Source organism: Sciurus vulgaris (genome assembly GCF_902686455.1).
Source record: "Sciurus vulgaris genome assembly, chromosome: 9".
NCBI classification, from domain to species: domain Eukaryota; kingdom Metazoa; phylum Chordata; class Mammalia; order Rodentia; family Sciuridae; genus Sciurus; species Sciurus vulgaris.
The window spans coordinates 120,290,900-120,362,988 of record NC_136469.1 but is presented as its reverse complement, the minus strand read 5'-3'; the positions used below and the strand labels follow the sequence as shown (position 1 = coordinate 120,362,988).

Below are 72,089 nucleotides of genomic sequence, written 5' to 3'. Positions count from 1 at the left end.
CATATATTCATATTATTAATAGCAGTAATATGTTAGAAATGTAACATTTTCATGTTTATCTACCTTTTATCATGATAGTTTAAGATTATTACGCAGTAAATGAAACCTAGGTGATAGGAAATAATTGATGGGAGCGCATCTATCATTATTGTTGAATTTTTATATATGTCAAGGTGATGAATCTCATGGTAATCTCTGTCTGGAAAATAATTAGAAATCTACCCAGTGTTTTGAAAGGCAGAGAGAAAACAATTCAATTCTTTTATGATATTTTGCAACCAAGAGTGAGCCTTCTGTCACATAGGCATAGAGATCCAATTTATACCACTTTGCAAATGCATGGAGTACAAAGCAAGAAATTAAAGTGAAACTAGATTGATAGCTCTAATCTACACTTGATAGAAATAAGTTAAAATTTTCTCTAACATAAAGCACTACCCACTTACATCCTTGGAGGTTCACAGACGTAATTCTATGAAAACGAATTTGTTAAATGTTAATAATAAAAAAGACACTTCATGAAAAGTCAATAGAAAATAGAAAATTAAAAGAATACTAATAAAATCAGTTCTGACTTTTGCTAGAAACTGTAAAAAGAATATATATATATAAACATTTTTAAATTAAAAAATAAAGTTACTAATGACTAAAATATCATTACAAATGAAAAACACACTTTGACAAATACTAATAACTGCTTTTATGTATAAAAAAAATCAACATTATTACTGATGTTAAGAACCTAACAGTCAGGGCACGGTGGCTCACACGTATATGTCCAGTGACTCTGAAGGCTGAGGAAGGATGGCAAGTTTGGCACCAACCTCAACAACTTAGCAAGAGGCTAAGGACTTAGTGAGACCCTATCTCAAAACAAAAAATAAAAAGTGCTGGAGATGTGTCTCAGTGTTTTAAGTAACCCTGGGTTCAATCCCTGAGATATATGAAACCAAGATATATATATGAAACCAAGATATATATATATATATATATATATATATATATATATATATGAAAGCAACATTGTTATCCAAAATTTGTTTTATAAAGATGAGGAGATGGAAAATAAGAAACAGTGGTTGAGAGATATGGTGATGAATAAGCATGAGAAACACAATATTCGATTTCTTTCCAGAAGCACACAAGACAGAGATATTGAGCTAGTGAAGCTACATGAGATGATATATTATATGAAAATGTTGTCATATATTAAAATAACATTTAGATCCCTCCAGTAATATAAATAATCATTATTAAATATTATTGGTGCCACTTCTACACCAATTTGTGTTCAGGTGTATTTCTGTTTCTGTTTCAGTCTATTTTTATCATCTCTCTGTATATATCCATAAAAACAATTGATATGAATTGTTCAATGTTATATTTAATCAAGCAAACTCAAAGGGAAGAAAAGACAGTGCTTGGTACTCTGGAAAATGCCCTCATGGAAGAAATTTTGCAATTCATACTCTTTGACACATTCACTAAACCCTTTTTTTCCCTAATTAATTCCGTCAATCATTCAAGTCCTTGCCCTCAAAAGTAATGTCTGTGTTCTATATACCTGTGGAACTTGATATTCACAGCAGGTACTTATTTTTTTTTTCCTCAAGGACTTAAGGAATATAGAGAAATAAAATATCCTCCCAGGGGCTAGTCACAAGAGTGGATTTTAGTTTTGTCTCTTAATTTGCCAGCACTGATGGCTAGATCATGAGAAAAATGAACATTCATTCTTAAAAAGCATATTGCTTTCAGAATTATGATAAAGAAATACTTTCTAAGTGTAGTCACCAGAGTAACTATTTCCCTAACTGTTCTAAGAATGGTGAAAATATAATTTGAAAGAATAACAATGAAGGAATTAAAATGATCAGGTATATTTCTAGTAAGAAGGCAATGTGTGCTTCATCTGTGTTGGTGATATTCTTAGATTGGGTAGTTTATTCACAAGTGTTTATTTTATCATTACCTTTCATGACTTTCAAAGACATTTACATAAGTACCTCATTCCCCACTCCCACAGCCATGTCATGGTCTCTTTGTAATTGCTTTACAAAATCATATAAGATATGATATTGACATAGCTTGCATTTGACAATATAATGAATAGCAAATATTAAATTTTCACAATGAACTTCTAATATAATCATAAATATTGCTTTAGTACAAAATGCCTTCAGTCCCTGAAACCCTTCATATTCATCATGGAACAAACTGTCACTCAGATCTTTGATATTGGTATCTATTAGTGGAACGTTCTAATCACAAGAAACCAGCTGTTTCTCATCCAGACAGTATAAGTTAGAAAGGTCCATGTCATATTCATGTGAACCTCCTTGTCTTTCAAATTATTTATTTAATTTGCTAAAAAATATTTTCATTTTTCCTTTCTGAAGTCATATGAACAGATAAATTTTTCAAAACACATGAATGATTTTAAATATTTTATCATTGATATAAATAATATGTTAATTAGATTTCTGACTATTCTAATATTTTATAATTGATATTTATTTCTAAAATTTGGTACCCTAGACTTAAATTAATGTACTAAAGATAAAGAAAATCATCTAAGAAAAATAACATTTGTTTTCTAATGTTCGAGTTAGCATCCTTTGATACCAATATGTATCCTTTAGTCTCAGCAAGGAAGCTAGCTAGCTAGATAAATGGAGCAAACCAAAGGAGCCAATTATCAACTATACTACACTAGAAATAGAATTTTAAGCAGGTTAAAATTTATTTTGAGAGTTGGGTTCACATTTTTTAAATTATTAAAGTGGTCTTAAAAATTAACATTAATTTCTAATATTATTTTCCTTCTTGCCTAATTCATCTACGTATTGGGCACATTCACTTTGTTCATATCCATGTCATTAAACAATCACATTGTGCATTGTGCTCACTAGACTCCCTGGGGAATACTGATGTGTTAAGGGGTGATACTTGGAAATGGCAGAACTGCAAGACAGGTTTTTCATCCAGTGCACAATTCTTATTTTATCAAGCACTCATGAGAAAATCAGTCAGAGAGACAAATTTTGACATATTCATATTTTGGACAAAAAAATTGATAATTTTTATGTATGAATATATAGACTTTTTCATATATTTTAGTTTACATCTTTTTTACTGCAGCTTTTCTGAGGCATTTAAATTCATTTTATGCTGCCCTTGGCTAATTTAGAGGCTAAATTTTTATTATTAGTCTATGAGGTGTTTATTGTTTTTTATTTCCCTTGTAAACACTTTTTACAATTATAGTCATATTTGACTGCAAAAAGATGATTAATATGGAATTGAATATGTCATATTCAATTGTATAGATAATGTATACCACAAATTACATGTTATCATAGAAATTAGTGTCCTCTTAGGACAGGAAATAAAACAAATATTTAAGTATTTGGATGGATTTTTCCAGAATAATATAAAAGGTGTCTTTTAATTTAATAATAGTATTAATTAAATATCAATATAAATAATATTAATTTCTTTTAATAATACCAAAGGTTTCTTTTTTCTCCCCACCTCCCTTCTCCTTTCCCCACCCCTTCTTCCTCTTTCTCTCTTTCTCTCTCTCTGTAGAGAGAGAGATCTTCTTATGACCATATAAAAGAAGACAATTTCTTCACTTTAATATAAAGGTATGTCTAACATATTTACATGTGATTGGACATAAATTTAGGGTGATGAAATGTCTTAGGTTTTCATAAGTAAATTTGCATTTATTTTTTATTTTGCATTCTTATTCTTTTTAGATATACATGAAAAAAGTGTATTTTGGATGCTAATACACAATGAGGGGAAGGGAAGAGTAGAAGTTCATTGGATTAGACAAAGGAGAATGAAGGGAAGGGAGAGGGAATGGGAATATGAAAGAAAGTAGGAAGAATCTGATATAACTTTCTTATGCTCATACGTGAATACATGACCATTGAAACTCCACATCATGTACAACCATAATAATAGGATCCTAATTAGAATAAGTTAAACTCCATTTATGTATAATATGAAATAATATAAAATAATTAATAGTTTTTAATAAGTAAATAATAATATTCACTATGATGTAGTGTACTAACATTAAAAAAAAATTGGTCTTTGGATTCTGATTCATCAGTAGCCAGGAAATTGGTATCTCCAAGCACTCATACTTTACTTTCTCAGTATACTGATATTACAGGAATGTTTCTAACATTAACCCTGGTGCTGAATGTCTTTGATTTTTTAAAATTATTTATTCATTTATTTATTTAGGTACCAGGGATTGAACCTAGGAGTACTTTATCACTGATCCACATCCCCACCCTTTTCATTTTTTATTTAGAGACAGGGTCTTGCTAAGTTGCTTAGGGACTGGCTAAGTTACTGAGACTGGCTTTGAACATGTGATGCTCCTGCCTCACACTCCTGAGCCACTAGGATTATAGGCATGTGCCATCATGGCCTCGCTTGCCTTTGATTTTATTTACATTCCTCAGGTGTATAATTAAGAAGAAAAATTAATTTGTTTTTACTGATTTTTCAAGTATACTTTAATTTTGGCTGTAAATAAAACTGTCAACATTTGAGTTTACTAGTGACAACAAAATCCACACTTTCCTCATATATAACACTAAATGTAGTATGTGAAATTAACAAATTACAAATTTACAAATATTTGCAAAGTTATCATGTGTTAAACTGTGATTTTGGATTTATAGGCAGATTATTCCCAGAAAGTATTCATTTATAAAATTCATAGTAGTTAAAAATTCGGTGAATCTGTTGGAAAAATTTGGAAATCTTTTATGTAATTTCTAGGCTATCATATGATTGATATGAAATAGGTTCATGGATAAGTCACATTTGTTTATGTATTCAAAATATTTGAAAATATATTTTGAGAGCTTGTACTCTGAATGCTTCTTCTTATGTGGCTTAATTAAAAGTCTACAAAATAAAATTGTTGTAACTTTCTCATGTTTCTCATGTTCACCAAAAGTTGTGTTAGTTTCACATGAGAACACCTTGCCTCACATATTATCTTTCATCTTGGTCACTGAATTCAGTAGATTTGATAAAGTGTATTTTCAGGGAAATAAAAGAAAGTTCCATGATCACCTTACAGCAGCACTGTTATTTTACAGCCTAGTAACCTCAGACTCTGCTTTTTGTGAATCAGTCTGGGTGTGAGGAGAACTTAACTTGATCACAACTTAGGCTTAAGATTTTTATGTTTTTCTAGGGCCAAGATTTTCTTAGCAAGGCTGTTAGCTGTCATGGAGTAACACATTCCTATTATGCTGTCCTTTGAAGCATGTCATCATGACTAAAGATGAAACACACATACTGGATTGCAGACACCTGAGATGAATTTTGATACATATTCTGAAGCAATGAAATCTCTGGGGACAGAAAACCACTCCTCATAATTTAGTGGAGAACCAATTATTGCTTCAAAGAGAAAGGACAATAATTTCCTGAAGAAAAATGCCACAAATATGTTGTAAATTGCTTAGGTCTGGTGGATTTGGTCTTTAAAAAAAAGGCATAATCACAACATTAGGTAAATTCAGTACAGTGTTAGAATAAATTTTATCAACTCCCAAAATTCATCTAAATCAGAAAATTCATCTTATATGTAAAAAATATATCAATAAGGATAAATATTTGTATTGTGTCACAGAGTTGAGAAGGGCATTTTTTGGCTTGCAAATAGCGGTGAGTTTTACAAAATTGTACAGGTGAGAATTCTGAAGCTTGTGAAAGTCATACAGCAAAGGAGTAGTGAATTCACAACACGGATTTCTAGGTAAATTTTGATCTGTTTACATCCTGGTTTCTAAGTTATATTTTTCATTTCTGTTCAACAGTTAGATTGCCTAAAGTATACAAATAGCTTTAATGCTTGACTATTAAGTATTCTTCTGACTTTTTTTTAAAAATGTACCTTAAGTCATTTAAGAATCTAAATTTTTATTTAGTGTTTCAAGATATATTAAAATAAATGATTGTTGAATTATAGGTTATGTATTTAAAGCACAACAAAAGATAATCAGGAGAATTCTATTTCTGATACATTAGACTAATAGAATAAGTTTAAGGTTGTTAAAATATCCTGAAAGTCTAGGAATAAACCTGCCATGCTAAACATGCTGTGAAGTCTTTCAATAAGGTAAATGATTTGAATACTTTATCATAGATCTTCTATTAGAATGTTGGAGAATAGAAAATCAGTGAACACAAGTTTAAGATCATTTACTCAGTGATCACAGAAAAATAATTTTGTTTGTTTACTTTGATTGTCTACTATTTATAAGACACTATGCTATATTTACTTGGAAAAAGACACCTAGCGCAAAAGAAATAAATTGAACCCTAACTTGCAATTTACTAGTGAAGGCACTCTTTAAAAAAATAACTGCACAAATGATTTCAACTTCCACAAATATTGCAGAGTACTAGCTGACATTGTTTCCTATAATGGAGATGTTCTCTAATAGTGTGCACTTTTGAAAGCAGTTGCCACATTTTGTAATTACTTACTTAATTCAAGTTGATTATCTCTTATGTGTGCCCCTATTTTACACATGGATTAACTAAGATCTTGGTTATTTATGTAAAATAATCAAAGTAAATAAATAATATGCAGCAAAGAAGAAACACGAACTCCAATTAAGCTGACTGCAGTTTCTGTTCTTTCCAATATTATACCTAGTCTTGTATACAAAAAAAGACAAAGAATTGACAAGGCATTGGAATAGAATGAGGTTAAATTAGCAGATAATGGGGAGATATATGACTTTGGCAGACAGATGCCTTCCTGAGTCATGTTGACACCTGAGACAAAAGGAAAAATACTGATCTTGTCTGAACTTATAAGTTGATATTTTACTTTTAGCAAAATTTTGCATTAATTTTCACTTTTAAATGTTGCATTAAATATTATTTATCTTGATTATGAGGGTTTTTCTTTTATGTCTCCTTAAATATTTCGCCCAAGACAACGTCTTAGTCATGTGACCATTGTCCCACACTTGTAGGAGGGTGAAGAAGACATGGATTTGAGGGTATATACAAAACAATAGTAAGAGAATAAACCAGACAACCAAAGTGACTAAAGCAAAAAATAAGCACACATAATGAGTAATAAAAAAGTAGTTATTACTTCAATTAATTTACATAAATACCTACAGTCTTAATTGATTCATGTAGAAAATGGGAAAATAAATAAGGGATAATCAATCTGAATTAAAGTGGTGAAATCTAGAGATCTTAATGAGATTAAGTATTTTTTTTTTTTTGAGTAGAGGTAGTATAAAGGAAAGTAAAAAATTAGATTTTTTTTTTTAGAGTTTTTACACCTTATAATTTTTTAAGTATGTGACATTATTATAATTTTAATGGAAAAGCCTAAATTTTTTTCATGGTACTAATTAAAATAACAAATAGCTCTTCTTATAAATAATACTGAAATTATTTGAAGGCTAACTTAAACTCAATAAGTTTTATTAATGTTTGTGTAAACAAAAAGTTAATTTGTGTGATGTTAAAATTAGTTGAATTTGCCTAAGACTTGTATGATACAGGATCATATGGTTTAAGTAGCCTAAGCATTTTTAAAATTAATTTGTTGCCTAGTTTTAATAAAGTATGTGAAATAAGAGTCCCACACTCAGATTCCATATTAATTTTGAAAAAGAGCTTGTTGTCATGTAATGAATTCCTACCAACCATGATTGTTAGAAACTTAAAATATAATTACAAGGGATAATGTATAATTATTGTGACTGTCTTTTTTCAGAGTTTCTAACAGCTTCTATGATAAATGATTGTTATGTGCAATATGGTCTGTTAACAACTAAATTAGAACATTCCAACCATATGTCTATCACTGCAGGCAAAGTCCAGGAGGAAGACGAGATGATAAAGACATAAGATAAGTTCTCATCATAATTGCATGGAAGTAGAAGCTGCTGTGATTACAAATCATAAATGAGATATAAAATTATTGCTTCATATGTTTGGAGATTAAAAATGGGGACATTCTTAGAAACATATGCAAGGCCAGAAATTAAAGCAAATAATTTCCACCCAGAGAAATATATGAACTTCACCAAAATGCTTCTGAACATAAGATCAGATGGAAAATTCATTAATTCCAGCATAAGAGCTTCAAATCATAAATCTGGGTGAGGTTACACCTTTTTAAACTGCAAATTGAAGTTAACAGATCAAAATCAATTAGCTCTGCTAATCTGTTCACAAAGGTGTAAATTCTTAATCAGAATTTATTACAAGGTTGACAATGTAATTTAACAGCAGAACTTAAATCTTGATTAGACAATTCAACTTTCAAACTCAGATCCATTTTTTTCTTGTTTCTTTCCATGCAGAATATGAAAAATCATATTTTAGTGTTAGCTCAAGAATACAATTATAACTTTAAGTTCATATAATACATATAAGGGTTGACACATTAAAAACAAAATTCAATTTATATGCTAGAAATTGTATTACTTAGTGCCAATTAGGACTTAGGAATGTTTAGTGAGAGTTGACATTACATGTTAATATTATTGGCATAGTCTTTTTTTAATCTCCAAACGAACCAGGTGGCAATTTCCCTTGAAATTCTTTCTTTAGAAACCATTTCAATGATATTCTTGATTTTCTATGGTAAAGGGTACTTGAAAGCAATGAAGTATCTTTTGAAATGCAGTCAGCTGCTCATTTGCCACAGCGACTGAAGGAACGAGTTCCCCTCAGCTTTAAATTGTTCAAGAGATAGCAGTACCTTTAGATGTTTTGCAAATTATGTAAAACCAATTTCTTTAAAAAATGACAACATATTTCTGGTGTTTGACTTTGGAGGTCAACATTTTAGTGTTACTTTAACTCAACGGATGTTTATTGGGAGCCCACTAGAAGTGAAAGCAAGTTATTCTGAGTAGATAATGTGAATACTATAAAGGTTTCAATTTCTCATTTGGTTTAGCAATAAAATTTTGTCCTTAACTTACATGAAAGTACACATGCCTGCATAAGAGAATAAGTTTGTGGACAGCTAATTGTATTAAAATTTTTTAAATTTTAATCTTTAAAGGTATCTTAGAATTTGGGTGTATGTTCTTTATGTATTATTTGACGTACTGTACTATACCTCTTGATCTTGAAAATTTCCATTCAAATTTTCATCAAATTCTTTAAATTGTATAATTTGTATATTAACATATATTAGATGAGTACTACACAGTGGGAAACCTTCCAGGAGTTTGTTGATAGAGTAAATGAGATATACTTTCTTCCTGAGAAAAGCTGAACTTCATGGTAACAGATATCTCAGAGATATATTTTACAGTGTTTTAGACATAATACAATCCTAATAGGTGATTGCTAGATGCAGTCTAGTTAGGTTGAATGACTCTTCAAAGTTAACAACTAAATGCTATCAGATTCAGGTTTTCTAACTCTGTCTGATATGAAATATTTTCAAGCATATTCTAAATTTCCAATCTTCAATCACTTCTATAACCCTTCAATTATTTATGATATATAATTTATATCACATATAACCAATTAAATGTCATATATATCATATATATGTATGAATGAGATGGGAAGGTGGGGAGAGAGGGAAATTCATAAAACATCAACTAGTAATTTTCAAAGAAAGTTGCTGTATTAATTTAATGCTAGTTGAAAATGATAATTTTCAGAAAATGTCTTCACTGGGACAAATCTGCCTTTCTGTATTAATTTTTGGTATGCATTTTGTAGATCTGAAATGATAGAGGTTCACAATGTCAAAGAATCATTATACAGACACCAGTTTTCTAATAGATGTTTGAGTAGAAAATGTTTTACCTAATCTGATTGATTCTCAAGCTATTTTGAAATCATCAGTGGACCTTGGAAAGCCTTCTAAAGAGGATTTATTTTCAACAACCCCTCAGGTTAAAATGGTTAACAGCTGAATTAAGTGCTGTAACTTCAGTGACCTGAAAGGAGAAGGGAAAGAGCACAGTGGAATAATCGGTAGAAATGTTGTACTATGTTCTCATTCAATACAGAGCAAAGGAAATGAAGAGAAACTAGGTTTCTGAATAACGGAACTTTAGAATTGGTAATGATCTTAGGTAAAATTGGATGTATACTTATACAACATTTTTTATAACTAATTTATTTATTTATTTTTATGTGGTGCTGAGGATTAAACCTAGTGCCTCACATGTGCTAGGCAAGTGCTCTACTGCTGAACCACACAACCCCAGGACAAAATCGGATATATTTTCTATATGTCAAGCCCTTTGCTAAACATTTCATATTCATTATTTATCATTTCCACAAGGCTTGATATGTAAAATTCCATTCTGTTACTTTGATCAATGCAGAAATCAGAATATTCGAATCTCACATTCATTTTAAAACAAGGCAGTCAAAATTTAAAACAGGAATTTGAGATCCTCAGCATCTCTTTGTAAGTCAACAGATTGGGACCTTATGCTTTCCTATCCCTTAATCCTACTATAGCATAAAGTTGCTTCCAAAGAAACTATACATGTGCATAAATATAAAGCAATTGATCAATTAATCAATTGGTAAAGATATGAATATATATATATATATATCAATAAAAATCATGGGTAGGAAATATATAAGATTTTCCTAACAAAGTTAAGTGTAACATTTAACAAATATGCTTTGAACATGTTTTGCATTAGAAACCATATTGTATTTTTGTTATTTAGATGAAGTCAGATTTATATGAATTTTCATTTAGAAAAAAGTTCATGTATTTTCTTATCACCCTTTTAAAATATAAGTATAACCATTTCCATATTAATAATGCTTTAAAATTAAGTAATGATCCCATTTGATTTGACTTTTGTGTTTCATAAATCTTAGAATTTGTGAAATATTACAATAAATACATATTTGAAAATGCAGTAAAACATGTTTTTTTTAAGTTATTTTCTATTACAGAATAATTTTGACAAGGGCAAAGGGACAGATAAAAAATGCTTTTTTATAATGTTTATAAGTGTTTATAAATTCTGACTTAAAAAATGCTTCTACATAGGGGCTGGGATTGTAGCTTAGTGGTAAAGCAGTTGCCTAGCATGTGTAAGGGAAGTCACGGGGTTTGATCCACAGCACCACATATAAATGTATTATGTCCATCAACAACTAAAAATATTTAAAATGTCTTCCATGTAAATATAGATGAAAATAAAATAAAATAATTTACCTTTTAATTTCTGGCCACAGAAACAATTCATTTTCACTTTTCAAAATAAAGATAAATAAATAAATAAATATATATATATATATACACACACACACACATACATACATATACATCTTATATATATTTTATAAGATAGATATAAAATATATAAGATACATAAAGATATATGATATATACACACATGCACACACACAGAGAAGGTTAAAAAGTCATCTGTAATTTATTCATTCAGTAAAAATTTCTGTCATTCATAAAATATGAGTATGTGTAAATGTGTATGTATGTGTCAGTGTATGTGTGAAACTGTGTGTGTTTCAAAATATAGTGTACTTTTTTCTTTAGGGCATCAGTTTTACATATGAACTTATCATAAAAATCCCAGGTATCAATAACTTTTAAATAAATACATGGTTAACAACTTCATCTCATGAAATAAAATTTGGCCACGGTTTACTTCAGGATGAGAAAAATCATTTATCCATATTTTCCTAAGTATAAAAAGGAAAAATGGATAAAATTATTCATTGCCATTCTCTATGGCTTTACTTTTTAAAGTTACAGGATGTCTTTCTGGTTTCTTTCATTTGGGCACTTAAAGTATTGAATATACATTGCCATGATTTATAATTTAATAAAATTTAGCAAAACTAGAACTTTTTTTCTTGTGATACTTGTTTTCAGATAGAAAATAGTTTAAAGTCAGATGATTTACATATGGACTTCTTTCATCTAAAATGATTCTGTTTTTAAAATAAAAGAAGTAAAAAAGAAAGATTTAAAGTAATCACCCCATTTCAGATTCAATGTGACATCATATTAATACCAGTCAATAAATTTTATGTCAACACTGAGGACATTTTGAAGAGGACATAAGTTCAAAATGATATTTATGTGAAGACATCTTATAGAACAAGCAACTTTTTTTTTTTTTTTAATTATCAAATTTGGTCTTGAACTTGGGGGTAGGAAAGTGATGATCTTGGAAAGAGGTAGCAACAGGAAGAAAGCTGGGTCTGTGGAAGGCCTGGGGCCCAGTGTTGTGGGGATCCCTACCGGGGTTCTTGGTTGGGAGAAAAGGAAAGTAAGGCCCCTCCTCTGAGTGCTGAGGAAAAGGCACTTGACTCAGTCTCCCCTGTACCCCATTCACAGAAGAGGTGGAGGCCATCTCCAGGCCCCCTTTAATGACCCAGAGGCTTTTCCTGGTTGAGCATCTGGAATAAGCTTTTGCCAAATTCATAAGTGCTGATCATGAAGGCATAGGAGTGGGCAGACTTGATGATCCTCAGGAGGAAGCCTGCAAAGGGACCTGTAGTACCTGAGTCAACCCGAATCCTGGAAAGCAGCAGCCAGGTAGAGTCAGCACATGGGGCTTCACCCTCACAGTTTCTAAAGCTCCCAGCACAACCTGCTGCTGTGTCTTCACCACATCAGAAGTAGAGTCAAGATGGCTGCCACTGTCCCTGAGATGCCACCAGCCACAAAGTTGATGCCCACTGATGTCTAGTCACATGGTCTGGGCCTATTCAACCAGCTCTTCACCACCTCCTAGTTGAACCAGTGCAGAGCTGAGAAGGGCACATCTCAAAGTGCTGTGGGGCCCCATCCAGCCATAGTGAGCGCCATCCACCCTGTGACACCACAAGCCGACACAGGTGCCAGGCTCACGGTATGATGCATGCTGAGCTTGCAGCTTTGTCTGCACAAGTTCAAGGGGGTTGATCACTGGCTCAGTGCCCAAGCAAGTCAGTGTGCCTGCAACCACAGGTGCATAGAGGTCAGAAGTCAGGGCTTGCCCACAGAGGAAAGCCTGGAGTTGGTCACAGGCAATGAAGTAGATGGTGGTAGCTGGCACAGTCATCATCAGGGTGGCTGGGAGGCTGCTCCACAGAGTCCTGAAGCCCTCATGTCTCACAATCCTCACAAAATCATCCACAGTGCCAGTGAAATGGGTAGGATCATGAAACCAGGTGGTACAGGGTACCATCTGAGCATAGGGACAGGGGCTCCAGGAAAGCACCGCAGTGCAGGAGGCACTGCCTTGTGATTGGAGAAAGGAGGGTGATTTGGTGTAGGAGAAGCTCCAGAGACTGGAGGGAGTCCTCAGCTAGCTGGCTACTGAGAGGCGCTGGACTGCAAGTGGACCTTCTCCACATTCAGCGGTGTGATGAAGCAGAAGGTGACCAGAGCCCCAGCCCCAGAGGCTAGCATCTGTTGGAGGAGGCTAATGGGCCCAAGGTCCTGATCAGTCAACTCATTGTTTCAATCCTGGTTCTAAGCAGGTGCAGGCCTGGGGAGTCACCAAGGGGCCCAGTGGGTCCATAGCAGATCCTGGTGCAAGGGGCATGCATATTTACCCCTAGAGTAAGCACCTTAAAGAGTGAGAAACCAAGAAAATTCTGTAATTATAAATGTGAGATGCATCAAATCAGGGTTTCTAAATCTTATGTAATCATGAATTGCCTTGGGAACCTACTCATAAGTAGAATCTGATTCAGTTAGGGCTTGAGTAAGATATGGTCTTTACATTTCTAGGAGCATCCTAGGAATAGTCAGGCTTCTGTTTGTGGACAGCTTTTTGAATTGCAGGGTTCTGAGTACTCAACTAGTTGCTGACTGTGTTTTGTTGGCTGTTACTTTATGGTACTGTGCCAGATTTCTAGGTGATAAATTTAATAAAAATGTAGTAAATATTCTAAGATTTTCACACTGACTATCTTATGTAACTATTGAGCATTAACAAATTACCACAAATTTAGTGACTTAAGAAAACTTCAATTTATTATCTTAAGACTCTAGATGTCAGAAATCTGAAATGGACTAAACCCAAGTTATTGGCAGGGTTGCATTATTTCTGGAGTCTATGAGACAGCACCCATTTCCTTGTCCTTTCCAGCTTGTAGAAACTCTACAACAATTTGCTGGACTCATTTATCTATCTTCAAAGTCAAAAATCTCATTCTGAGTCTCCCAAGTCACCTTTGTTTAAAGACGAACAGTGTTTGGTATTGGGTACAGAATCTTATGAAATTCAAAATAAAATTTTCTGGAGTAGAATGCCAAGAGTTACCCCAAAGAGTTCCCTATGATTTTGAGTTCATGAGATTAATTATCAAAGTCAAAGAGTTAAGGTGTCCAAACTATGTGATATATTGGTTTAGTTCCACTCCTGGTTATTCTACCCATGAGCAGGGATCTGTGTAGGTTCAACATTGTTTTCCTCACTGTGTCCCTTCACTCTATTGCTGAAATATGGATTTTGAAAAGCATCTAAGTATCTGTACATTGTCCTTATACTTTGTCTTTCTACTTTGAAATTAAGTCTGACAAGCTGAAAATATGTTATTTTAGTTATTCTCAATTACACAGGTAGCTTATCAGTACAATTGCTATACAGGAGATCCATTATTGCCAAGGACTATGTATTACACTGAATATCTGTGTCCTTCCAAAATTCATACATTGAAGTACTAACTCCCAATGAGATGATATCTGGAGGTGAAAATTAATATGCATCTATCTCTTCCCATGAGCACACACCAAAGAAAGTTCATGTGAGCACACAATAGAAAAGTGTCTGCAAGCCAGGAAGAATTCCTTACCATGATCCACTGGCACATTCATCTTGGACTTCCCTTCCTGCAGAAGGGAATTAAAATTCTGTTGGGTAAGCTACTCCATATGTAGTATTTTGTTAAGAGTGCTAAAGCAGACTAAGATAGACAAGGTGAATCTATTCTAAGTTTCTGCTTTCCTGCAAAATAGGCCAGATTCTCCAGTATTTAAAAAAAAAAAAATTTATTTGTTCTAATTGGTTGTACATGACAGTAAAACACATTTATGCATTTTCATAAATCATACATAAATGGAGTATGATTTTTCATTTTTCTGATTGTACATATTGCAGGATCACTTGGGTCCAGTATTGCCTTTAATAGTTATGAAAGTAACATTTACTTTACATTTAACTTGCTTTCTTTTTTTTTCTTTAATTGGTAAAAAGCACAGGAACAAAAAGTGCTTATTTTTATGGCCTTTTCATTTTGTTTACTGAAGATATTAGTATTTGATTCCCTTCATTTGTAATTTATTATGTGTTTGTTTAGGTACCAGATATTGAACTCAGGGGTGCTTAACCACTGACTCACATCCCCTGCCCTTTTTTTATATTTTATTACAGACAGGGTCTCTCTGAGTTGCTTAGGGCCTCTCTAAATTGTCGAGGCTGGGTTTGAACTCTCAATCCTCCTGCCTCAGCCTCCCGGGTCACCGGGATTACAGGCGTGTGCCACCATGACCAGCTCATTTGTGATTTTATTTACTGACACAGTGTGCCTGAATGGAATGCCTATTAATATAGTTACCAAAATCAGCTTGCCATTACACACTGCTGGGCTGGTAGTGAGTCACTTCCAGCCCAGCGTGGTGTCACGCCTTTGTAATCCTAGCAGCTCAGGAGGCTGAGGCAGGAGAATGGAGAGCTCAAAGCCAGCCTCAGCCAAAGCAATGCACTAAGCAACTCAGTGAGACCCTGTCTCTAAATAAAAAACAAAAAAATAGTGCTGGATGTGGCTCTCGAGTGCCCCTGAGTAATTCCCAGAAACCCTCCCAACACACCCCCTGGCAAAAAAAAAAAAAAAAAGAAAAGAAAAAAAGAAGTGAGTTACTTCCAATGACGTTGCTAATAAATCTCATCATGAAGTTGCAATATCCTCACCATTGAAGACAAATGAATAAAAAGGTAATATTTGTTTCTTCATTATATATCATTTATATTCTAGTGTTGATACAACCTAAAAACATCAAAGCAATACTGTCACTTTGACTTGCACGATTCTTTATGCAGAATTAAATATTTATAAATAACATGAGGTCTCCTGTGAAATTTGTCATTAGAGTCCATTAACACAGTGGAACCAGGCCTCACACTTTCTTGACCTCAATTCAATGACATACTTGTGTTTATCCTTAAGGTAACCTCTCCATGATCACACGTTGACCCTCATCATCATGAAGTTCTGCTCCCTGTTGCATAATGAAAATCCAAACCTTTTTCAATAAAATTATCTTCCCACCACCTCTCATACTGCCAATCCCACCTTTGTTTTACAGAATTTTATTTTTTATTTTTCCCAATAAATAATTCTAATCTTGTCATTCTCAAACTCAGTCTGCCTATGAATCATATGAGGAGTTTGTAAAAAACTACTGATTCAACACTTCTCTCAGGGTTTTTCTGTCAAAGTGTCTGTTGATTGCTCAAAACTATAGACATAACAAATAAATAAATACATGAAAAATAATGAAGTTAAATTCCTCCATTCTACCACACAGACATTAACTCAAAATGGGTCATCTATCTAAATGTTAAATCTTTAACTCCAAAACTCTTAGAAAAACAAAAATTTAGGTGCAACTATTCCCTATATTTTTTGATATAAAACAAAAATGAAAGTGAAAAAAATCTGCATGTTGGACTTCCAAATAAAAAACTGTTCTTCCAATGATATCAATCAAGAAAATGAAAGGAAAACTTGCAGATTTGCAGGATACATTTGCAAATCACATTTCTAATAAGGAATTTTATACAAAATTTCTTTTTTATGTTTTTGTTTTTTATATTTACAGACTGCATTTTGATTCGTTGTACACCAATGGAGTACGACTTTCATTTCTATAGTCGTACCCAATGAAGATTCACACCATTCCTGTAATCATACATGTACATAGGGTAATACTGTCTGTATCATTCCACTATTTTTCCTTCCCCCACCCCCACCCACCCTATGTTCCTCTACACAATCGAAAGTTCCTCCATTCTTCTCTTACCCACCGCCAACCCCCCTCATTATGTATCATCATCCACTTATCAGAGAAAATATTCAGTATTTGGTTTTGTGGGCTTGACCTATTTCACTTAGCATGATATTCTCCAATTCCATCCATTTACCAGTAAATGCCATAATTTTATTTTTCTTTATGACTGAGTAATATTCCATGGTGTATATTACCACAGTTGCTTTATCAATTCATCAACTGAAGGTCATCTAGGTTAGTTCCACAATCTAGCTATTTTGAATTGAGCAGCTATGAACATTGATGTGGCTGCTTTACTGCAGTATGCTGATTTTAAGTCCTTTGGGTATAAACTAAGGAGTGGGATAACTAGGTCAAATGGTGGTTCCATTCCAAGCTCTCTGAGGAATTTCCACACTGCTTTCCAGGGTGGCTGCACCAGTTTGCAACTCCACCAGTAATTTATGAGTGGGCCTTTTCCCCCATATCCAGATCAACACTTACCGTTGCTTGTGTTCTTGATAATAGTCATTTTAATTGGAATGATTAAACCATTCTTAGGGTGGTTTTGATTTGCATTTCTCTAGTTACAAGAGATGATGAACACTTTTTCATGTATTTGTTGATCACCTGTATATCTTCTTCTGTGAATTGTCTGCCCAGTTCCTTAGCCCATTTATTGATTGGATTCTTTGTATTTTTGGTGTAAAGTTTATAAGTTCCTTATAAATTTTGGAGATTAGTACTTTCTCTGAAGTGTGTGTGGAAAAGATTTTCTCCCATTCTGTAGGCTCTCTTTTCACATTATTGATTGTTTCCTTTGCTGAGAAAAAGCTTTTTCAGTTTGAATCCATCCCATTTATTGATTTTTGCTTTTATTTCTTGCACTCTGGGGGTCTTGTTAAGGAAGTCTGGTCCTAAGCCAACATGAAGAAGATCTGGGCCTACTTTTTCTTCTATTTGTTGAAGGGTCTCAGGTCTAATTCTTAGATCCATGATCCATTTTGAGTTGAGTTTTGCACAGGGTGAATGACAAGGTTTAATTTCATTTTATTGCATATGGATTTCCAGCTTACCCAGCACCATTTGTTGAACAGGCTATCTTTTCTCCAATATATGTTTTTGGCACCTTTGTCTAGTGTGAGGTAACTGTACTTCCGTGGGTTTGTCTCTGTGTCTTCTATTCTGTACCATTGGTCTACCTGTCTGTTTTGGTGCCAAGATCATGCCGTTTTTGTTATGATTGCTCTGTAGTAGAGTATAAGATCTGGTATTGTGATACCACCTGCTTCACTCTTCCTGCCCAGAATTGCTTTGGCTCTTCTGGGTCTTTTGTTCTTCCATAAGAATTTCATGATTCCTTTCTCCATTTCTATGAGGAATGTCATTGGGATTTTAATTGGAATTGCGTTAAATCTGTATAGCACCTTTGGAAGTATGTTCATTTTGAATTCCTCCATTCCACCACACAAACATTAACTCAAAATGACTAATTTATCTAAATATTAAAGCTAAAAATCTAAAATTCTTTGAAAGATAAAAACTTAGAAGCAACTCTTCCCTATATTTTTAAATATAAAACAAAAATGAAAGTGAAAAAATCCACATATTGGACTTCCAAATAAAAACTTTGTCCTACCAATGATACCAGTCAAGAAAATGAAGAGAAAATCTGCAGATTTGTAGGATATATATTTGCAAATTACATATCTAATAGGGAATTTCATATAAAATTTCTAATAATAAACAATAATTATGCTAAAATGCACAAAATTTCTGAATAGATACTATTTTAAAGCAAATATCCAAAATCATAAAAATTTTTAAAAAGATTTCCTGAATTACTAAATATTAGAACTATGCAAATCAGGACCAGCAGTTGTAACTCAGTGATGGAGCCCTTGCCTAGTGAGGCATTGGATTCCCCCTACAGCACCAAATAAAATAAATAAGTAAAACAAAGCTATAAAAAAAATAAAATAACATGACAAAAGAAACATGCAAATCAAAACCACAATAATCTACCGAATCACATCATGAGGTTAGCTACAGTCCAAAGGACATAGCAAAATGTTGGAAAAAATTGAATGTATTGGAACCTTTCTGTTGGTAGGATTATAAAATGGTATGACTGCTTCAAAAATATTTTAAGCATTCCTTAAAATGTTAAACATATAGATACTATATACCCCAGAAAGTCCATTCTATGTATTCTTCAGAAATAAAAACACATCTTGTACATAAATGTGCACAGCAGCATTATTCTAAAAACTGGGAACATCTAACAGTCCCTTTTTATAAAATGTTAGATACCCATATAAAAGAAGATTATTTGGCAATAAAATTAATACAGTACTGATACATAGCACAACATGGAAGAACATAAATGAAAACACTCTTTTGTACTATTTTAGTGGAATACTTCCGGAAATAAATAAAATAACAACTCAGTAATGAATCAGTGTTCTAATTCTAAGGCTTTGCCTCCGTTTCTTTACTATTTCTATAGAATTGATAGGGAAAAAACTACTTCATTAGAGATTAATGATATTTGAATGAATGCCTATAAACCATTCTGAACCCCAAAGTATTCAAAAGTTATTTTCCTTTCTCTTAAATGCCACAGGGTCATACTTCATCAAGTAATGTCTCAGTATTCTCCTTGCTTCTCAATTTCCAATCTTCATCAACATCCAGCCAATACCTCACCTCCTGTTTACTGATTATTGAAGTAATAAGGCAATCATTTTCCACCTCTAGCTCCATACCATGCTGACAAACTTCACTAAAAGCAGAGTTGCACTCAGTCTCAGGGCACAGACCTCTGTTTTTAAATTAATCCATGTTATACTATCTACTGAATCCCCTTTTTAAATTGAATTTTTGGGCTCCATTCTATTGACCTACAGACGTACACTAACCTATATAGGCACTTGAGTTTCCCTTTCTATTAGCAAAAATAAAAAGACAAAACATGATTTAAAAGTGCCTTTTTACCCTTAAATATAATGATGATTATGTATGATGCTAGTTAGTGAAGCAGCAGCTCCCAATAGTTTAAGCTCAGAGAGCATGCATATGTTCTAACATAGAGAGAAGTCACTCCCAAACTAGTCAAAACTAGTATTGTGTGTTTCCTTTATTCCATTACTTTCCAGATACAAAATGTATTTTCTTTTCTTCATTTTGCTATCCCTATGAATAAGTTTTATCCAGATATTTGTTACCTCATAATCCCAAGATAGCTTCCATAAAACCTTTTCCTACTTTGGCATTCCAAGGATGAAAAGGCAATAAAAAGATGACAAAGACTATTATTTAGAAAATAGAAATGTCTCCAGAATGCTCAAGAAGTCTACTTCAGATCTACCGAATATTTAAATCATATTCACTCCTAAGTGAAGAATTCTGGGAAGAATAGAATTTTTTCCCAGGAACATTGTTGACATATTAATTTCTACGGCTGAATAACAGACTACCAAATACTTAGTGACTTAAAATAATATCTACTTATTAGCTTAGAACTCTGTGTCAGATTTCTGGGCATGCTTATCTTGGTGTATTACAAAGCAGGCATCTATATACTGGCCAGGCTAGACTCATATCTTGGAGGCCCTGTGGAATAATCACTCCCACACTTATTCAGATTTTGGCAAATGCAGTTCCTTGTATTTATGGCTCTGGATCCTAGTTTTCTTGCTGTGTTTTGAATATAATATCTCTCAGTGCCTTAGGGTAACTCATTCTCTCTTAAAAGTTCCCCTGCATCTTGAAATTAGTAGTGAATTATCAATTCCTTTTCAGACTTTGAATCTGACATACTCTTCTGCCACCAGTTGGAGAATATTCTCTGCTTTTAAAAGGCATGTGATTATATTTTTCCCACCTGTCTTAAGATTGGCTATGCCATATAATATAACCACCACCAAAGGAGAGATATTCCATCATATTTACAGTTTCCACCTACACTCTAAGGACAGGGAATCATACAAGTACAAGTATGTGAAGTCATTCTCAGTATTTGACACAGCTGCCATAAACAAAAATCAGGGTTCTGTTGTAATAAAAATGAATACTGGATATGGGATAGAAAATGCCCACTGAATCTCTAGTTCTATATTTAAGTTACTCTTTTCCCTTTCAGTCAACCTTTTGAAAAGACTATATTTGATGACTCTATTTATTCAGTAATTTTTAAAAATTTTTATCTTCTTGACTCACTCCAATCAACACTGTTTGCCACTATACTTGTTAATATTCTATGGATAGAGACAGTATGCATCTCCACACTGGAAATAAAAGGAATCATTTACATTTATTTTTAAATATGTTCTGAAATGTTGACACTACTAACTTCTTATCTTTGGTGAAACACTTAATTCCTTAAATTATATGACATCATGATTTCTAGTTTTATTCCTAACTTAGCACTTTTCTACATTTCTAGACCTGCTACGTAGCACATAATCACACTGAGAGTAGAAGATTGTATTTAGAGAACTGAAGTATGGCCTATTAATACCTGTCCTTCCTCATTATCCTTGAGACAGGCAGCAGGAATGGGATAAGACAGAGATTTGATTACAATTGGGACAGAAGACATGAGTCCTTATGCAAGAGACTCAAAAGCTGCAGAACTGCTGACATTGTTTACGCACAGATGAAACGATCCTTCTCTTTCACTTTTGCAAGGACTCTCTTCCATTTTTATGGCAGGCAATGACCAAATTACATGGGTGCCACACACACCTCAGATCAACTGAACACTGTACATAGAATGAACCAGCAAAACTCAATTGTAGTCAGCACATAACAAAGAATTACCAGCTATTGGTAGAAGGCAGCATCATAAAAGAATAAAATCAGAGAAGTTGCCTGAAATAGAGTTAATAGGTAGGCTGTATAGAATCATGTCACAGCAAGAATAGCTAATATCAACAGAGTAATTCACAGTATACTGGATGCTACAATACCATAAAAATGAAAAGTGATCAGGGATTATTCAATACATAGGATGATAGTATGAATATATAATAGACCCAGTTGAGGAGCCTGTTAGTGAGCTAGAAAATAAAGTTGAAGAATATTCTGAGAGGATATTACAAAGGCATATAGAGATGTAGCTTATGAAAACTAAGTTGTAAATCAGGAAGAAATTCTCAGGAGTTGCAACACTGCCTAATAGAAAACAGGATTACACAGAAGATTGCAGTGAATACTCAAAACAATGACATGGAAGTCTTCAGAAACAAAGAGAAAAGCTACCCTTCTAGACATTAATGGACATTGATTTTGAACATTTAGGAAAACAATCATATATCTTAAGGGGGAGATGTAAAGTTAATTTAAATAAGATAATGATAAAAGACATATACATATATAAAGATATTCACTTATATACATATGTGTCTGTGTGTGTGTGTATATATGTATATAGCAACACTGGATACAGTGTTAGATAAGTTGCAAAATAATGTATTCACAATGTTGAAGAAATTAATTTCAAATATTTATCTTAATAGGCAGCCAAAATATAATTGTGTAACAAAATATATATTCATATATATATGAATATTGTCTGAAATCATTTTGCTTATACTCAAGACAGTAAAGAAAATTATCTTGAAAAAAGAAATATTTCCTCCAAATTTTCTAGAATTCAAAGATGATAATAATTTGCCTGTATTGAGCAGAAACATTGATAGGAAAATAATTTTCATTACATTTTTACATATCTTTTATGAAGCAGACAACTGCAATTATTTTCCAATTTTACTCTATATGAATATAAAATATAAAATGCATGATATTTTTAATAATGTAAATGTTAAATTATTTTTTAAAATAACATCACAAATTGCTTTTACAGTGTATGTTAATGAATACCGTCTTATTTCAACTTTCAATGTTAATCAGCATTTAGTTCTAAGCACATAGTGAAATATATTTCTGTGATAATTTTAGAAATGAAATAGTTTTCACCATATAAAATTAGAATCTGTGACCATAATATATGCTGAGCAGGTCCTATGAACTATGAAAACAAAGATAAATCAAAGTAAAATCAATTTTCAATTATTTGCATGAGATTTTATATGATGACCAGGATCTATCACTATATGTACTCTGTGCATGACTGGATTTCAAGTCATATATACACTTTTAAAAAAATATATTTGTTTCTATTATCCTTGTATATCATAGGATAATTAAGGATTAATTTTGTGAATTTCTTTTTTCAGATGAAAACAATTTAATGTAATCAGAAAGTAATGTGTTAGCTCATAGAATTGAGATCTCCAAAAGAAGAAATAAAATTAAACACAATGTGTTGACTTTCTTTGCTATGACCAAAACATCTGACCAGATAGATTTAGAGGAGGAAAAGTTTGTTTTGGCTAATGGATTCATGGGTTCAGTTCATAGTCAGCAGACTCTATCATTTTGAGTTATAAGTAAAGCAGAGGAATGCTGCTCTCCTCATAATAGGCAGGGAGCAGATGTGAGAGTCAAAATATAAACCCCAAAGGCTGACCCCCATTAGCCCACTTACTCCAGCCACACACTCTGTGATCACATTTAGCACCCAGTTAGTCCATTCAAATTATTAATCCATGAAATGGATAAATCCACTATTAGATTTGAGTCATGCAATCTAATATTTTCACCTCTTCCATTAACTTTTGGGGAGCTTTGGGGAGATACCTCATATTCAAACTATGGTACATTACCAGGAAACTCTTAATATGGCTGCCTCAGGTGATTGGTTCTCCTAAGGCATGCCATACTCCACACAGTTTAACATTCTCAGGAAAAAAGAAAAGCCTATTTCTTGCTAATTTTAATAGAACTTCTCGTATGAACCTCATCACTAGAGTTTGAATCAAGTGTCCAATGTCAGAAGAATCACTGTTTCAAAAAGGAAGGAGCACTTTGATTAGACAAACTTTAGTCTTGTGACAAGTCAAAATTTTATAAAATATATGGCCTGTGATACAAAGAAAACAACACACACACATATGCTCAGTAAAAGTAGCCATAAACCCTTCCTTGCATGTCTTTCCTTCTGCAATGAAGATATGGCACTCAATTAATGCATAGAAATTATACACAAGACATAGGCTTAATCCCTTTATTATTGCTGTGCCTATAAAAGAGATGAATTAGTAGACATTATTTTTCCATATATTACTTTTTTATTAGTTCTTTTTAGTTATACATGATAGTAGAGTGAATTTTGACATACTTATTAAAACATGGAGTATATCTTATTCTAATTAGGATTGGGGTCTTGTGGATATACATGAGGTGGAGATTCATTGTGGTGTATTCATATATATATATATATATATATATACACACACACACATAAAATTTATATTAAGATTCATTTCATTGTTCTTCCTATTCCTGTCCCCCCACCCTTTCCTTCATTCTACTTTGTCTAATGCACCAAACATCTATTTTCCCCCTCTCCTACCTCTTGTGTATGTTAGCATCCAAATATCAGAGAGAACATTTAGTCTTTGGGGGCTTGGCTTATTTCACTTAGCATGATATTCTCCAGGTCTATTCATTTACTGGAAAATGTCATAAAGTCATTCTTTATGGCTAAGAAATATTCCATTTTGTATGTACCACATTTTCTTTATCCATTCTTCTATTGAAGAACACCTTGTTTGGCTCCATAGTTTGTAAATTGTGACTTGAGCTACAATAAACTTTGATGTGGCTGCATCACTTTAGCGTGATGATTTTAACTCCTTTGAATATATACTGAGAAGTGGTTTAATTGGGTTAAATGATGGTTCCATTCCTAGTTTCTTGAGGAATCGCCATATTGCTTTTCGTAGTGGTTGCACCAATTTGCAATCCCACCAGCAATGTATGAGTGTACCCTTTTCCCTCCATCCTTGCCAACATTTATTGTTACTTGTAGTCTTGATAATTGTCATTCTGACTGGAGTGAGATGAAATCTCAGTGTAGTTTTCATTTACATTTCTCTGATTGCTGGAGATGTTGAACATTTTTTCATATATTTGTTGACCATTTGTAATTCTTCTTTTGAGAAGTGTCTGTTTAGTTCCTTTGCATATTTATTGATTGTTTTTTTTAATGTTGATCTTTTAGAATTCTTCATAGTGTATACAATATTATTTATAAACTCCATAAATGTTTCATTTTATTACATCAAAAGCATAAAATTACCAATTATTACATACAATTTGGTCTTCAGGGCTATAAAGAACAAACCAGAAATACTAAATTAAATAGATCATTGACACATATTAAACTTTGAGTGGAATTTACTCTAATATTCAACATAATTAACCACATTAATGTATCAAAACTTTCGTATTTTCTATGAGAGATATGACTTTTCAACAATTTATTCTTGAAAACTAATCCTGAATTAGAGGTGTTGCTTATGGAGGGTGTAGATCATGAGGGCAGAGCCCTGATTAATGGAGTTATTTCCCTCAGAAAGTAAGTCCCAGGGAGTTTCTTTTCTCCTTTCACCACATGAAGACACATGACCATGGATATTCCTCAGACATTGAATCTGTCAGCATCTTAACCTTGGACTTTCTAGCTTCCAGAAGATAAATGAATGTTGCTCATTAGCCACCCAGTTTGTGGTACTCTGGTATAGGAGGTCAAACAGAATAAGAAAAATAGTTAATTGATTACATTTTTTACATATCATGATTTGGATTCTGCCTCATTTAGAATATTCAAGTACAGTTTTTTTATTATATTTATAGACTGCATTTTGATTCCTTGTACAAAAATGGGTGTACATCTTTTCATTTCTATAGTTGTGCATGATGTAAATTCATACCATTCATGTAATCATACATGTACATAGGGTAATGATGTCTGTCTCATTCCAATATCTTCCATACCCTGCTCCCTACTCCCTCTCATTTCCCTCTACCTAAAGTTCCTTCATTATTCTCTCACCCCCCACCCCACCCCCCACCCACATAATGTATAATCATCCACTTACCAGGGAAAACATTCTGCCTTTGGTTTTTTGGGATTGGCTTATTTCATTTAACATAATATTCTCCAATTCCATTCATTTATCTGTAAATATCATAATACTATTATTCTTTATGACTGAATAATATTCCATTGTGTATATATACCACAGTTTCTTTATCCATTCATCTATCGATGGGCATTTAGGTTGGTTCTGCCATCTAGCTATTGTGAATTATGAATTGAGTTACTATAAACATTGATGTGACTGCATTACTATAGTATGCTAATTTTAAATCCTTTGGGTATAAACCGAGGAGTGGGATAAATGGATCAAAAGCTGGGTCCATTCCAAGTTTTCTGAGGATTCTCCCTACTGCTTTCCAAAGTGGCTGCACCAATTTGCAACTCCACCAGCAATGTATGAGTGTGCCTTTTTCCCCACTTCCATGCCAACATCTATTATTGTTTGTGTTCTTGAAATAGCCGTTCTAATTGGACTAAGATGAAATCTTAGAGTTGTTTTAACTTGCATTTCTCTAATTACTAAAAATGTTGAACACTTTCTCATATATTTATTAAACATCTATATATCTTCTTCTCTAAAATGTCTGTCCAGTTCCTTGGCCCATTTATCGATTGGATTTTTTGTATTTTTGGTGTAAAATTTTTCTGTATAAATTTTGGAGGTTAGTGTTCTATCTGAAGTGCATGTGGAAAAGATTTTCTCCCATTCTGTAGGCTCTCTTTTCACATTATTGATTGTATCCTGTGTTGAGGAAAAAGTTTTTTAGTTTGAATCCATCCCATTTATTGATTCTTTCTTTTATTTCTTATGCTTTGAGAGTCTTGTTAAGGAAGTCTGATCCTAAGTCAACATGATGAAGATTTGGGCCCACTTTGTCTTCTATTTGGTGCAGGATTTCTGTCTAATTCCTTGATCCATTTTGAGTTGAGTTTTGTGTAGGGTGAGAGATAGATGTTTAATTTCATTTTACTGCATATGGTTTTCCAGTTTTCCCACAACCAATTGTTGAACAGGCTATCTTTTCTCCATTGTATGTTTTTGGCTCCTTTTCTAGTATGAGAGAACTATATTTTTGTGGGTTTGTCTCTATGTCTTCTATTCTATACCATTGGTCTACCTGTCTATTTTGATGCCAATACCATGCTGTTTTGTTACTTTTGCTCTGTAGTATAGTTTAAGGTCTGGTATTGTGATATCTCCTGCTTCACTTTTTCTGCTCAGGATTTCTTCGGCTATTTGAGGTCTCTTATTCTTCCAGATGAAGTTCATGATTGCTTTCTCCATTTCTATGAGGAATATCATTGGAATTTTAATTGGAATTGCATTGAATTTATGTAGTCCCTTTGGTAGAAAGGCCATTTTGACAATATTAATTCTGCCTATCCTAAAATATGGGAGATCTTTCCATCTTCAAAGGTTTTCTTCAATTTCTTTCTTTAGTGTTCTTTGTTTAGTTTTCATTGTAGAGGTCTTTCACCTCTTTTGTTAGATTGATTCCCAAGTTTTTTTTTTTTTTTTTTTTTTGAGGCTATTTTGAATGGAGTGCTTTTCTTATCTTAATTTCTCTTTCAAAGGATTAATCACTTATGAATAGAAATGCATTAGATTTATGAGTATTGATTTTATATCCTGCTACTTTGTGGAATTCATTTATTAGTCCTAAAAGTTTTCTAGTGGAGATTTTTGGATCCTCTACATGTAGAATCATGTCATCAGCCAATAGTGTTAGCTTGAGTTCTTTTTTTCCTAGTATCCTTTAATTTCTTTGATCTATTTAATTGCTCTGGTGAGCGTTTCAAGGACAACCTTAAATATAATTGGTGAAAGAGGGCATCCCAGGTTCCAGTTTTTACAGGGAATGCTTTCAGTTTTTCTCTATTTAGAATGATGTTGGCCGTGGGCTCAGCACACATAACCTTTACAATGTTGAGGTATGTTCCTACTATCTTTTTTTTCCCAGTGTTTTGAGCATAAAGGGGTGCTGTATTTTATCAAACAGTTTCTCAGTATCTATTGAAATAATCATATGATTCTTAGCTTTAAGTCTATTGATGTAATTAATTACATTTATTGATTTCCACATGTTTAACCAATCTTGCATCTCTGGGATAAAACCCACTTGATCATGGTGCACTATCTTTTTAATATATTTTTGTATTTGATTCATCAGTATTTTGTTAAGGATTTTTGCATCTATGTTCATCAGGGATATTGGTCTAAAGTTTTCTTTCCTTGGTGAATCTTTGTCTGGTTTTGGAGTCATAGTGATACTAGCTTCATAGAATGAATTTGGAAGGGTTCCCACCTTTTCTATTTCTTGGAATACTTTGAGGAGTATCGGTATTAGTTCTTCTTTAAAGGTCTTGTAGAATTCAGCTGAGAATCTATCTGGTCCTGGGCTTTTCTTGGTTGGTAGGCTTTTGATAGCTTCTTCTATTTTGGTGCTTGAAACTGATTTGTTTTTATTGCGTATGTCTTCCTGATTCAGTTTGGGAGGATCATATGTCTCTAAAAATTTGTCCATGTCTTCGATATTTTCTATTTTGTTGGAGTATAGATTTTCAAAGTAGATTCTAATTATGTTATGTATTTCAATGGTGTCTGTAATGATCTTTCCTTTTCATCACAAATTCTCGTAATTTGAGTTTTTTCTTTCCTTCTCTTCATTAGTGTGACTAGGGGTTTATCAATTTTGTTTAATTTTTCTAAGAACCAACTCTTTGTTTTGTCAATTTTTTGAATCATTTCTCATTTCAATTTCATTGATTTCAGCTCTGATTTTAATTATTTCGTGTCTTCTACTACTTTGGGTGTTCATATGTTCTTTTTCTAGGACTTTGAGATGTAATGTTTGGTCATTCAGTTATTGACTTTTTATTTGCTAGATTTCAAATCATGATAACATAAGTTTACATGCACATCTATTGTTGAGATAAGATTTATCATAACAGTCATAACTTTTTGCTGTGTCTTATTAAATGTGTTCTTTCTAGAGTGTGAGAGTCCAGAAGGAATGGTTTATCCTTTTGCACTACTCCCCTATACCTATCTATCAATCAGTGTTTATCAACATGCAGTCATATGTATTTGTTAAGTTATTGATTAAATACAAAAATTAATGGATGCATAAATAGTATATTTCCTCATAGTACAGAAATAGCTTTGATTGAGATTGATAAATGGGTACCTTAAAAAAGAAAGAGAGAGATGGTATGACAGAGAAGAGAAAAGAAAGAATTAATCCTAGAGTTTGGACTTGAACAAAATAGATATTGATTCCATTTAGGAGAGGAAAGGAGAAAGAGACTTCAATATTTGATTGCTGCAGGCATAAGATTTTGTGGATTAGTAATTGTTTTGGACATAATATATGTAAGATGATTATTTACAAATAAAGTTTAATACAAATACAAAATACAAAAACATAATTGATGAGTTAACTTTGGGGTGTCCTACCATTGGAATAGGAATAGAGATATTATAAATCCATAATCTTTATGTAGCCTTCAACATCTTAATTGTTGCCTTTCTGGTACATATACAATAATTGAATTAAATAACTTGTTCTTATTGAACCATTAAGGAATCCCAGTAATTAACTCTTTAAACTTTCAAATTAAATAATGGTGTTGAAATTTACTAAATGTTCACATTAAGGTTAATGTTAGATGATACTGGGACACAATGGTATTAGAAAGAGCCAGTGAAAGATTAACCACAGGAATCATGTATTTTTGAAACTACTTTGCCTATGTAAAATACAACAATAAGTTACTTAGCATTCTGTATCTGGAAATTTCTACATCTGTTAGTTAGCAAATGCTTTTCTGTTCTTAGCGAATTCTAGGTATTTGCTATTAAGGAGGCAGAGAAGGAAGGATAGAGGGTACTTAACTGTTGAAGCTTACCAGAAAGAATCAAGAATTGCTCTTTATACATACATAAAAGGTTTTTTAGATATACCAGATGGAAACTCATGAAACTGTTCTGTTTTTTTCTTATGAACATCTCTTGCAATTTCCTTCCTTTCACCTACTCGGCTTTATCAACAAGGATGGGAGAAAAATATGAGCTCTTTTCTTTTAACATTACATTGTTTCATGAGATAGTGACTCCAACCATGTCTCTTGCTGCCATTAATGTGTCTTGTATTATGTCTTAGCACATTTTAAGTACTAATGTTCCCGGACATTATTGTGCAACTGTTTTCCAAACATTACAGAATTTCCTTTCTTAGTACCCAAGATTCAATTAAAATTTCTTCTCTTTGAAGATTTTCCTTAATCTCTCAGGTACAGGAAACTTCTCACCTATTTATATATTCTTCCAATCCACCTGCCCTATATGTATTGAGTTCCTAATTTGCATCAGCCACTGAGGTAAATGGTAGAGATACACCAAAAAGCCAGAAGTAGTGTCCATATAGAGTTCATATTCTAGTAGAAGGAACACACATAATAAGACAATTATAAATTATAATTAGTGATATGTATAAACAAAGATTTCTAGGTAATTAAAATTAATAGAACTGATCTTTTCAAGTGTGATGTTTATAGATATCTTCATTCCCTTTCTACAGTTTGCATGCTGTGGCATTTTGTACGTGTGCTTTCTTCATTTTCTCTGTTGGTCTAACTGTCTCCTTGTAATTTCTCTCCCCCTCTGCTTCAATATGAGTGCCAAGTATCATAAATATCATGAGTAATTATATTAGTAACAGACGGCCTGTTAATAGATAAGTAAAACAGTTTTTGATCAGTGCTGGAAATTATTTATTTTAAATTATGAATATTTTCATTTGAGATGCTTAGAGCTCAAGCATATGTTTACTGTCATATGCACAGATCCGTGGACTGTGAAAATAATCTACAGCTACCATATGTTAAAATGAATATTTTAGCTGGTATATAAAATCCAATTTTTCGCAGTCTCCCTCTGTCTTCTTTCCTAAATATGGCATAAAAATAACACATTGTTCCATGAGGTTTTTTATCATTATTTTAAATCAAATGGAATTATTTTAATCATTACTTTTTGTGAATATTTTATTAACTTTTTGGAGGTATATTATGGGCCTCTCAAATGCTTTACTGAGGATACAGGATAAACTAAAGTCTTTAACAAAGGGAACAATCTATTCTTTACTATAAATCACCAGCAGTAGCAAGAAAAGCATAGCATCCTTAATTTTAAATTTTAGATCAAAAATCTAGGTGTACGATTAAGATCTTTGAGCAAAACATAAAAGGTATCAATTGTGATATTCAATTCTCATCAGATTTTAATGATGAGAATAATTTACTATTTATGGAAAATTTTAATGTAATCACCAAAATTTTAGAAAACTAAAAATATGTAATGTTACGTAGCCATAACATTCTATAATAACTTGCCCAAGAGTTTCAATAAATATCTTGGTAAATTAAGTGACTCCCTGGCTATTTGAAGGTGGGCAGAAGTGGACCATCATCCCTTAATCATGGTTCTGGAAGAACTTAACAGATATTCTTTAAGCGAAGCTCTTTAAAGCTACACAGGTAGAAGCAGGGAAAAGTGTTATGGTTTGGTCCCCACAAAAGTTCATGTGTTGAAAACGTGGACCCCAATGCAGTAAGGTTCACAGGTGAGGATTGGAAGCGATGATATTGCACGATGAAGACTCTGAGCTAATTAGTGGATTCATCCATTTAATTAATTTCAAATTATTTATTTATCCATAGATGAACAGACTTCTGGGAGGTGGGACCTAGTTAGAAGAAGTAGGTTTATCACCAGGGGCATACATAACCCAGGAGGGTTTATCTTCTCCATGTACCCTTCCTCCCTCTTTTTCTCTCTGCTTCCCACATGTCAAGAGGTGAGCAGTTTTCCTCCATCTTACACTTCTGCTGTGAAGTTTCTGCCTTGGAGCCAACTAACCATAGACTGAACCTCTGAAACGATGAGACAAAGTAAATCTTTCCTCCTCTAAATTATTCCTGGCCCATATTTTGGTCCCAAAAATGAACAATTGATTCATACAAACAGTTAAATTATCAAAATATATTTTTTGCTTATTAAATGTTTCTAATATCAGAATTACTGACTAGGTCAATGACAGTAATTTAAGAAAAAACTGAGACATAGGCAGCTTTTATACGATGTAGTATATTCAGGAACTGATTTACAGTTTGAAGTCAACCATTGACTGAGCCAATAGGAAGACCAATCAAGGCTTTAAGGACTGGGGATAGCTCGGAGATAGAACATACACAAAGTCCCAGATTCAATTCCAAGTACTAGAAAAATAAAAATAAAATAAAGAAAAAAATCCTTGAGGTCTCGTTTTTTAACTTTTGTTGCTATATTTAAGAAATATTTTGTCATATATTTGTAAAGATTACATAAATAATAAAAGCTACTTCTATAGTCCATATAAAATTGAAGGGCTGTAGTTTGTTTGATGGAAAATTGAGAAATATGATTCAGTGATGGTTGGTTGCATTGGTTTTTCTTGAGTTGTTCTGTCAGTCATATGACATTCTTTTTCAGCAGGAAAGTTTGATATTGAATTGTGATTATCTTACTGAGTGTCTGATGTTCTGCTGAACCAGGATGGATGTTAAAGATTTAATTATTTTTAACTTTCCAGGATTCTTATTTGGCATTCACATTACATAGAAAGTATGTGAAAATATTTTCAGGATGACATTTATGTACTCCAAAAGCCAACAATTTTTGAAAGAAAATAGCTGAAAAGATGTTAAAATTTTTTCACAGATAACTTGAATTTGTAATAATAACAGTTATAGTTTTTTTAGTGGTTATCAATGCTCATCATAATTAACATCTTTTAGACATTTTGACTCTGAGTGAAACTTTCAACAGTATTTTTATAAAACATTCTGTGATGTACTCAGAAAATATAGGTGGGTGAGATGGGATATATGCCATAGATTCCCCTTCCAAAGACATTTTATTCAAATGCACTGGTTGTACACATTTCATCACATCTCTATCATGGTCTGAAGACTCATGTGACCCTGTAAATGAAGAATTCACCTGATCACCATCAAAACCTGGTAGTTCCATCCATTTTTTCCTTTTCCACAGATGTTATAAGCCCAACCAATCTTTTACTGTGATAACACCTAGATGTCTGCTTCTTAGACACCCATATCATACAATAGAACTGTTTTACACACACACATATACATAATACATTTATGTGTACATATTTTATTTTAGAATCTTTATTAGTATTTAGACACTAATTTAAGTGTTGTTAAATTTTACATAATTCAGTATATGTTTCATTAGCATTGATATTTATTCAGCAAACAATTTTTAGTCCCTAATATTCAGAAACTGTATCAAGTACACTCTTTAAATGTAAGGGTATATATTTACAAATGTTATAATAAAAAGTAAGAATTTCTATATAAGAGGCAAGCAACACGTGTTGGTCCAAAGGCAGGAAGAGTTTAACTCTACTTAAGTCAGTATCATGTGAGGACAGAATTTTGAGTAAGGGTTAGAGATTTGTAAGCTGAGGTTTGAGTTATTGGTTCTCCCATTAGTAACCTTGTGATAGGCAGAGAGGTGCTTCAAGTCCATAGCATTGCTATTAAACTGAATGAGTGATGGACACATTTGTGAACCCAATGAAACTATTTTAAAAAATGGGTACACACAATAAGTTGAGAAATAATACTCTATAGAAACCTGTTAATGCATCTTCAAAATGTGAAGATTATATAAAGCAGTTTTAAGATTTTTACATTTAAAATCACAGATATTGTTACAATATTTCACTTCCATTGTCCTTTAAAGCTTTTAACTTTTTTATACTGGAAAATTTAGAATGAGAAGAGAGTGAGAAAGAAACAGAAGAAACATTTAAACCAACGATGACTGAAAATTTCACTAAATGAATCTCAGACACTAAATTACAAATAAAGTAATCTCAGAGAACACAGACCGGGATAAATACTAAAACTCTGCATTTTACTTAGGCATAGCTATATAACTGACATGTCATTTTAAATGAGAGAAAAAGAGGGAAAAACACCTCATATAGAGAGTAATAAAAATAGGAATTACACTTGATTTCTCCTCAGATACAACATCAATAAGAAGAGAAGGGAATGAAATACTTAAAAGGATGAGAGATAAATGATTCTACTAAGTAAAATTTCTGTATACCAAAAAATCCTGTTTTAAATATGAAGGAGAAATAATGACCAAATATTAAAATAAATTATAAAGAAAAAAAATTGCAAAGGTGAGAGAGTTGTATTTACGTGATAGAAGAAACAAAGATAAAGAAAAGATAAATGACTTCAGCAAACCTTTCATTTTTCTTAGTTGCAATTGGTTAATAAATAAAAGTTTGATCAAAAGAATAAAATATACTGTTTTAATAATATCAAGAAAAAAGATACAGCAAAATACTTCTTAAATCTACCAACACAAAACTATAAGATTCCAGGCGGCTTTTTATTCTTCATTATAGCTCAGTAAATGATTGAGGTCAAACCCTGTGTGAGTCAGTAATTAGTCACTAAACATACATGCAGTAGATTATCTGCCTAAGCTGGAGTTTGAACTTAAATCTATGTGTCATTGATCTGCTCAGTTATTTCAGATTTTACAAAGAAAAATTTAATAAGCAACGTATAACTTGATATTTTAGCTTTCCCCTACCTCCAACTATGTAACAATGAAGAGCTTCCTTTAAACAATGTCTTCTAAATTCAATTCTTCAGAACCATGTATAAGGGGAATCATCTACTTCTATTCACCTTCAGTTAGTCTAAAGAGTCTTTTAATTTACTTGAGAATGCTAGTTTTTGTGTAAAGTACTGGATGTACATAGTTGAACACCACTAACCATGGTTCTTATTGTCTTGGATGTTTCCCACGTGTTGACTGCAATAAATACATCATAGATAATCACACCAATAAAAATGTGCAAAAATGGAAAATAGCAGTGTGTCAGTGCCACAAAGGAAAAGCATCCTGTGCTCTGAGGAGGTACCGTATTTTTTTATGCAGTCAACATGGGTCTATGGAGGAATTCCATGTGACATTGTGTTTATCACTAGGGCTTGGTAGTTGACAAATGTTATAAATTTTTTACCCTCAAGGAGCTCATGGACTAGTAGCTAGAGAAACCATCAACAAACAAGAAAACACATATTATACATATGTAGTAAGCGTTCTAAAGGAAAATAAATGCAAGGTAAAATAACTTAGGAATCAGAACTGTCAGAAATTTTTTAAGAAAGCACTTGCTTCATGGCATCTTTAAATTTGTCTTTGTAGTTTATACTCTCAAATACTGTACAAAGGTTGCATTTCGATTAAATTTCTGAATGTAGTCTTTGGTAAACACTTTGACTTCTAAACTTGACCCCATTCCTTTTTTCTTTCTTTTTAACGTTAAAATATTTTTTTTTAAGTTCTTTTGGTTTTAACATTTTTGTATGATTTTGGCACAACTTCTTTTTATATTTTCAGACCAAGTATAAAAACTTATTGAAGGAACTTCTATTCTCCAAATGGTGAAGGCTTTCATTGTATTCACTGAAAAGTCCAAGGACCTCACCTTAAACACCAGGGTCTTATACCAGAGTATCTTTATCCATTCATCCGTTGAAGGGCATCTAGGTTGGTTCCACAATCTAGCTATTGTGAACTGAGCTGCTATAAACATTGATGTGGCTGTGTTACTGTAGTTTGCTGATTTTAGGTCCTTTGGGTATAAACGGAGGAGTGGGATAACTGGGTTAAAAGGTGGGTCCATTCCAAGTTTTCTAAGGATTCTCCATACTGCTTTCAGAGGGGCTGCAATAATTTGCAACTCCACCAGTAATGTAAAAGTGTGCCTTTTCCCCCACATCCATGCCAACATCTATTATTTCTTGTGTTCTTTTATTTTTTTATTAAAAATCATAAATTTACATAGGGCAATGTTTTTGATTCATTCTCTTATTTTTTCCTTCCCCGCACCCCTCCCCCCCCTCTTTTCCCTCTATACAGTCCTTCCTTCCTCCATTCTTACCACCCTCCTTATCCCTAACCCTAAACCTAACTAACCCTAACGCTAACGTCTCCTACCCCCCATTATATGTCCTCATCCGCATATCAGCGAGATCATTTGTCCTTTAGTTTTTTGAGATTGGCTTATCTCACTTAGCATGATATTCTCCAATTTCATCCATTTGCCTGCAAATGCCATAATTTTATCATTCTTCATGGCAGAGTAATATTCCATTGTATACATATGTCACAGTTTCTTTATCCGTTCATTAACTGAAGGTCATCTAGGTTGGTTCCACAATCTGGCTATGATGAATTGAGCAGCTATGAACATTGATGTGGCTGTATCTCTGTAGTATGCTGATTTTAAGTCCTTTGGGTATAGGACGAGGTGTGGGATAGCTGGGTCAAATGGTGGTTCCATTCCAAGCTTTCTGAGAAAACTCCATACTGCTTTCCAGAGTGGCTGCACTAATTTGCAACCCCACGAGCAATGGATGAGTGTACCTTTTTCCCCACATCCTCGCCAACACCTATTGTTGCTTGTGTTCTTGATAATTGCCATTCTAATTGGGGTGAGATGAAATCTTAGTGTAGTTTTGATTTTCATTTCTCTTATTACTAGAGATGTTGAACATTTTTTCATATATCTGTTGATTGCTTGTACATCTTCTTCTGTGAAGTGTCTGTTCATTACCTTAGCCCATTTGTTGATTAGATTATTTGTATTCTTGGTGTAGAGTTTTTTGAGTTCTTTATAGATTCTGGAACTTAGCACTCTATCTGAAGTATGAGTGGCAAAGATATTCTCCCACTCTGTAGGCTCTCTCTTCACATTACTGATAGTTTCCTTTGCTGAGAGAAAGCTTTTTAGTTTGAATCTATCCCAGTTGTTGATCCTTGCTTTTATTTCTTGTGCTATGGGAGTCCTGTTAAGGAAGTCTGATCCTAAGCCAACAAGTTGAAGGTTTGGACCTACTTTTTCTTCTATAAGATGCAGGGTCTCTGGTCTGATTCTGAGGTCCTTGATCCATTTTGAATTGAGTTTTGTGCAGGGTGAGAGATAGGGGTTTAATTTCATTCTGTTGCATATGGTTTTCCAGTTTTCCCAGCACCATTGGTTGAAGAGGCTATCTTTTCTCCATTGCATATTTTTGGCCCCTTTGTCTAGTATGAGAAAATTGTATTTATTTGGGTTTGTGTCCGTGTCCTCTATTATGTACCATTGATCTACCTGTCTATATTGGTACCAATATCATGCCGTTTTTGTTACTATTGCTTTGTAATAGAGTTGAAGATCTGGTATTGTGATACCCCCTGCTTCGCTCTCTCTACTGAGAATTGCTTTAGCTATTCTGGGTTTCCTATTCTTCCAGATGAATTTCATGATTGCTTGCTCTATTTCTGTAAGATACATCATTGGGATTTTAATTGGAATTGCATTGAATCTGTATAGCACTTTTGGTAGTATGGCCATTTTGACAATATTAATTCGGCCTATCCAAGAACATGGGAGATCTTTCCATCTTCTAAGGTTTTCTTAATTTCTTTCTTCAGTGTCTGTAGTTCTCATTGTAGAGGTCTTTCACCTCTTTTGTGAGATTGATTCCCAAGTATTTTATTTTTTTCAATGCTATTGTGAATGGGGTAGTTTTCCTAAATTCTCTTTCTGAAGATTCATCACTTATGTATAAAAATGCATTGGATTTATGAGCATTGATCTTGTAACCTGCTACTTTACTGAATTCACTTATGAGTTCTAAAAGTTTTCTGGTGGAATTTCCAGGTTCCTCTAAATATATAATCATGTCATCAGCAAAGAGTGATAGTTTGAGTTCTTCTTTTTCAATTCATACTCTTTTAATTTCTTTGGTTTGTCTTATTGCTCTGGCTAGAATCTCAAGAACGATGTTGAATAGAAGTGGTGAAAGAGGGCATCCCTGCCTTGTTCCAGTTTTTAGAGGGAATGCTTTCAGTTTTTCACCATTTAGAATGATATTGGCCATGGACTTAGCGCAGATGGCCTTTACAATTTTAAGGAATGTTCCCACTATCCCTATTTTTTCTAGTGTTTTTTGCATGAAGGGATGCTGTATTTTATCGAATGCTTTTTCTGCATCTATTGAAATAATCATGTGATTCTTAACTTTTAGTCTGTTGATATGGTGAATGACATTTATTGATTTCCGGATATTGAACCAACCTTGCATCCCTACGATAAGACCCACTTAATTGTGGTGCACTATCTTTTTAATATATTTTTCTATGTAATTTGCTAAAATTTTGTTGAGGATTTTTCTGTCGATGTTCATTAAGGATATTGGTCTGAAATTTTCTTTCCTTGACGTGTCTCTGTCTGGTTTAGGTATCAGGGTGATATTGGTTTCATAGAATGAGTTTGGGAGGGTTCCCTCCTCTTCTATTTCATGGAATACTTTGAGAAGTATTGGAATGAGCTCTTCTTCAAAGGTTTTGTAGAACTCGGCTGAGAACCCATCTGGTCCCGGACTTTTCTTTGTTGGTAGGCTTTTGATGACCTCTTCTATTTCATTGCTTGAAATTGATTTTTTTAATTGTGTATGTCCTCCTCATTCAGCTTAGGTAATTCATATGTCTCTAGAAACTTGTTGATGTCTTCGAGGTTTTCTGTTTTGTTGGAGTATGGATTTTCAAAATAGCTTCTAATTATGTTTTGTATTTCACTCGTGTCTGTTGTGATATTTCCTTGTTCATTCTGAATTTTAGTAATTTGAGTTTTCTCCCTCTTTCTCTTTGTTAGTGTGGCTAAGGGTTTATCAATTTTGTTTATTTTTTTCAAAGAACCAACTATTTATTTAGTTAATTTTTCCGATTTTTTCTTTTGTTTTAATTTTGTTGATTTCGGCTCTGATTTTAACTATTTCCTGTCTTCTACTACTTTTGGTATTGGTTTGCTCTTCTTTTTCTAGGGCTTTGAGCTGTAGTGTTAAGTCTTTATTTGTTGATTTCTACTTCTTTTGTTGAATGTGCCCCATGAAATAAATATTCCTCTAAGTACTGCTTTCATAGTGTCCCAGAGATTTTGATATGATGTGTCTTTGTTCTCGTTTACTTCTAAAAATTTTTAAATTTCCGTCCTGATGTCTTCTGTTATCCATTCATCATATAATAGTGTATTATTTAATCTCCAAGTATTGGAGAAGTTTTTTATTTATTCTTTTTTTTATTCTGTCATTTATTTCTAATTTCAATCCATTATGATCTTATGGAGTACAAGGTAATATCTCTGTCTTCTTGTATTTGCTAACAGTAGCTTTGTGGCATAAAACATGGTCTATTTTAGAGATGGATCCGAGTGCTGCTGAGAAGAAAGTGTATTCGTTTTTTGTTGGATGGTATATTCTATATAAGTTGGTTAAGTCTAAGTTGTTGATTGTGTTATTGAGATCTATGGTTTCTTTATTCAATTTTTGTTTGGACGATCTATCCAGTGGTGAGAGAGGTGTATTAAAATCGCCTAGTATTATTGTATTGTGGTCTATTTGATTTCTGGAATTGAGAAGGATTTGTTTGACGTACATGGATGAGTCAATGTTCGGGCATAGATATTTATGATTGTTATGTCTTGCTGATTTATGCTTTCCTTAAGAAGTATGTAATGTCCTTCTTTATCCCTTCTGACTAGTTTTGGCTTGAAGTCCACATTATCTGAAATGAGGATGGATACGCCAGCTTTTTTGTTGTGTTCGTGTGCATGGTATGTTTTTTCCCATCCTTTCACCTTTAGTCTATGGGTATCTCTTTCTATGAAATGAGTCTCTTGCAGGCAGCATATTGTTGGATTTTTCTTTTTAATCCAATCTGCCAGTCTATGTCTTTTGATTGATGAGTTCAGGCCATTAACATTCAGGGTTTTTATTGTCATATGATTTGTATTCCCAGTCATTTGACTCATTTTTGTTTTTTCACATGATTTGGTTTCTCCTTTATTTGGCTATTCCTTTAGGCTAGTTCCTCCCATTGCTGATTTGCATCGTTGTTTTTCATCTCTTCCTCATGGAATATTTTGCTGAGAACGTTCTGTAATGCTGGCTTTCTATTTGTAAATTCCTTTAGCTTTTGTTTATCATGGAAGGATCTTATTTCATCGTCAAATCTGAAAGTAAGTTTTGCTGGGTATAAGATTCTTGGTTGGCATCCGTTTTCTTTCAGGGCTTGGTAAATGTTGTTCCAGGCCCTTCTAGCTTTTAGGGTCTAGATTGAAAAATCTGCTGATATTCTTATTGGTTTCCCCCTGAATGTAATTTGATTCTTTTCTCTCATGGCCTTTAAAATTCTGTCTTTATTTTGTATGTTAGGTATTTTCATAATAATGTGCCTTGGTGTGGGTCTGTTGTAATTTTGTATATTTGGAGTCCTAGAAGCCTCTTGTAGTTGGTTTTCCATTTCATTCTTCAGATTTGGGAAATTTTCTGATTTATTTCATTGGATAGATTGTTCATTCCTTTGGTTTGTTTCTCCAATAATTCTTAAATTTGGGCTTTTCATGATATCCCATAATTCTTGTAGTTTCTGCTCATGATTTCTTACCATCTTCTCTGGTTGGTCCACTTTGTTATAAAGATTAAATATTTTGTCTTCAATGTCTGAGGTTCTGTCTTTCAGGTGTTGTATCCTATTGGTTATGCTTTCTATGGAGTTTTTAACTTGGTTTATTGTTTCCTTCATTTCAAGGATTTCTGTTTGTTTTTTTTTTTTCATTATCTCTAACTCTTTATTGAAATGATCTCTTGCTTCCCATATTTGCTCTTTTAACTGTTCATTGGTGGGATCATTTAATGCCTGCATTTGCTCTTTCATCTCCTCATTTCTTCCCTTATTGTTTTAATTATGTACATTCTGAACTCCCTTTCTGACATATCTTCTGCTATGCTGTCATTGAGTTTTATTGATATAGTATCTAGGTTTGTTTGGGACATTTTCTTCCCTTGTTTTCTCATATTGGTCAGATGTCAGTGGGACTCTGTGATATTGCAGATTTCCTCTATTTGCTTATAGTGTCCCTGTAGATTTCCAGTGTATCACCTCCCAGCCTTCAATAGCCTGAAGTCTTGGAGTAACTTGATAATGCAGTACTTCCGAAGAAAGCTGTCCCTAGCCCGCTTTTGGTTTCAGGGCTTGGAGTTGGCTCTGTGTGGAAAGGCTCTCACTGGGGGGGCCTGCTCTGAGAAGCTGGTCGTGTGGGAGGAGCCCACCACCAGAGTGCTCAGGGCTGCCTGGGGGAGACTCTAGCGGCCCTGCCCTACTCTAATAAGCCACCCGAATCTGGCCCTGCTGCCCAGGTCTAGCTTTACCAGGTGGGGGGGACTCACCCCTTGGTTCTATTTTAGTCCAAGTCTCTCAATGCCTCCCCTTCTTGAATCCTGGGTTCTGGAGCGACTGGAGATGCAGTCACCCTCTTGTCCGCCTTCTTGGAATGACCCGTTGAAAAAGCCTGCGGGCCGGATGGGGGCAGGGCCGCCTGGAGAGGTCTCTGACTGCCCTGCCCTGGTCCCAGATGCTGCTTGCGGGTCAGGTCGGAGGTCTCCGCTGGCTTGGGGACTTGTGGCTGGCTCTGTGTAGAAAGGCCCTCACTGGGCGGTCTGCTCCAAGAGCTAGCCTGGAAAGGCACTTTCCACTGGAGGGGGCTGGGCAGCTTGGGGAAGTCCCTGGCTGCCCTGTCCTGTTCTCTGGAGCATCGTGTGGGCGGGCCAGAGCTCACCTTGTGCTGGATCAGGGATTTGGAGCTGGATGTGTGCAGAAAGGCTCTCACTGGGGGGCCAGCTCTGAGAAGTTGGAGTATCTGGCCCTGTGGGAGGAGCCCACCACCTGAGTGCTCAGGGCTGCCTGGGGGAGACTCTAGCTGCCCTGCCCTACTCTGATAAGCTGCCCGAATCTGGGCCTGCCGCTCGGGTCAAGCTTCACCAGGTGGGGCAGACTCACCCCGTGGTTCTATTTTAGTCCAAGTCTCTCAGTGCCTCCCCTTCTTGAATCGTGGGTTCTGGAGCAACTGGAGATGCAGTCACCCTCTAGTCCGCCATCTTGGAACGCCCCGTTGAAAATGCCTGCGGGCCGGAGGGGGGCAGGGCCGCCTGTAGAGGTCTCTGGCTGCCCTGCTCTGGTCCCAGAGGCTGCTCTTGTGTTCTTGATAATAGCCATTCTAATTGGAGTAAGATGAAATCTTAGAGTTGTTTTAATTTGCATTTCTCTAATTACTAGAGATGTTGAACACTTTTTCATATATTTCTTAATTGCCTGTGTGTCTTCTGTAAAGTGTTTGTCGAGTTCCTTGGCCCATTTATTGATTGGGTTCTTTGTATTTTTGGTGTAAAGTTTTGTAAGTTCTTTATAAATTTTGGAGATAAGTGCTGTATCTGAAGTGTGTGGAAAAGATTTTCTCTCACTCTGTAGGTTCTTTCTTCACATTCTTGATTGTATCCTTTGCTGAGAAAAAGCTTTTTAGTTTGAGTTCATCCCATTTATTGATTCTTACTTTGATTTCTTGTGCTTTGGGGGTCTTGTTGAGGAAGTCTTATCCATACCATTCAGCCATAAAGAAGAAGAATATTATGATTTGCAAATAAATGGGTGGAACTGGAGAATATCATGCTAAGTGAAATAAGTCAAGCCCAAAAAACCAAAGGCCAAATGTTTTCCCTGATAGGTGGAGAATGATATGTAATGGGGGTGGGGAGTGAGAGAAGAATAGAGAAACTTTAGAATATGTAGAAGGAAATGAGAGGGTAGTGGGTATGAAAAATGGTGGAATGAGACAGACATCATTACCCTATGTACATGTATGATTACACAAATGGTATGAATCTACATTGTGTACAACTATAGAAATGAAATGATGTACCCCATTTGTGTACAATGAATCAAAATGCAGTCTTAAAAAATTAAAAGCTAAATAAAAAAATTTAAAAAAAAGAAAAGAGACGTGGAAATAATGGTTGTAATTTGTTAGCTCCTAGGGAAGGACAAGTACATTTAGTAGGAGCCATTCAGTGAACATTTCAAAATATTAAAATGTTAAAATATTGAAATGATTAATTTTTATAGACTAAAAATAGATGTTTATGCTTCTATGCACAAATTTATGGAGAGTATAGTTTGGAAAACCATTCAAAAGTTTAATGGTGTTATCTGGGCTGGACTAGGCTAAACTCAGGCTTGAGTCTTGAATTATTTGAAAGTGTTCTGACAAAACTAGTGTATACAATGTGTAGTGGGGAGGAGCTACTTTAATTTCATGTTAGAAAACTATGTCTCTTCAGTTTAAGAATTGCCTTTTAAAAGATATCATGGTAATTTTAGTTTTGCATGATGAAGAAAGTCCTGGAGATTGGATGCATATCTATGCAAATGTATTTGACATTATTGAATTATACTGCTATGAATGGTTAAGATGGTAATTTCTATGTTACACATGTATGGCTTCAATAAACAAAAGACAACATGGTAAAACAACAACAAGAACAACAAAAAACAGTGTCCTAGCCCAAAGCTACAATTATTTTATTCTTGGACAGCTAGAAAAACTGAGCCACTAATTTTCCTTCTTTTACTCTCTTATTTTCATAATCTGTTCTTTACTGAGGAGTGATAGAAATAATTTTTATAATATATGTTCAATATTTTTATTTTCTTAAAACCTTCCAGTGGTCTTCCATTCTTCCTATGATAGAAATAGACTTATTTGACTCTATCTCATAAGAAAAAACCTCAGCAATTTATCTCTAAGATTTATGGCAATGTACTAATTTAAGACACTATGTAAGAGCTTTTGAGTTGATAGGCCTTTAATAGCTAATTAAGAGTAATTACAGATATTCTGTTTATATTCCTCAGTTTTAATATTGGTACTTCACAAATGTATCCCTCTAATACTAAGGCACAAACTATTTATTTATATTTTAATATAAATTGCTTAGTGTTGAATTTCAAATAAGCTTAGCCTGTATAACTAAAATGTAAAGTAAAATTATTGTTTAAACAACTACAACAACCTCTTTTACCATATAATACTAGTTAATTATGAAATGTTGTTTTTGACATTGATGTAAGTTTTGATCATAGTTACAGATTGAATGCTAGTCCGGAATAGCAAAATACAAACTAATATACAGAGAACTAGTAAGGTTAGCAATGCTGCGCAGAGGAAAATTTGCAAAGATTTCATGGAAAAGAATATGCTCCCATCTAAAAATGAAAGTGGTAATAATGGCTGTAAATCAAAGGGTATGCTTAAACATAAAGAATTAAGGTCAAGAGAATACTATATGATGGGATTCCTGAGAAATCCATTGATTTCAGATTTAAAAAGTCAAGCAGAGTAAAGCATCAAACAGAAGGATTTAGGCATGTCTTCAAGATTCTGTTTGGAATGTGCACTAGTGCAGTAGATATCAACACATCCAAATTTGGAAAACATGGTATCATATAAAGAAAATAGGAATAAGAATATTGCCCATGAATTTGGCCATTAACAATTGCTTGAAAGAAATCAAAGATCACAACATAAATAAACATGCTTTTATAGATCCAACTTAGTAACCATTCTTCTAAGAATAATAGAACAATAGTTTGTCATATAATTGTTTTATAATTTTAGCTGAAATTTAACATTGTTTTCTTAAACTTAAAATAAAACCCTGAGAAGTTTTTTACTCCACCAAATATTTAGAAATATACCTTATAAAAATCTAGGCAGTAAACAACATTTAAACCTTCACTCTGAAAATGTTCTTTATACAACAAAAATTTATTGATTTCCTACATTTCATACCAGTAATTCAATAAGTTGCATAGATGTCAATGAAATGAACCAATTTTTACCAGTCCTATGGCTTAGTGATACGAGAAATGCAAATTTTGTCATATTGTAATTATCATGATTAGTTAGTTCTATAATAGTGGAAATTTCTTATGCCAATTCAATTGAAAGGTCATCACAATTTTATAACACAAAAATATTAATACAAATGAACTTTATATAAGAAGTATTGATTCAAGAATTTATATGAGTAGTGATAATTTTTGAAGGAAGTATCTATTATTCAACAGATACTGTGCTTACTAGATTTTTGAATTAGGTGATAATGTAAAATATCTAATACTTTAAATTGTGTGTTTTTCCTGGATTAGTCAAACAAGGACTTTACCAATTTTATTGATCTTAAATATTAACTTTCTGATTTCATTAACTTTTCTATAGTATTCTTCTTTCTCTAGAGTGACTTCTACTTTTTATTGTTTCTTTCCTTGTGCTTTTTCTTTCCCATTTCCTAAGCTTTGGTTATTGATTGAAAGCCCTCCTTTTTTTCTAACAAAAGAGTAGAGAAAAACAAAGTTCCTTTTTAGCGCTGGCTTCAATTGAAACCTGTTTATTTGGATGTCTAATGTTGATTTTTTTTTCTCTCAGTTGAAAATGTAATATTTTTCAGTTTTCTTTTTTATGTTTTACTTTAATTTTTAATACATAAAAGGATATATAGTTTATCTATTTCTTGTTAGATGAGTTTTGGTAGTTTGTAACTTCTAGGAAAATAGTCCATATTATCCACATAGTCAAATATATTGTCATGTATTAGTTAATAATCTTAAACAGTAAATTACTTTTAAAGGTAGCAGTTAAAAAGCAACAAAGATTATCTCACAGAATTTCTACGAATCAGGAATTTGAGAGAAATTCACTGGTAACTGTGGCTCAAGATCTTTCAAGGGATCAGAATCCAGTTTGGGAGATGGGGCAACAATCATCTTAAGGTTCAAGTGGGCCTGGAGAATCTGCTTCAAAACTTATTAACAGGAATATTGAGAGATGGTGATTTCTCCTGGCTGAAGTTCAGAAGCTTCTGTCCCTCACTATGTGGGTCTTCTCAATGGCTACCTTGGTGTCCTTGGGACCTGATATTTAGGCCTCTTCCAAAGAATATGGGAAGAAAGAGAAAGACAGAGGAGAGAAGAAGAGAGAGAGAGAGAGAGAGAGAGAGCACTCAAATCACACTCTCTCCAATGTTTCACTCTGCAATGACATATTCTCTCTTCTCCCATATGCTGCTGGTCCCACAGATCCTTGAGTTACAATATGCATCCTATTATTTTTGTGTTTAGTATTTTTTTGTTGTGTTTCATAATATTGCTCCATTTCATTAAAATTGTTAAGAATCCATTTCCTTCCGCCTGAAGAAGTGATTTTAATACTTAATGGTGCAGATTTACTGAGGACAAATTCATCTTCCAATCATCAGAATATATGCTAGTTTTACCTATTCTGTAAAGAATGTTCTTGCTGGATATTGATTTCTAGATTGATTGAGTCATTGTTATTGTTTGTTTTCTTTTCAGTATTTTGAAAATGCCACTTCCTATTATTTTCCTGACACTGTTTTTGAGGTGTCATTTTACTTTTTCATAGAAGTTAAACTTATTTAAAATACCTGTGTTGATGTTTCAAGATCTTTAAAATTGTAGTCTCTATCAATTTAATTTTAAAAAACATTTTTTTGTGTCTTCTCATAACATAATTTTTGTTTTGTGTCACATTTTTATGTGTCTTCACATAACATAATTTTTGTTTTATGCTATATGGTTTTAGAATCATTTCACTGGGCTTGTTTAACATATGAAGAGATGTGCATGTTTAATATATATAATTTGGTGAATTTGTCAATAAGTGTATACCCATGAAAACTGAATATTTGCATGATACATTAAATAATTTGTTCTTAATTTTAATAGTATTGAGTTTTGTTTTGGCAGATGGCTCAGTTAATGACAGGATCAATCTGAGTATTTCAAGTTTGAATTATTATTTGTTACAGCTGATGTATGTTGAATTTTTCATTGATATTTGAACATATTATTTACAATATGCTATAGTTGTCACTCTTTGTCCTATCTGGGGGTCTCAAATAACTAAATTCCTTGGTGAAGTATGTGTATAGTAGTTGTTCCAGAACACCAATATTTCCAATGAGTAGTAATTCCATTCTGCTTTTAGTGTCTCACCAAATACTTTTGGTTTGATGTTATGAAAACTTATCTTGTGTATACATATGTCAATCATGAGTCAGGGCCATGCAGTCTTCTGAATACTCCCTTCTGATCAGATCCTTCTTTATTGCCTCATAAGTTCAAGCAACTTAAGTAGCACAGAATTTTGATTTTTTTCTTCTCTTCTGAGTCCAACTGGTTTTGTCTGTACTCTATTTTCATGTTCCATACAGTATGCCCCCAGGCAGGATGAAATGAAAAAACGGGAAGCTCACATTGCCTGTCTCCTTTCTGTCAAGAATTATAGACCTTCACTATCTGTTGCTTAATATCTAAAGAAATGAATCATATATTTTGTTGAATTTTATAATCATTTGTGGTGGAGAATTGATTCAACATCTTTTTACTTGTGCTTAAATATTACTTAATGAATTAATAAAACACTTTATCCTAAATAAATACAAATTTAGGACTTGTAAATGCAAATAATAAAATTTCCATACATTTTTGTTGATTGAGCTTATCATTCATAACTAGGTATAATCCATTGCAGGAAGAGTTATATAAAGGTTCTAAAGGTATTAATTGAAAGGATTTAAGATTCTTGACATTGCTATTTTTCCTACAGAATTTTCCTTTCCCTTCAAATTTATATAATTCAACTGATCAATGAATTATTCTAATTTTGTAGCTTTAGAAACACTTCCTGTCAAAAATCAAAATTTCCACACCTTAATTTTTTTCAAAAAAAACTACTTAAACATGGATCTTGGTTTTATAATTTTGTAAAATCAAACACACAAAAATTCCACTTCTATTTACTTTCTTTCATGAGAAGTATATTAAAAGTAATCAATATTAATTGTTGAGCCAACATAACAGGCCATTCTTGTGACTAAACTCCTGGACTAAGTGCCAACAGACTAGATTAAAAATTGAAGTGGAGTCTCTCATACTCAAGTTCCAGTTTATAAAACCCAAACTAGCTTGTTATCTGAACTTTTAAGACTGAAGGAGAGATAATAGTCACCTTTCCCAAGCAGGTCAGTTTCAATAGATGTGATAATGATGTTTCAAATATATTAGAAGTAAGCTGATGAAAACCACTTAGATTTTAATTATTCTGTCAACCCACCAGTGCCATTCAAGGAAAATAACTATGGGTTCACCAATTTGTCTCTTGTTCTTTATTTCTGCTTTCATCAACCCTTCTCTTCCCATAAAACCAAGATGTTATAGTCTCCTTTCTGGAATACTTTTTTTTTCAAAAACAAAAAGTTGTTTATTGTAGAAAACCATTTTGAAACCTGACCCCCCAAAATCTATTCTTTTTTTTTAATGTTCTAATTAGTTATAGATGACAGTAGGATGCATTTTGATACATTGTGCACAAATGGAGCACAACTTCTCCTCCCTCTGGGTGAACATGTTGCAGAATAATACCAGTAAGTAACTATATATATATATATATATATATGTCCAGGGTAGTAATATCCATCTCATTCCACCATCCTTCCCATCCCCACACCCCTTCCCTCCTCTCACTTCCCTCTGAACAATCAATCCAAGGTTCCTTCATTCCTTCCTAGCCACTCCATTATGGATAAGCATCCACTTATCAGGGAAAACACTTGATATTTGGTTTTCTTGGGTTTGACTTATTTCACTTAACATGATAATCTCTAGTTCCTTCCATTTACCTGCAAATGCCATAATTCCATTCTTCTTTAGGGTTGAGTAATATTCCATTGTGTATATGTACCTTACTCTCTTATTCCATTGTTTTGTTGAATGGCATCTAGGTTGATTCCATGGTTTACCTATTATGAATTGAGCTGCTATAAACTTTGATGTGGCTGTGTCCTGGTAGTATGCTGATTTTAAGTCCTTTGTGTATAAACTGAGGATAGGGATGCCTGGGTCAAATAATGGTTCCATTCCCTAAGGAATCTCCATTCTACTTTTCCTTAGTGGTTGTACCAATTGCATTCCCACCAGCAAAGTATGAGTGTACCTTTTCCTCCACTTCCTCGCCAACATGTATGATTGCTTTTATTCTTGATAATTGACATTCTGAGTGGAGTTAGATGAAATCTTAGAGTAGCTTTGATTTGCATTTCTCTAATGACTAGAGAAGATGAACATTTTTTCTTACATTTGTTGATTGATTGCATTTCTTCTGTGAAGTGTCTCTTCAGGTCCTTTATTAATTGGTTATTTGTGTTTTGAGTGTATTTTGAGTTCTTTATATATCTTAAAGATCAGTGCTCTATCTGAGGTACATGTGGTAAAGATTTTCTCCCATTCTGCAGGCTCTCTCTTTACATGATTTGTTGTTTCCTCTTGCGAAGAAACTTTTTAGTATGAATCTATCCCATTTATTGATTCTTGATTTTACTTCTTGCACTTCAGGAGTCTTGTTAAGGATGTCAGTTCCTAAGTCAAAATGATGAAGATTTAGGCCTACTTTTTCTTTATTAGGCACAGAGTCTCTGTTCTAGTACCTAAGTTTTTATCCATTTTGACTGGATTTTTTTGCAGGGTAAGAGACAGGGATTTAATTTCATATTGCTACATATAGATTTTCAGTTTTCCCAGTACCATTTGTTGAAGAGGCTATCTTTAATATATGTTTTTGGCACCATTTTCTAGTATGAAATTTATGTGGGTTTGTCCCAGTGTCTTATATTCTGTACCATTGGTTTACATGTCTGTTTTGGTGCCAATACCATGCTATTTTTATTAGTACAGTTGTATAGTATAGTTTAAGATCTGGTATTGTGATGCTTCCTGCTTTACTTTTCTTCCTAAGGATGGCTTGGTCTATTCTAGGTCTCTTATTTTTCCAAATGAATTTCATGTTCAAAACACCAGGAAAAATAGGGAATGTAGGAACATTCCTCAACATTGTAAAAACTATGCTAAGTCCAAGGCCAAATCATTCTAAAGGGAGAAAAACTGAAAGCATTCCCGCTAAAAACTGGAACAAGGCAGGGATGCCCCTTTCACCATTTTTATTCAACATCGTCCTTGAAATACAAACCAGAGCAAGCAATTAGACAGATCAAAGAAATTAAAGGGCTACAAATAGGGAAAGAAGACCTCAAGCTGTTACTATTTGCTGAAGACATGATTCTATATTTACAGGATCCAAAAAACCCCACCAGAAAACTTCTAGACTTCATAAATGAATTCAGCAAAATAGCAGGATATATAATCAACAAGCATAAACCTAAAACATTCATAAATGATTAATAAATTTGCATTACTTATTTGTTATTTTATTAATTAATTATTTATTATTAATATATTATTATAAATTTATAAATAAATAAAGCTTTCATAAATGATGAAACATCTGAAAGGGAAATGAAGAAAACAACTCCATTACAATAATTTAAAAAATTACTAAAAAAAATTAGTTGGGAATCAATCTAAACCATAAAGGTGAAAGATCTCTACTATGAAAACTGCAGAACATTAAAGAAAGAAATTGAAGAAAACCTTAGAATATGGAAAGGTCTCCTAGATTCTTGGATAGGTAGAAAAAAATAATATTATCAAAATGACCATACTTCCAAAGGTGTTATATAGATTTAATGCAATTCCAATTAAAATCCCAATGACATTTCTCATAGAAATAGAGAAAGTAATCATGAAATTCATCTGGAAGAAGAAAAGACCCAGAATAGTCAAAGCAAGCCTGGGCGGGAAGAGTGATGCAGAAGGTATCACAATATCAGAACTTAAACTCTACTATAGAGCAATAGTAACAAAAGCAGCATGGTAAACCAACGGTACAGGATAGAAGCCACAGAGACATACTGACATAAGAATGTCATTTGGATTTAATAGGAATTGCAGTAAATCTGTATAACACTTTTGGTAACATGACCATTTTGACAATATTAATTTTGTCTATGCAAGAGCATGAGAGATCCTTCCATCTTCTAAGTTCTTCTTCAATTTCTCTCTTTAGTGGCCTGTAGTTTTCATTGTAGAGGTCTTTCACCTGTTTGTTAGATTGAATCCAACATTTCTTTTACAATTTTTTGAGGCTATTGTGAATGTGGTAGTTTTCCTAATCTCTCTTGCAGAGGATTAATCACTGATATGTAGAAATGCTTTTGATTTATGGTTATTGGTTTTATATTCTGCTATTTTGCTGAATTTGTTTATTAGTTCTACAAGTTTTTTGGTGGAATGTTTTGAATCTCCTAAATATAGAATTATATCATTGACAAGTAGTGATAGTTTGAGTTCTTCTTTTTCTATTACTATCCCTTTAATTTGCTTCATTGCTCTGATTACACTGGCTAGATTTTAAGGAGTAGGTTGAATAGAAGTGGTGAAAGAGGGCATCCCTGTCTTGTTTCAGATTTTATGGGAATGCTTTCATTTTTTTTTTTCCATTTAGAATCATGTTGGCCTTGGACTTAGCATATATAGTTTTCACAATGTTAAGGTATGTTCCTACCATCCCTAGTTTTTCTACCGTTTTGAATATGAAGACATGCTGTATTTTGTCAAATGCTTTTTTTTGTATCAATTAAGGTGATCATATGATTCTTGTCTTTAAGTCTATTGATGAGATGAATTACATTTTTTTTATTTCCATAGGTTGATTTGATTTCCATTAAGTTTTTTGAACCAATCCTGCATCCCTTGGATGAACCCCACTTGGTCATGGTGCACTATCTTTTTAATATTCTTTTTTGTATGCAATTTGCCAGAATTTTATTGAGAATTTTTGCAGCTATGTTCATCAGCAATTTTGTTCTGAAGTTTTCTTTCCTTGACGTGCTTTTGCTGGTTTTGGTATCAGGGTGATATTAGCCTCATAAAATAACTTTGGAAACCTTCCTTCCTTTTCTAGTTCATGGAGTAATTTGAGAAGTATTAGTGTTAATTCTTCTTTGAAGGACTTGTAGAACTCACCTGAGAATCCATCTGATCCTGAACTTTTCCTGATCAATAGGATTTTGTTGGCATCTTCCATTTAATTGCTAATTGCTTGAAATTGATCTGTTTAAATTGTTTATATCCGCCTACTTCACTTTGGGTGGATCAGATTTCACTACAAGTTTGTTGATGTCTTTGAGATATTCTGCTGTATTTGAGTATAAATTTTCAAAATGATTTCTAATTATCTTTGGTATTTCATTAGTGTCTGTTGTATTTCTTTTTATTACTAAAATTACTAATTTTATTAATTTGAGTTTTCTCTCTCTTTCTCTTTGTTAGTGTAGCTAAGTGTGTATCAATTTTATTTAGTTTTTCAACATTTTGTTTGGTCAATTTATGGAATTTTTGTTTTGTTTTGTTTTGTTTCAATTTCATTGATTTAAACTCTTATTTTAATTATTTCCTGTCTTCTACTGCCTTTGGTATTGATTTTTTTTCTTTTTCTAGGACTTTGAGATGGAATGTTAGGTCATTTATTTGTTGACTTTTTATTCTTTTAATGAAGGAATACAATGCAATGATCTTTCCTCATAGCACTGCCTTCATAGTGTCCCAGAGATTTTGATACATTGTATCAGTATTCTCATTTTTCTCTAGGTATTTTTTTTCTCCCTGATTTCTTCTGCTATCCATTCCTCATTCAATAGCATGCTAAATAGCCTCCAGGTGTTGGAGTAGATTCAATTTTTCATTTTATCATTGATTTCTTGTTTTATTCTATTATGACCTGATAGAAAGCAGGGTAGTATTTCTATTGTTTTGTATTTGCCAAGAGTTGTTTTGTGGGATAACATATGGTCTATTTTAGAGAGTGATCCATCCATGTGCTGCTGAGAAGAAAGAGTATTTGCTTAATAATGGATGAAGTAGTCTATATATGTCTGTTAAAACTAAATTATTAATTGTATTATTTAGTTCTATAGTTTCTCTGTTTCATTTTCATTGGGAAGTTCTATCCATTGGTGAGAGACATGTGATAAAGTCACCCTGTATTATTGTGTAGTGATCTATTTGATTCTTGAAGTTGAGAAGGGTTTGTTTGATACACATAGATGCTCCATTGTTTGGGGCATATATATTTATGATTGTTATGTCTTGTTGATGTATGTAAGCAGTATGAAATGTCATTCTTTTTCTCTTGTGACTAACTTTGACTTGATGTCTACTTTTTCTGATATGAGGTAGGAGACTCCTACTTGTTTATGCAGTCCATGTGAGTGACAAGTTTTTTCCCAACCTTTCACCTTCAGTTTTTTGATGTCTTTTCCTTGGAGGTGAGTCTCTTGAAGACAGCATGTTGTTGGATCTTTTTTTTTTTAAATGCATTCTGTCAGCTTTTGTCTTTTGATTGATGAGTTTAGTCCATTACCATTCTGGGTTATTATTGAGATATGATTTGCATTCCTGGTCATTTTGGTTTATTTTTGGCTTGGAACTTGACTTTATTTCTCCTTTGATTGAACTTTCCTTTAGTGTAGTTCCTCCCTTTGGTAGTTTTCATTGTTTTGTTTTGTTTGTTCATGTCCTCCTCATGGGATAGTTTACTGAGAATGTTCAGTAGTGAAGGCTTTCTATTTGTGAATTCTTCTAACTTTTGTTGATCATGGAAGGTTTTAATTTCATCTTCAAATCTGAAGCTTAGTTTTGCTGAACATAAAATTCTCAGTTGACATCCATTTTCTTTCAGAGTGTGATATATGTTATTCCTCCTGGCATTGAGGGTATGGGTTGAGAAATCAGCTGAGAGTTGAATTGTTTTCCCCTATATGTAACTTGACTTTCTCCTTTCCTAGTCTTTAAAATACTATCCTTATTCTGTATGTTAGTCTTTCTCATTATAATATGCCTTCGTGTGAGTCTGCTGTCATTTTGTACATTTGGAATCCTGTAAGTCTCTTGCAGTGGATTTTCCATTTATTTATTTAGATTTGGGAAATATTCTGATATTATGCTATCGAAAAGATTGTGCATTACTTTGGTTTGTATCTCCACACCTTCAGCTACTCCTTTAAATCTTAAAATTTGTTCTTTCCATGTTATCTCATATTTCTTGGAAGTTCTGTTCATAGTTTTTTACCATCTTCTTTGTATGCTCAAGTTTATTTTCAAGTGTATATATTTTGCCTTCAATGCCTGAGGTTCTGTGTTCCATGTGGTCTAGTTTCTTGGTGATACTTTGCATTGAATTTTTAATTTGGTTTATTGTTTCCTTCCTTTAGAGGATGTTTGCTTGATTCCATTTTATAATCTCTACTTCTTTATTGATGTGATCTTTCATTTCCTGCATTTTCTCTCTGATACCATTCTTTATTTTGAATATCAGTCTAACTATGTACTTTCTAAATTCTTTCTCTGACATTTCTTCTACTGTTTTGTCTATGGATTCTGTTGTAGAAACACCTTGGTTTGTTTGAAGCACTTTGTTCCTTTGTTCATTCATGTGGTTTGTGTGTCTTCCTATCTAGCAGTGTGCATCTGAAGCAGTACAGTTTCCACCCTGTAGTATTATAATGTCCCTAAAAGTTTCCAGTACCTCAACATTAAGGGGGAAACCAATATTAACAGCACCCAATGCAAACAATACCCATCCTTAAACCAAATAGGTCCTATTAAGGTCTCTATAGTTTTGTCTCAATAAACAGAAATGATGTGTTCAATTACTCTCTATAATATAAACAGTAAGTTTGCTAAAATAGTTTACTGTTTCAAATAATGGACAAAAGGGGAAGAGAATTTGTGTAGGGTACGATGTTTATGAGGGAGAAGAAGAGAAAATGAAGGTAAAAATTCATAATAAGAATGAAGGAGAAATTAATAAAGGTTAGCTGTTTCCACAAGAGTAGTGAGAAAGAGAATTCAGGGTGACAGATAAGTGAGAGAAAAAAATATATAAAAGTGTTTTTTAAAGTAAAAATATGAGTACACAACAAAACTGTAATACACTCTTCAGACATTGCATTCCTCAATATGTTAGTACATGAAAAAAAAAAAAAGAAAGAAAAACTGGATCCAAAGACAGAGATGTAAGAGAGAGGGGAAAAAAATAGAAAGTCTCAATGGAAATTTGAATGATTGCTTACATTGTTTTTCAAAATTTTCTCAGCTTCCCTTTTCTGTTGGAGCTGGGGTTGTCTGCAGTTTGATGGTAGCTCCAGTCCAGTGGTTGTTGGTCCAGTTGACTGGGAAGCCAATAGCAAGAAGCCCTCACATCTTCTTCTAGTCTCCCCACCTGTTGTAGGAGGCCCCTTCCATCCCCACACACTTCAGAATCACTTAACTGAACAAAGCCTGATTTCCTACATTTTCTCCAACTTGTGACCCCCTTCAGGAACTTCCCCAGTCCCCAGCTTTCCACAGACTCGCATGCCCAGAATGGCTGATGAACACACACCCAGATATAATGCAATGGATCTAGGCTTCAGGTTTCCCAGGCTCTGCCTCGCTGCAGTTTCAAGATCTCAATGTTTTTTCAATTTGTAGAGAAACCACCAGGGATGTGCTCATATGAAAGAGCAACGCTGCAAAGAGGCAGCCAGATGGCAGCCACTAACACACCCAGAAGACCTCAAGGACAACCAGACCTGCAATTATCCCCTCAATATATCTCCAAGCCCTAGCCATTGTTCCCAGACTGAGTTGGCCACGCCCTGAGATGGTGGCAGTGGTGGCAGCAAACCTGCAGTCCCCTTGTCCCTGGACTCCCAGGCCCTGACTTGTGTCCCAAGTTGGTGGCAACCACATGTAACCAAACCTGAGGGTCCCCTGACAATGGACTTTCAGGCCGCAGCAGGGCAGCGGGCAATCTACCGGTGGTATGCAGGCAATATGGAGGCAAAGAGTGGTCAGTTGGCAGGTGTCAGTGAGCCTATTTGTTCTATTCTATGGAATAAAGTATTGCCCAATTCTAGAATTGCAAGCAACATCAACTAAGATCTTTAAACACAATTGCTGTAATTTCACCTTTTGTTAACAATTAAGTTTTTAAATTATTTTAAAAGTTTTAAAATTCTATTCTTTAAATAAAATATTGAGAGAGAATCAGGGACAAGTAGACCAGGTACTCCCCTCTTTCTCTTTCTTATCTTGAGTTCCAGAAGACCTTGAGCTAGAAACCAGTGATAAACAACTCAAGAAATTTGAAGTTGCCTGAGCAACTTACAGTTCCAAGACACAGACCAATCAACAAACCCCAGCATAAGGCTCCAATCACATGATGCCAAGAATCCTAAAATCAAGCCCCCATCAATGAGTTTAAGAATCACCCAGCTCCCCTTTTTCAATCTGTAAAAGCAAGAGGTAGGCTCTAGTGAACCTGATTCCTGCTTGTAACAGTAATATGAAAATAGATTAATTTTATATTTTAAAAAATAATTTCAATTTTACATATTAAGTAATAATAAATGTGGTGTAACCCACCATGAGTTACCTTTTATATAAATAAAAATTGATGATTTTATGTGTAATTAATTTGATTATATTTAAAATAATCATTTTTCCTATTTCTGCAACTAATTTGATTTTATACAAGTAACTATACCTGATTATTGAGACATAGGAAAATGTTGAATGGACATTGATGTGAAACCTAAGTAATAATTAAGGTACACAAGGACAAACAAGACAGTTTATTCTGACAGACAATATTGCCTAATCTCCCATACCACCTTGTCCTGTCAGAAGAAACTCAAACCCAATGACTTTATTTCAAACATATTGCTTTTGAAATAACAGCAGGGATTTCTGGGCTTCTCTGCATCCCTTGTTTACTATCTAGTGTCATGCTTGATGATCAACACTAAAGTTATTGCATCCAAATCACCTTAATTAGGGTTGCAAAAGCTTTAGAAAGTTCCTTTCAATAGCTCAGATCATCAAATTAGATTGCCCTCATATATTGTGATTATATAATAAGGTTCCTGAAGTTAAACATCATAATCACATTTCCAATCAGACATCCTGCAGCTCACTTGTAAAGAAAATTTTCCTACCCAGAGTACTTACTGTAAGAGTATGCCACCATGGTTCATAGATGCTTGAACCAGGTAAATAAGGCATAGGCATCTTGTACCTATGAGAGCCTCCTACATTGTACAGTGTCCAAACTGACAAGATCTACTTTAATTGAACATTCCTGCAACTCTTTTAATTAGGGATTACAGTGGGGATTATTATATGTTCTTAATTTTTTTTAAGGTTTAAAGATAAACTACTTATTGAAGTATAATATATACAGAAAATCACGAGTTAACATGTATGCAGCTTGGTAAAATTCTTTGATAATTCAGTACTGAAATTATGAAATGGAATATTCTCAATACCAGATAATTTCTGGTCACCCAACACTCACCATGGCATTTATCATCATGACTTCTAACACCGTAAATTACCATGATTCATTATTCTATCTCCAAGAGTTTTTAAAATAATAGAAATGCTGCATTGTTTGCCTGTTTGTACCTGACTTCATATTAATATGTCTGGAAACACATCTATGTTATTTGATTTACTAATTGAATCCTTTAAAACTTAGGTAAAACTATTTTTATGAATATCCTTGAATAAATTATATTGATAGATTCACAATATATTCATGGTTTTGATGTTTACATATTCTATAACATTTCTTATAGGTAGTATTTATAAGCAGATATAATGTAAATAGAATTTTGAGTTCATAGATTTTATGTACCTATTCAGCTAGAGAAGTTACTGCCTTTAGTAGTTTACTATTTTTTTTTTTTATAATAAATTGCCATGAGCCTAGTGATTAAAGATAACAAAAAGTTGTTATGTTGGAGTTCTGGAGGTCAGAAGTCTAAAGTCAAAATTTTGGTAGGTCTGCATTCTTTCTTTCAGGAGAGTATTGTTTCCTTGTTCAGATTCTAGAAGCTGGGTACTTCCTTAGACTCATGGTCTCTTTTCCTATCAGGACAACTTCAGGACATCATATCTCCTACTACTAACTTGGATTGATGCCTTCATTTTATAAAGAACCTTGCACTATCACTTGATTGGCCCAGATAATGTAAAATATGTTCCTCACCTCAAGGTCCTTATGAATCATATCTGCAGAGTTCTATTTGCCATGTTAAATAACGGATTAAAGACTGTGAGAATTAAGACTTGGACCTTTTTCTGCTAACCCCAATAAGAAGGAAATATGGGAAGGAAGACTAACTTTTATGTACCCCTGGTTTTAAAGAACTTTAGGATATGAGCTTTATGAATAATTACCTGTTATGTCCTGGACTGCCATTTTCCTTCTTCTGGAAATCTAGAAGATGGGAATCATTGAGGACAATCTTAGAATGTGGTTGCCACTCTGTGTGTGTATGTGTGCGTGTACATGCATTGGTGCATGGGCCCATGAGACCTGCATGTGGATATGGAGTTCTAGCTGTCTCAGTTTCTTAGGATAAATTTCTCAGGATGAATGATATTTTTTACTCTTTCAAGTAAAGGATATAAATTAAGACAAAGTAGCATAGGTAAAGACTCTCAGATTGATTAAGCCATTTTTAGAAATAATGTATTCACGGATGTAAATCTCCAAAGTGGGAAGATGTCTTTTTATGGCTACATTTAGTTCCTACGTTCAAGACTATTTACTCTAAAACTCCCTTTTGTGACTAGATCTTTTGTAGCTATAATAAAATTATACTTCAAAGCCATTAATTCAAATACATGGCCTTAGTATACTCTGAGGGAGAGTAAGAAAGTGTACTTAAAAATACTATAAAACTTAGGCTGATTTTTTTCTTTGAGGTACCAGGGATTGAACCCAGGGGACCTTTACCACTGTGCCACACCCCGGAACTTCTTTTTAAATATTTTACTTAGAGACAGAATCTTGATGAGTTGCTTAGGGGCTTGCTAATGATTTTTAAATATAGGTTTAATCTACATAGTATTCTTTACCCTATGGAAATTTTATCATACTTGAAAATCTAACTTAGATTTATTAATTGTATATTGTTAATGTGTCCTTGTACTTTATCTCCCAATTTTATTTTATTTATATGATTTTTGTTAACTGAATTTCATACTAAAGATATGCAGATATTAGTATATGCAATCAGAGAAGGCATATGGAAGTCATATTGAAAGTATTTGTTATATCAAATCTTATATATTCCATTTCTATAACAATTCAGTAAATCATTTTCTCACCATTACAAATAAGTTTACTTCATAATTGATTTTATTTTCAAAAACCAATTTCATTATTTTCTAAAAGTAAAGGAGAATTGTGATTTATTTTATTTCTATTTCAGTTTTTCAGTTATAACCAGTGTCTTATATATCTTGTGAATTATGCCCTAAGGAAATAATTGTTACCATTTCATCCAAGAAGGAGTCCTTCTTACTCTGATTTTCTGGTTCAATACCAGAAGGAAAACTTTTTATTCTAAATGTGAATTAAAATGTGCCAAATTAAGCTCTAAAACAGAGTTATCTCACATTTTATTGCATTAGTTGCATTAAAATGTGATATTTATCTAATATCGTAAATACTTACACATAGTAGATTGCATTAACAAATTTGAGAAATATCTGTCAGTTTTATGTAAATGTTATTATGTTTCATTAAGTCTTTTATAGGTCATTAATATAGCTCTGCTTTATTTAAGATAAGTAAACCATTTTTAAATTAGTTTTTCAAAATTGTTAATACCTAAAGCAATTAATAGTGTTAATATTCATGATTCTGTTCATATTTATTATGGAATAATAAAGCATAATTTATTACTATACTGATTATCTGTATCTTAAAATAATTAATGTAATTGGAAACTGTTCCCTCTTTTTTTTTCTATCAGACTTTTCTTCTCCTTCCACATACAATGCTCAGTACAACTTGTATTCATCCTTTCAAATTTTTACCTCACTTTGTTGTTTTCAATGTATTAGGTCACCCTTTTCAGTGGCCTGGAGACTTTATAGTACAATTCTTACGTATGATCTTACATATGGTTCAACTTACGATTATTTTACTTTACAAGGATGGCAAAATAACGTATCAGTAGACACTGTATTTCGAATTTTTGAACTTTGCCCTTTTCCTGGGCTAGCAGCATGCTTTATGCTATTCTCTGGACATCTGGGGAAGCTGCAGCAAGCCGCAGCTCCAGTCTGCTAACCAGTAGTGAGTACACAAATAACACTGTATCATACTGTGCTATCAACATGTTTTAATACAGGTATTCCATAATTTGCATGAGATAATATTTCATTATAAAATAGTCTTGGGTTAGATCATTTTGCTCAACTGTGGACTCATATAAGCATGTTTAGGTATACCACACTAAGTTATGGTGTATTACCATTATTGACTTCTGATATTTTGCGTTTTCCATGAATGTTTTGAAACATAGCCCTTTTATGAGTTGAAGAGCATATGCAATGGGAACAGCAGGTAACTTGTAGTATTGATGTTTGAGGAATCTAGTCAGGTCACAATGTTACTGTTACTTAACAAAATCAAACATTACCCAGTTTTTAAAGTAAATGAAGAATAGTGTATTTGTGACTCATTCACCAATGTCTGCTTGGGTAAAAGTGAAGAACTTGATGTTCGGAATGTGATATTCTAGCATTTTAAAATTATTCCTCCTAGCTTTTGAGGCTTTATACTATTTTTGTTTTCAGTATTTGGATTTTTCTTGCTTGGTAAAAAGTTTAAAGTTTCCAGCAATTCCCATCATTACAGTGTTCGGTGCTCACAGGGAACGGTGACCCCAGCACTGCCTTTTTTGGTGTATTTTTACAAAAGGGCTCACGAGCCTCAAGGTAGTTTAACAACAGTGACACCTACTTCTAAAATAGATCTGACATTGTCATTACCATTTGGAGAAGTCTGAGCTGTTAGCCTACTTTGTCTTTTCACTGGACATCAAATGCTGAAGTTTACAAGGCAAAATTTCTTTTCCTCTCAATCAGATGTCTGCCTACTATTTTAAGGAACACCAAATCTAGTACTGCAAATGTAGTTCTGAAATAATTAGTCACATAGTTTCTTTTCTCTTCATTTCCTTACCCTATTGAGTCTCTAAAATTTGAAATATAACCCAAATTTTCTTAGAAGTGTGATTACTTTTCCCTTGCAAGAATATGCATAATTCAAAATGCTGAGATAAAAGAAATCTGAAAAACATTAAATGCGACCGGAGTGTCTTATCCCTACGTGTTGTTCTTATCCACCAACAAAATATGATTTCTGTTTCCTGTGCTGTCAGTTCATCTCATTTCAATGTCAAAAGGATTGGTAAATGAGGTCAGATGTGCTTCCTGTTTTTGAACTCAATTCTTATAAAACTGCTGAATTTGTAATAATGTAACACAGGGACTTCAGGACTTATATCCATAAATCCTATTAGTTTAATAAACAGTGTGCTGTCAGTTTGTCTGAACCATCTGACAGCTAAGGAGGGCTTTGTTAGCCTCTCATGGCAACATAGTCTCTGGTGTGATATGGACTAAATAAAAACACAAAGACAAAACCCACAAAACACAGATTTGTACTCTCTTAGAGTTTGAAATGTTGCATATACTGTCCTATCATGCATAACTGTCCTATATAAGTCCTACTGAAGGAAACATAGCAATGCAATAAAATTGAAAATATTTCAATTTCAGAGATAAGACATAAATATGAACATTTTGCTCTGTTACACACAAAACCAGAAACTTATTTTGTTTAATTTTCATAATGGTTGTGTTAATTCTAACAAAGTACTTACAAAAAGATTATGATTTCTAAACAGACTAATTAGTGAAATAAGCAATTATAATGAGTTTTTTGCCATCCTATAAACTTGTATAAAATAATAGTTGACTACTTTAATTACTTAATTTTTGTATAGACATTGTACAAATATAAGCTCATAAGAGTTTATCAAATGGTTCAAGAAAATTTAAAAACAATATATAAATTAGCATAGTTAAATTAAGAAGTTATAGTTAACATCTTATGTATTACATATATTTATTTATTTGTTATTTGTATATATTTTGTATTTGCCTGTATAATCACAATGTGTTTTGGTATTCAGTATTAAGCACTGTTCCAATAAAAAAAATCATTTTTAATGCTGTTTCATATGGAAGACTACTGCTTGCCGCAGGGGCTGCTCCAAGCGGCTCAGCTTATGGAAAACCGTGGCTTCTTTGCCTGACTGCTCCAAGCGGCTCTGCTTACGGCCCGACCAGCGGGACAGAAGACACGTACACTTCAGAGGTTCATGAAGCAGCTTCCCGTTTATTCAAATAACACCCTCAATATATAAGCAGTCTCATGCATAAGCAATTGTAACCAGATATGTCCATCCAATCCTGTTAAAAGTCAAGCAATCACTTGCTCGAGCATACATGTAAAGTATATCTGTCCACACACTAGGCAGCTGAACTGATTATCATGCAGCCAATTGTAAACGCTTCCTGCCATTCTCCATGCATATTCAGGATGCCGTTTGCTCTCTGCCAGTCGCCATCTTTAGATGCACATGGCGTAACCCTGGACCCCAGGTTTCGCCCGCCACAGTTTCATGTTTTTACAGTCTTTAATTTTAAATTAAATGTTCATATTTGACATAATTCAACCCTACTACAGATTTCAGTCAGTATGATCATTGAGCATTAACACATGCAAACGAACAGTGTGTGTGCATGCACTGGAATATTAATTGGAGATGATATATTTTGGGTTATATGAAAAATGCCATTTCTGAATATTTTGTTCATTGGTACCATCAAACTCTTAAATATTGCAAATGTTTATTTTTTTCCAAGTTATCTTCTTCACTAAAAAAATCATGTAAGATATGTAGGTAATTAATACATCCAAATTTTGTTAATTGGAGATGTAATTTATTAAAGAAAAATCTAAATATTTGATTAAATTGTGCTTCTCTAATTTTTGCAAATGTTTGTAGGTCTCTCTCTTTTGCACTTTCTATAATTATTGAAGACAATATTCTGTGATAAAAATGGTGTCAGTTGGTCCATGTGCTAAGTTACCTGCTCTATCAAGACGAGATGTGGAAACATGTGAAAATATTCAAAGATCCTTTGATCTATGTAGTTTCGTATGTTCTAGGATACATGTCTCCTATAACAACATTTGAAATAATCAACATCACTCAATGGAGTAATACAAGTGGATTCAATCACTTTACATGAACTATTTATGTGAAACAAATATTCACTGTAAGCAAAAATAACCAGCACAGTTTTGGCACCATAATGAAAATACAAATAACCAGGAAGGGAGAAAACCTCAAAGGGATCAGCAAGTTCTTCTTCATTCTGCAGCAGGGTCAATCAATCAGGCATGGGAAGGATCATTGTATGGGTACAGAAATGGCCTGTGGGTTAAAGAAGTCTGAGTTTTATAGTTTACATTGAGGGTGAATTAGTCTTTGGAGACTGCAGATGTGCTGTTTGGACCGTCAGGAGCCAGTTGTGCAGGTTAAAATTTTAACTCAGGAAGGCAGTTGTAAAAAGTTTGAACCTCATTGTCACTGGGAATGTTTACAACTTGATGTTCACTGCTTATCTTCTTCCTCTGGGACCCATTGTTACCTAAAGCTTCACTATTTGCTTTTTTCCTTCCAGGACTCATGGGCGATGGGAAAGGGTAAAAGTCCAGGATTCAACAATTCAATATCTGCCTCCTCCCTTCAGGACCCATTGTGGTTAGGCAAGGATGAGTGTTTGGTTTTGGTGGAGATGCTGGGGATGAACTCAGGAAGGGATGAAAGTTTGCTTTTTCCTTTGTGACTGTCTTATAGGAATATTATTTTCCATAACCTTTCATTCATTATGTCAATATATTTTTCATTGGTGACCTTGTAATATTTGTTGTTCAAAAAGACTGTTTGATTTATTTTTTGGCTGTAGAATGCTTGAAGCTATCCAAATGGAAATATTTAAAGAACAACAAAGTTTCATTGTACATCATTACTGTAGAAGAAGAAGAGGATGAAGAAATTAAATTCAATAGCATCACCCACTGTGGGTCAACATTCCTATATGAAAAACGTGGAATCAAGTGGTTTTTGCCACATAAGACAAGACAAATTCTCTTCAAATTTTCATACTTTCCACCTGGTCTTTTTCAATTATTTACATGACCTTCTTATCTCATAGGAGATCAGAGTTTACTATTTTTGGACTGAATCGTAGAATTTCAAAGAAACTGTAATTCTGAAAGACCTAGGAATAAGACTCTGCAGACTTCAAGGATAATTTAGGTTTTTTTATTTGCTTCTTTGTTTTGTTTTAAGATAATGCAAACAAGTATAATAAAAGAAGATGAGGCAAATAACATATGTTATCCAACTCTGGAAAGAGAGTTCAGTTAAAAGATTTATTAACAATTATTTACTGGACTCCCATTGTTATCAAACACTGTAACAAGAATTACCTGTCATCTGAATTTCCTATAAGCACATGATATTACATTTAACTTTTCAGAACTTCCCTCACTTATACATATTGTTTAAACTTCCAAATTTAACACTTGAAACCAACTTTAAAAATGAATAAATCACATTTTGCATCTCTAGGACATCAAAAATCTGATTGAAAATAAAGCTTTCATTTTTTCTTGTACCACACAACCAGCAGCTAATGCTTATCCTGAGGTTCTCATTAGTTTTTTCCTTATTATTATCATTTTCTTTAATTTGTCTGTAGGAGCTAAGGTTGACTTTCTCAAAGTTGAAAACACAGAGAACATATGAAAACATTATCAATGCATCTGGAAGTTAAAGGAACCCTTTAACTTTCTGAAAGATTTCTGAAAGAAGAAACCAGGGTCTGGGCTAAGATTTACATTTCAATACAACATATATTAACAGAATAGCAATGTAACTTGGTTCTGATAATCTTTGTGTCTCTTTGCTTTCATATTTTAAAAGGTAGAAATAATCCATTTTGGATCAGTCGTCTATGCCGGAAACATTATCTTTTATCAGACAGGCAAGGACATATGAATAAAAATGGACAAGAAGGACTGCTACTTCATTTTATGGCTTTTTGCAAGAAGAGTCCATTATTAAAAAAATAAAAAAATAAAACTCCCAGCAGCCTGGAAGGCTGAGGCAGGAGGATCACATGTTTAAGTTAGCCTCAAAAAAGTGAGGTACTAAGCACCTCAGTGTTTCTAAATAAAATACAAAATAGGGCTGTGAATTTGACTCAGTGGTTGAGTGTCCCTGAGTTCAATCCCCGGTATCCCCCAGTCCAAACAAACAAACAAACAAACAACTTACCCTGTATATTTAATGAAGATAATTTTTCTTGCCTAAGTTTTTATCAACTCACATTGCTGAATTTTGGGTGAAGGAAAGTTCCAGCAAAAGATAATATCTAAGGTTATTTCATTAGTGCTCAACTGTTTCAAAAATGCTGATTCTGTATTTGCTACGTACTGAATATTAAAACTGTTATACATTTAAAATACAAATGTGTTGTATATTAAAATATTTAATATATTCACCAAAATCTTAAATCATTAGTGACACATTTTAAGTTTTGAAATACATTTGAAATTCAAACATGTAGTACTACAAAACATAAATTGAATTGATTTATAAGTGTTAGTCAATGTTATTTAATTTTAGAAAGAATATGTTTAATGAATTAGTCATTAGAAATGTACTATATCACAATATATTTCAAAGCAACACTAAAAATATGTTTATTTCTAATTAATAATTATTTAAAACAATTTCATGAAATGCACCCCATTTAATATCACAGATGGATTAATACTTATTCATTAAAATCAGTAGAAAATTTAGATTTGTCCTTAATAGGTATTGAGTTCTTTTTTCCACCAACATGAAAAAAGAAATCTACTTCATATTGTCCAATAGAACATTCTGTGATATTGAAAACATTCACCATTTCTGCTTTACAATACAGTAACTAGAAGCCACATGTGGCTATTAGGTGTTTAAAAGATGGTTAACATTCCAAGGAACCCAAAGTAAAATTTAATTATTCTTTCCAATTCACAGTAAGTAGCTATATGAGGCTAGCGTTTTCATTACTGGATAATATTGGTTCGTTGGTATTGTTTGTTCTCACCAAATTCTTTGACCTCCACAAATTCAATTTCTTTACTTCTATTTCACATCAGCTACTGATTCAAAGAATTATATCCAGTCCTTAGGGTCAGAGTTTGTAGCCCATGAGGAATCTTAAAGAAGTGTGACAGGGTTGTCTCATCCATTTTCCTATCTGTTATCTAACACTGATGGCAAATAAAATGCATCCTAAGCCATGTTTTCTTTTCTTTTCCTTTCTTTTCCTTATTTTCTTTGTTGTTTTTCACAAAATTTAAGATATTAGGAGATAGGATTATAATAATAACTTAAAAATGTAAATTTATATATTTCTTTTTATAAGTGGGTTATAAATCTGGTGTTGTTTCTATGGCTCTTAAATTGTAAATACTTACCTTTTCTTTCCTAAATGGGAAATTGAGGAAAAGAAATTTCCCATTTCAAAATGAATAGTTAATACCATCTTTATTTCAGTTCCAAAACTCAGTCTTCTGCATCTCCTTCAATTCCAAAAATTGTGATAGTGGAAGAGATTTAGGTACTTAAGATTTATGGTGATGAATGTATCAGAGTCTTGAGGTATAAATTAAGCCCTCGATGACAGTCAGATCAAAAGTCATTTCAAATCTTCCAAAAAATCCAAGAGACTCTGTGACTCTGCACATGAAATCTCAAAGCATCAATATTTTTCTTCAACCTCCGAAAACTGACCTCAGTATTATAGAGAGGAGTAGAGAGTTTAACTAGCAATACCAGTAAACTTCGTAAAGAGTGAAGTCTTTTGTATTCACCCACCCCGACCTTGGGCAGAAGAATATATGTCCTTGATCTTCTGTTCTGCTTGGATTTCTAGTGATATGTCCCTAACACTGTACTTTCCCACTTGATTTGTTGATAATTGTCTTTGCTCTTCTAGTTTCCCCACTAAATGTTAAGTCACTTAAATGCAGGGTTCTAAATTGGGTTTCCAGAAAATAGACTCAGAGACAGAGGTTTGCAAAGATAAATTTTTATGCTTCTGAGGGAAAAACAAAAACGTAACCCCCCAAGGAAATAAAAATACCTTACGAATCAGAAGGTAGAATTGGGCAGAAGTTAAGATCCAGTAGATATCGCATATAAGATCTAAACTGATACCAAGAAGAATATCTGAAGGCTCAATTGTCTTTCACAGAAGTTACACATACAGATAGCAGTTGAGGATTTTGATACTGTAACAGGAAAAGTCACTAGGTGCAGGTTACTCCTAAGAGAAAAACATTATTCAGGTAAGAAATCTATCTTTGAAGACCATTTTGAGGATGAATTAATTGAACAGTCAACAGGCAACATGCCCAATAGGCGAGAGAACATGTATTTTTTCCTGAAGGGAGGTCTGGACAGTGAACTGAAGGTTGCCCAGGATCAACCCCTAGTATCCATCATTTAGATCAACTTCCTCTTTGCAAGTCTATTCTTTTGTGAACCAGCTGTACCCAGTTTCTTATTCCCCACTGAGGTAAACTTATCTCTCACTCAATGAGTAGGTCAAACTACAACCCCTACCATTCAGCTGGTCTCAGAGCTGCAAATAAATCTTATCAACTTCCTCATCTGATAAACATTCCTAACCATTTTAGTTTTCCCTCACACTCAGCAAGCACCTCACTGGAATAAATGGCTTATCCAGTATGGTAACCCAGACCTTCATTCATGCAGAGTTTGAAACACAATGCATAATACACTCCTCAGGCCATAACTGATACATTTATTGATTCATTACCAACATTGATCAGAGGAGGACAGAGGGGTGTCTAAGTAAGAGTCTGGGTGCCAAAGACAGTATATTTCCATGCTATGGTGTAACAGCAGCTCCTTTTTATCTTGATGATCAGGATCAATTACCCCTCTGTGCTGGCATCTTGCTGGTAAAGAGTAAAAATTGATGAAGGGAAAGCTGTTTATCTTTGATGGAAGCTTGCCCTGATCTCTAGATCTGCAGAATGTAGTTGTGAAGACAGCAAGCATGACTTCCCCATGGAAGTTACAGGAGTTAATGGTACGCAAGGCCATGGCTACTTCTCTTCTTGGCCTGAGGCCCAGCACATACCTTTCAGGGACATGACACTGTGTAATGGTTATTGATTTCACTATTTCCAAAGGATGGCACTGAATCTTCACATAAAATCTTCTAGTTGGTGCCTCAGCTGTTTCTTTAAAGGCCATCTCGTTGTTCTCTCAGGATGACAGTTTCTCAGGAGTGCAGTAAATAATATGATCAGTGGATCCCATGGTTATGTGGCTTCTGCTCTACCTCCTTCACTGTAAATTGTGATATTTGGTCAAATGCAATGTCACACTCTGTCATGCATTAGTGGTTAACACGCTGTATAAGTCTTCAGAAAATAGTGCTGGTGGAGATCCCATAGACAGGAAAAGATAACCCATACCTGGAACATGTATGCATTCCATCAAGACAAATTGCTCCCTCTTCAAGGATTTATGGGATCTGTGTATAATCCATGTGCAACCAAACTACTGCTGGATTCCTGGAGGGGTGTTACCTTATCAGGGATCAGTGTAGTTCTGTACTGCTGCCAGTTTAAACATTAGGCTAAGGCAGACCCTAAATCAGTCTATGATCATACATTTGATGTTAGGGTCAGGAATACCTCCTGACCCCATAGATATTATTTTCACACTAACTTTTTGTCAACATTAGGCAATGAATGATACAATCTAATAAATACCAACTTTACCCTTATTTATTGTTATCCTTTTTGTTTAGTACCTCTGGGGTTTGTGTAAACATATAAGACCCTTCTACTTTGTTCTCTTTCATATAGGTTATCCACATGACTCTTCCACATTCCTTTTCCATCTCCCAATTTTTCTCTCTAGACCTCTGACCAACTACCCAATCTATTAAGCATTGCCTCTGCGTCAGTATGTACTCTTACCTCAGGTTACTTCTCTTTTTAGTTAGAAGATACTGGCTGCACCACTTCATGGCCTTGTTTTGGGAGACTGTATAGGCACTGTTATCTTTTAGGACCTCTTCTGAGTATAGTTTTAGTGCAACTAGAGTCAACTTCTGATTTGCGAAGAACTCAATGCAACCATTTGAGATGAGCTGTAACAATGGTGATGAGGTTGAAGTTGGTACGCTTTATCATGCAGTTTATCTGTGCCTTTTAAACCATTCATACCTAGACCTGAGTGTGTTCCTTCCATCATCTTATGAATTAAAGCTGGATCCTTAACTGCAGCCACATGATCACTGTTCACAGGACAGGTGCTCCAGTATTATGCCAGGGACCCATTTTCTAATTTTCTATAATTATTTGATCTATATAAATATATATATATATATATCTCCAATGAAATGTTATATGTATTATATTTGATATTATATAGATCCAATGAAATATTATTTAATCTGAAAAGCAAAGTGAATTTTGACACATATTACATATTGGATAAGTCTTAAAGACCTATGCTAAGTTAAAAGGACAGAGTCCAAAGAACAAATATTACACCATTCCACTTTTATGAAGTACTGAGAGTTGTCACAAATCCTAGATGCAGAAAATGGAATAGTGGTTGAAGGGAATGGGGAGGAGAGGAAAGCTAAGAGTCATTATTTAAGAGCACAGAATTTCAATTTGGGAAGATGAAAATGTTCTGAAGATCAATAACAGTTATAGTTGCATAATATTATAAACATACTTGTTAATGAACTGTACATCTGCAGTAGTGAAAATTTTAAGTTTTGTGATTCAAAAATATATACATTTTATATGTAAAAATAGTCTAAATATTCTACTTTCCATACTGTATGGTTGTCTAATTAAGTAGCTAAATGACTCTTTAGGAAAGGTCTAAGAGAATCATTTTCATAAACTCTTGCTGTAACAACATTTCTGGGACTTTCTTGCTGGAGACCTGGCCTTACTTTTAGTCAATAATTTTAAAATACAACTTTGATTAGATTTTTATTATATGCATGGAGGGATACCAATTTTACGCGGCCATAAGAATTCTATTTTTAATTAATTCCAAACTTATTTTTGGTCAGCTTTCTTAGCTGCCAACTCAATGTATTCATTTATTATGATAATTATATCCACTGTCTTCTTCTGGTTAATTACTGCTTGATCACTAATATTTTAGGATCTAACATTCTCATTGTTATTAGAAAGCACAATATTTAGTTTAGTTCTTTTTTTTTTTTTTTTTTTTTTTTTTTTTTTTTTTTTTTGCGGTGCTGGGGATTGAACCCAGGGCTTGTGCGCTTGTGAGGCAAGCACTCTAGCAACTGAGCTATCTCCCCAGCCCAGTTTTTTGCGTGACTTAATCATGTGATCCTTGCAACACATCAATGACATAGGAACTAGAATCACAATTTTATGAATGAGAAAGTAAGATATTAGTTATCAAAAAAATGCACTCTTGAAAACAATGCCATGATAAATACTCATTACAGATAAAAATCAAGAAATCTATGGTATCTCAAGTGGCAATTTTATTTTCCTTGTTAAAAATGTAATCAATATGAATCTGTTGGATCATTCCTGGTACTCGATACTTGATAAAATTTTAAGGTAAGCACCAAGATTTAGAACTTAAATATGACTTATTTATATGACACAAAGAATATCATAGGGAATTCTGCTAGTTTCTTTTTTATCTTTAAAAATCTTCATTTTACTAAGTAAAACCTTTCACTTTCAAGTGACACCAAAGCTTAAAAAGGCTTTAAAGTGGTTGAGAAGAGTAAGAAAACAACTTCCCCAATTGACTCATAAAACCTTACTTATGATTATAATCTCATTTGTGGTTCACCTTGCTGTTCACTGCTGAGCTTTTATAGTCTAAAATTCCATAAAACAGAATCTCAGAAAATGAATGTCATATTTACTTAAGTACAAATGGGTGAATGGTTATGATAGCAAACAGGTATGCTTAAAGGTATTATCTGGGAGTCAGGTATCAAATAGGAAAGAGCAGTCCCTCCTACTTAAAAAATAAACATAAAAATACATTACACTATTTTTATATATATATATATATATATATATATGTTCCTCCAATCTTTGAAATAAAACATTACTAGTTATTCTACATATACACAAATACTTGACAGTTTGTTGTAATATCATAGAATCATTATGAATAGAAAAATGAAAATAAATTTTCTGTGTACATATGAATTTCATAATCCTAGGGCAATAAAACTACTGTTACTTTTTGGTGAACTATAAAGGCAATTAATTTGGGACATATTATAATCCACTGATCTATATTAAGACAAATTTCAAATCAAAGGTTCCATTTTCTTAAAAAGCATAGCATTTTGTGTTTTGTTTGTCTTGTTGAGAAAGTTCCAAAATATATTGTAGTGCACCATATTTAGATTCAAATGAATTTATAGTTATTCTTAATGTTTCATTCACATTTTTATATTTTATATTGTGTGTATTTTAGAAATTTTATCCACTAAGTAATACTTAAGGTTCCTGAATTTATTTATAATTTAAAAATCAAATTCATCTTGTTAATATAATGCATTCAAAATAAAATTCTCTTTTCACAGTTATAAAATTCAGCATGTGGGTATAGACATTTCTTTATAAAGCACATTTTGCTTTATGCAGAATGAATAGGGAAAGAAAAATAATTATGTGGATGGTTATTTATTTTGGAATTTCTAGAAATGTCCCAGATGAACACAAAAATTAAAACACAATATACAAATGATTTTATTTGACTGTTGGAGCTTCAAAATAAATTTTAGTATAATCTAATACACAGTAAATGATGACTTTAATTACTTCTGCAGAAATGCATATGGTCATGTAATATCTTTATGATTTACAATGTGGAAGTCATCGAATGATAAAAATCAAAGAGTTATAATATCCTAAGAGCTACAGAAACAATACGATATCCTTTATTCATCCTTGTCATCTGGCAGATAAGAGAATT

General features: G+C 33.4%; 1 pseudogene across 1 annotated transcript; it reads right to left on the bottom strand.

Annotated features, from left to right (window-relative positions):
* Nucleotides 1–12,417: 12,417 nt before the first annotated feature.
* Nucleotides 12,418–68,327, bottom strand: LOC306669838 (mitochondrial glutathione transporter SLC25A39-like; annotated as a pseudogene). Its single transcript has 3 exons — nt 68,212–68,327; nt 66,518–66,527; nt 12,418–13,477 (listed from the first exon to the last, which is right to left on the bottom strand). The product of its transcript is annotated as a mitochondrial glutathione transporter SLC25A39-like (transcript).
* Between the last annotated feature and the right edge of the window lie 3,762 nt (nt 68,328–72,089).